Source organism: Solanum pennellii, chromosome 10 (assembly GCF_001406875.1).
Source record: "Solanum pennellii chromosome 10, SPENNV200".
In the NCBI taxonomy this organism is placed as follows: domain Eukaryota; kingdom Viridiplantae; phylum Streptophyta; class Magnoliopsida; order Solanales; family Solanaceae; genus Solanum; species Solanum pennellii.
Window position 1 is genome coordinate 74681890 of NC_028646.1, and position 62669 is coordinate 74744558.

Genomic DNA, 62669 nt, shown 5'->3' on the forward strand with positions numbered 1-62669 from the left:
GTGGAGGCCTGAAAACAAGACAGTTCGAAAAAAGAGGCTTCTATTTACACGCTTTCGAGTAGAATAGACGAGACAATTGTAATTGACAAAGTAAGGGAGGTGAGTCTTGTCTACTTTCACTTTGTCGTACTCAGAGGTCCTGAGAGTAAATGCCAGACGAAACGATGGTGGCTCCATACAGGGGAATGTCGGGTTCTTATGGGTACATTAACTAGAAATTGATTGGAATTAGAAGTAATTCTAATCGAAGTTATTGTATCGTTTGTCCCAATGATGGCCTTTATATATATATATATATATATATATATATATGAACATAGCGAATTATATTATGTCAAAGTAGTTATGAATAAACATAGATAATATCTTGATTCATATCTTTCAACATCGTAATTATTGATTTGACCTTGCTTCCGAAATCCATTTGTTGAATGACTCAGTAAAATTATTTTCACATATTTAACTCTTGCAGATTGTGTCAAAATAGGCCTTACATAAAGTGTTGTATATGTAGCAAGTAGCATAAGAGATCTTCAGTAGCTTGTCCAGACATAGAGCCCATGATTTTTAATTGATGTTGAAATTTTTCTTCATAAGTACTCCAAGCAGACCACCACAATAATTTTTTAATCTCTACATCTCTCTATGTCTTGGCTCAACTGGCTTTTATGTGCCTTACACCATCTATGATATGCTTTTGGAAGCAACTGATCAACAACAGCAATCAACCCCGAAAACAACAAACAACAAAACAAGTTATCTAATTCAAGTGTCTACAAAAGAGAAATCAGAAAGTGATAAAGAAAATAAAAAATTATTACATTTTGCTTATCAGACATAAATGTGAATCCTTCACCATCTTTTAGCTCTAATGAATTTCTCAACAACTCAATGAACAATTTTCATGTTTTGGTTGTTTCCCTATGCACCACTGCCCAAGCTAGTGGATAGAAATGATCCAGTAAATCTTGTCCACGGACAACAAACAATATTCTTTTACACTTTCATTTTAAAAATGTTCCATCGAGCCCTATAAATGGTCTCAGACCAAATCTCCGTCTATTTTTATAAGCTTGAAAGCAAACATACATTCTTGAAAATCTTAGTTTTCCTTGCTCCAAAGCATCTTTAGATATGTTTATCACCATAGCAGAACTAGGATTGCTATCCCTCAATTCTTGAGCTAAAGCCTCCAATTTGTTGAAATTGTCAATAAAACTACCCCAGTCCCTCCAAGACAAGTCTTTTAACCCTCTTCATTTTTGAACAACTTATATTAAGGAAAACTGATCTTCTACATCCTGTCTCATGTCTTTCACTTTGTATTTGGGGTTATTCTAAACCTTGTTCTTGAAATAGTGTACTAAAGTTTGTTGAGTAGTTCTTCTGTTCTTAGAGGCTTCCTAGCATGAATGTTATGTTTCTAAGGTCTTAATTTCAAATCCTTGGCCTTCTTAACTTCTCATATTAGACACAAAAAAGGACAACCAACATCACACCTATATCTAAGCTTGGTAGAATCACTCTTCACAACTCTAAGGCCACTCCTCCTGACAAATTAATAATGGCTTACAATTCTTTCAGCTTCATCAAGATTCTTGAATACCCTTTTCCAACTCCAAAAAGTTGTCTAGTTTCTGAGATACTTCTCTTATTTTTCTCTCCTAAAAAAGTTTCAACTCATCACTATCATGATCACTAGCAAAAGGTTCATTTTCACCCTTCTCTTCCTCACTTGATTCACCATCAGTTACTACATTTATCGTCACAGGACAGTAATTATTGTATTTACTGTAATAGGGAGAGATTCATTCAGTTGGCGATGTCACCATCACCATCAATTACTTTATCTACTGTGATAGGGAAAGGCTCATTACGTTGACTAACGTCAAGGGCTGGGACAATATATTCACCCTCCTAAACAACAAACAATTGAAGTTGAAGCATACTTGAGTAGACAATGCAACTTGCAGTGTTCTAATTCTTGAATCACCCTCTACTTTATAATACTTATTAGAAGGCCCCAAGCATAGCAACTGTTTCACCTAACTAAAACACAATTGTTCGGTGTATTCTAAACAAAGGTCCATATATGATAGCAAATCTGGATCATACTCTTCTCATATATGAGTCCATTTTTTAATGTAATCAACTTGAGGAGTTAGGACCCACTTGTGCCCATAGTTAAAGACCACATCAACCTTTCAGCCATTCTTTCAAGAAAGTCACACGACAGATATTAAAAAAAAAAGAGAAAGTGACTTAAAAAAACAACTAACAAGGAATCTTTATGTGAAGATAATGATAAAGGGTAAAGGGATAAGGACCACATGTTATGCCTATCAGATTACATTGAGAATGCAACACCATAAATAAATAAATGCATTAAGTATGACATACCAAACATACAAGAAATCATGGAAAACAGAGAAAATACACAAAATGTATGCTGGAAAAGAATGAAGTTTCAGCTTGAGACAACATCTTTAAAATAACATAAATCGAGATACTAACGTAAACATAAAACACATGTTCTTCTAAAAACAACTACAACAAGCATATAACACATCTAACAACATAAAAAAATGTACACATACATCAAATTACAACAACATTAGACAAATTCGAAACCTAACTGAAAATACTAAAAATAGAAAAATTCTTCTCGAGTGGGTGAAGATATTAATCTGCAGTTGCACGAAGAGTAGAAACTTCAAGCAGTTGGCAAGGAAGTCTGAGTTTTGGTGAGCTTCGATTGAGGAAAAAGAGAGGAGATTTGAAGATGATGAGCGCAAGTATGTTTTAGGTTAAAAGGTTTGAGGATGATTATTGGGTTAAAAGATCTGGGTTTACGGGTGGGGCTTTTGGGTGGGTTTGCTTTTTTTAATCAGTTTAATTAATTATTGGGGTAACCAATAGGATAGCGACACGTCATAAATCAATTTGCTAATTGAGGTTATTATTTAGGCTGTTAAAGAATAGACCAAAAGATTGACGTCAAGGGCATTTTAGGCTCAAAAGGTAGAAGAAGGGTAATTTTGTATCAATTCGCATAATTGAGGGGTATATTAGACCCTTTCCGTAAGTTAAATGTGTAAAAATTCACTGCATGTCTACTTTCATTAAACACAAGTGGGAGAATATTGTCGAACCCATAGAATATTAAGTAGGATGTACATATTCCATAGATTATCATGTTGAAAATACCGTAATAAAATTCCTATATAAGGAGTTCCTTTAGATGTTGTTAATCCACTAGTATCACATATACCAAAGCCTCCGCTATCTAGGTATGCAAATAAGTAGTGGTTTAAGGCTGCCTGTGTTCCCAAGGTTTTTTTTTAAGTCTCTTTTTCTTTTCAATGATGTTCCTAGCCGTACCATCTTTCTACTCTCCTTTGTAAAGCTCCTGATGTCATCAGCCCGCATAAGCTAGCCTGTTAAGTCAGCAATTCATAATTGTTGAGAGTTATTGGTCCAAGTAAATGAACTTGGCAAGTAATCACTCTACACCTAACTAGTCAATTAGCAATCCATTTCAATTAATCTATTAAGTCAACAGCCCACAGCTGTCCAGTCAGCATCTAGTCAACTGCAGCGACAACATCAACAATCATGTCATTATCCTGTCAGCTGCATATCCCTTTCATGTCACCGTGCATTGCCAGTGATCACTAGCCAAGCTGGTAGTATCTTATTCTAGTAATATAATCAAATTGGCAGCACATCTACCTTAGGTGTTGCTGCGACTGGGGGTCTTTGATGAGCGAGACCCATAACGGTAGGAGTTGAAAGTGAGGGCCACTAACATGTACGAGTGACCTACAAAAATATCTATGCCGAAGGTGTTTGGTGAATGTACTTTCAACTAAGATACCAACCTCATCAGCCAACTGACATGCCTTACTATCATTCAGGTAACACCTGAGTTTTTTGACTTGTGTGATGAACTTTATTTTTTATACCGGTGGCATTCGAGCCAGCTTATGTGCATATTGACTATTCCATTGTGTATCTGCAACCTCCCATCAACTCTGGTACCGGGTATCTCTGTCCAACAAGGCTTAGGCATATGAGAAAAAAGTGCATAACATTTTGTCTCTTGCCTCCCTGGAATTTGAACCTTGGTTTCCAAAATTTTCACACACTTCATTGACCGCTAGATCACCCCTTTGGGTACTTGACACTATGAGTATTGAACACCAGTACTTATAATTAGAAGAGGTGATTAGACATGACATGACACACTTGCCAGGGGTGAGGACATGACTCTAGATAGGAAGATATGGAGGTTGATAATTAGGATAGAAGGTTAGTAGGTAGTCAAGCGTTGTCTAGTCTCCCTTACCAGTATTGTTATTATTACTCATATTCCATCTTGTTCTTCCATTTTATTGTTACATGTTGTTTTCTTTGCGTCGGTTATCATATTATGTGTTGCTGATGTTGTTCTCTTTTCCATTATGTGCAACATGACTGCTTCGCTACTGTATTTTCCTTTCCATGATTAATTTTATTATGTTTTACTTGACCGAGGGTCTATCGAAAACAACCTTTTGGCCTTCAGAAGGTAGGGTCTTCCCCAGACCCGCTTTTGGGATGACATTGAATATGTTGTTGTAGTTGTTAGTCCTTTCTTTAACTCATACAATCCTCGGATGGAAGAACCATCACAACCTTACATGGAGATAATTAGATTGCGATAATACCTATGAATGGATTCCAACCTCAATCTCACTCTGGCGCAGCCTACTCAAAACCAGATGTCTTTGGAGGGTGTAAATAGAAAGAATATCTGCATATATTAGCTTGTAGCAGCTGGAATAATTCTATTTATATTGACACTACTAATTAAGAGCCTTATCCTACATTATTAAAATTGTGGAAGATATGGTATTACTGAATATAATCAGGTACCATCAGTAAGTGATTGAGGAATTAACACATTACATCCTTTCTAGTTCCAGTTATAAGACTTGGGAAGACTTATGCTCTTTTGGGGAATAAAAGTTGCTTAGTCCCCAACTGGAACGTGTCCATCAGAAAAAGGGAAAGTACTCTCAATATCTTCGCCAAAAGTGGCATGGTAAACTGTTCATTGATCCTAGTCAGAAACTTTATGTGAAGATTAGGAAAAATACTCAGCTTATCAGGTGTACTGATGCAAAATGAGTTGAAACTCTATCTGACAGGTGATTCACATCCGGTATCATGAACTGATTGATGGAAAATTGCTCTCTTGAAACAAAAAGAAGTGAAGGTAGTTGCTGCCAAGATCAAGCACAGAAGTCTAGCATAGAGCTATGGTATTGGTAGTGAACTTATGTAGTTGAAACAATTATCTGAGAAGTCAAAAGTTTGAAAGGTATAGTAAATGAAATTGATTTGTGACAATGAAGTTATAATGCATATTGTGTATAGTCCAGTATTACATGAGTGGACTCAAGACATTGAGTTTGATTGTCACTTTATGAGTTTATCTGATAGTAAGTACAACTTGGACTTCTTCTCCTATAATTCTGTTTGGCTAATACATTCAGCAAAGCACTCTTAGGACCTAGGATAATATATATGTGAGGCAAGGTTGGAGCCTATGATCTACTCCATCTTGAGACAGAAAATTACAGTATGACCAGATTCATTGCATTACTATAGGAAAAAGAATATTCCAACCTTCCCTATGATATCGTAGAATGTTTGTATTTATCATTGGATAATTACTTACATTGTTAGGCATAAAGAACAATTACGTAACTAATTTTTGATATCGTTCGCAGCCTTAGACCTTTATATGAGATGCTGCTTTTGTGCATAGTGGCAGCGGTAGATCCAGGATTTAAACTTGGTGGATTCGACCTTTATTAGCACGAAACTCATTATATTTTTGAAATTATGGGTTCAGATTTAAAATTTGTCGAAACTTTAGTGGGTTTTGACATATATTCTACGCTCCACATGGTTATGGATAAGCCGTTTGCCACGGAGCTACATCCATCACTGCATAGTGTCTCATTAACCAATATTAAGTTCTCTATTTTTCTTCTTGTTTCACATCTCATATTTAGCCAAAATCGATAAATCTACTAACCTGGATTCATTAACTACACTTTAGTGTCCTAAAAGAAACAACCCTCCCCCGTTACCTTCCATTTCTGGGCAAGCATCTTGAGAAAACTATAATACTTCCTCGAATCATTTAGGCACAGGTCCCTACCGTTCCAATTCAAAACTTTTAGCTTTGTTGTGTTCCCTCCCACAACCGCTATGGGATTTCAACACATTTGAGTATAGTCAACATCTTCCTACAATTTCCCTCTCCAAAATTATCCTCTTAACTGAATAGAAACTCCAATTGCTTCAATCTTAAGCTGCAAGGACTCATTAGAGTAGAATTTTATTAGGTCTCCACCCAGCTGCTCTCGAATAAAGCTTGAACTACCTCTTTGGAACTTCTTTTTTATGCATACCCTCAATTGCTTGCTTAGTTTTTGGAACACTCATTTGACCATTTTAACATTTTTGTTAACAATAGTCCATACGTTATGCCCTTGCATGTTGATGGAGGTAAGTGATTAATACTGAGGGTGTAAGAATTGGGGCGTTTTTCAGTTTTTTTCTTCTTTCAGTTGGGAGACTAACTAAATGACATTCAAATATAAAGGATTTGAGAATCGAACAACTAAGCAAGAGAATAAACTAAAATATGAGTGGCGCTAACCTTAAGTGCTAAGAGGCATTGATTCTGGCGGAGAAGTTCACGGAGAACAGCTATCATATCATTCTTAATCAAACGCCTGACCTTGCTATTAAACACCTGTTCCACCGCGGAGTCATCGTTTTTGTTGGCAACCCGCTTCAGTGCCTGAACAGTTTGAATGGCTTCAATACTTAGGTTTCTCCCCTTCTGCAAGGGTTTTCGATTTTTGCTCCTGTCTCGCATACTAATTCTCATATTTCCACCACATTTAGACCAAATCCTGGACGCTACTGAACTGAATACGATTTCCGGTATATGTCGCCGGCCGTGAATCCCTGTATCAAGAGGATACGCCGAAAATCGTGCACATTGGCACCAGCTATTCATAATGATACGAGAGAGAGATGAGAAACCTCTCTGTTCGTGGCTTAAATGCTCTGTTTTGAAATAGTAGGTGTTATATAAGAGGAAATTTAGCATGGTGTCTTAAAAGACTTATTAGTGTTTTTTGTTTAGGATGTCGCATATGATTGTTTATGGGAAACTTACATAAATGTGCTATAATAATAAAATATTTACCATTTATAGCAACAATATTTTTTTTTCACTTGATCGCTTTTAATTCATTTATAATATAAATTTAATACATATTACAGATTTATCACAGTATTGCTATAAATGGTAATAAACAAAAAGTATCGCTAAAATCAGTAATTATTTTTTAAAATGTATTAATTTATGTAATTTTTCCATTGTGTATTCTAAATTCTAAATGAGGATAACTGAATATTAAAGTTGTTTGTACTCTTTAAAAATATTAAATTTTGAAAATATGCTTTACACGTTTGTCTTTGTAATTATTATAAAATATATGTATATTTAAAAAATGAAATTTCAGAATAAAAAATATATTTATATTGCACGCTACTTAGTATAAATAATTCATAAATTATTTAAATACAGTTACAATATGTATAAATAGTTATTTATAAAATTAAGTAATCAAAAAAGAAAGAGTAACACCAAATTAGCTAATGAATTCGAAAATAAAATGAAATATAGTAGACTAAAAATAATAAAATAGCTAATGAATTCTGAAACTTTTAAATAACAAAAATTAAAGAGAGAAATAGTTCTAGTTTATAAGAATAGAGGAACTTCCTCAATAACTAACAAAAGCATAAACAGATATATCTCTTTTTTATTGCATATGTGATGAACAATTACATTCATCAATTATCCATCAATAATTATACATTAGAATAACAAAGCGTATGCATCAACAAAAAGTAATTGTGTTGAACAATGTGTCAATATAATTACATCCACCAATAATCATTCATCAACAATTATACATCATAATAACTAAGTGTATGCATTAATATAAAATGAGTTTGAGATAACTTTTTGGTATTTATAATTACAAGTTTGGAATTGTAAAAGTCATTTAAAAATTGATGATATACATAACGTCTATAAGAATTAGATTGGTTAAAGTTGGGAATATGTAAAGTTTCTTACTAAAATCTAAATATGTGCCATATTAAGATGTATGGTAATTCAAAGCACATTTTTGTTCTTTAATGTTAAAGAATATTTCAAATATAATTTACTCTCTTTTGTTGTTACGAAATACTTCATCTACCGAACTCTATTTTAGAATAAAAAACAAATTAAACATTTCTTTAATTAATCCTACCTAGAAACATTAGTGAAAAATCAAATCAAACTCACTTATGTACGTCCCTAGACAACGTACCTAAATTCGAAGTCTTGCCTAGCACAACTTCTAGTCAATTGAACATTTTTGTTGTCTTTGAAACATTTTGAACATTTATCTTATGGATAAAAGTTAGAACTTATGCATAAGTTTTAACTTTTGCATATAAAACAAATGTTCTGATTAATTAATGAAGTTTAACTTTTTAAATACTCTGAAAATCTGTCTTGTAGATAAAAGTTTTCTAAAATAAAAATTATTTTAAAAAAAAATATATATATATATGATTTTAAGCGGGATTAAAAAAAATCAAGACCACCCTTATGGAGAGCATTTTTGTTAAACTTTACTTATGGGGACAAAATATCAAAGACCAGACCATGTTAAAGATCATTTTTGAACTTGACCCATTTTATAAAGACGAAGCCCTTGAGGCACGATCCAAATGGCAGCAAATTAAACCAAGAAATCCCACATTTCAAAAAAATAAATCTTTTTTTAAAATGCTTTAATTTAATATTTAAATAGCTAATTATAAATAAATTTAAAAAAAAAAGTTAAATTAAAATCTGAGTTCTTGACCTCATATAAATTTAATGAAGTTATATTAAAAAGAGTGCTCTTAACCTCATATAAATTTTACTATACCATTTTAGGGTAAACAATAATAATATTTGGTGTTTAAAAGGATATTCTAATAATCAAACACAAAAAAAAAGATTAACTTTTTTCATTAAAAAAGGAAAAAATGACATTAGTTCTACACTTATGTTTTTTTATTCTACATTTGGAATAACATAAGTACTGAAACTTTAGAAAATGTGGGATAATGAGACAATTTCTTATTAAACAATAGTTTTTTTATAAAAATATTGTCCTTTATACCAAACACATAAAAGTTAAAAAGAACCCCAAAATACAAACACATAAAGTAAAAATTTAGTAAGTATTTCATTTCCCTTTTCCCTAAAATTCAGAAACTCATTAAAATCTCAAATTTTAAAAGATTAATAGATGTGAAACATATTAAGATTAGCTTGAGGAATTTCTTCCTATCATGCAGGATCTTTTTTTTTTTTTTTAATTTTGTATGTTTACTTTCCATAAAAAATAATGGTTTTACTAGAAAAAATAAAGTCGAGTTAAATCAATGAATTTTATGTACGTGTCCTTTTGACTAAAAGATCTATTCTTGTTTTTTATCTTCATTCTAGCTTGAAAACGAATGTCTCTTATATTTATACTCTCTTGTTTCGATCTAGTACAACTTTCCTACTTAATACCCAATTTTCTACGTCTTTTCTCTTCCGCGCGTAACTCTCTCCCGTCCAACCAAACACCCTCACATCCTCCCCCATAAATTATTCCTCACAAGTTTTTCTTAGCTTGTTGTGTCTCTCATTGGTTCTCCGTAGTAATCGGAGAACTAGTAAAAAATAAAAAAAAAAACATTGTACTTTAGTTAAGTGAATTGAATTAATTCAATGTCAACTTTTCTTTTCTTTCATTTTTAACTCTAGATAAAAAAAAAATAAAAAAATTCAGGGTGGTCATCTACTACAACATCGATCAAGATCAATAGTGATTCCCAAAAAAATAAAATTATGATGAAGAAAGGAAACATTTGTTGGCATGATTGAGAAGAAGACCACCCAATTTCATTGTCACGTACATACGTACATTTTTCACGAAAATAAATTAGCTAGTTTTTACGTAGTTTATAAGGTTATGTTTTGAGAAAACTCTAAAAATATATATAAAAATGGCAAGCTTGACGAGTGCACCATCAAAGAAGACAACGCGTACTCCTGGAGGAACAAATCCAGGAGGCTCTCAGGGTGCTGCTGGTAAAACAGGAAGTTCTAGTGGACAAACAGTGAAATTTGCGCGAAGAACGTCTAGTGGACGATATGTTAGTCTGTCTAGAGAAGATCTTGATATGTCTGGAGAGTTATCAGGCGATTACATGAATTATACTGTTCAAATTCCGCCTACGCCTGATAATCAGCCGATGGATACGTCTGTTGCTGCCAAAGCAGAGGAGCAATATGTATCGAATTCGTTGTTTACAGGGGGATTCAACAGTGTTACTCGTGCTCATCTGATGGATAAGGTGATTGAATCCGAAGTTAATCATCCTCAAATGGCTGGATCAAAAGGATCATCATGTTCCATGCCTGCTTGTGATGGAAAGATCATGAAAGATGAAAGGGGAAATGATGTTATCCCTTGTGAATGCAGGTATTTATTTTTGTTTACTAGTCTTGGGGACGTGCGTTCATCACAGTGGCGTAGCCACATACCGTCAAGGGGGTCCAATTGGCTGGAAAAAGATTAGCATATATACAAGTAAAATGATATACGAAATGATTAAATAACCTATTTTGGACACTCTTTAACATAACAAGTTGCTATTTCTGGACAAATTTCTGGCTCCGCCACTGGTTCATCACATCTTTCAGACAATCATTATATTGTGCAACATGAAAAATTTGTTGTAAAGAATAACATTCTTACCAAAAGATTATAATGAATCATCGAACTTAATTATCACATATAATGATAGTTATATCTCGTCCTGCAATTATGAATGCCATCAAATTTGAGGTTGTGGTAATGCATAGATGAAGAAGGAATCAAATAAAAGAAGAAACTTCGAAAATCAACAATTGAACACTATTGTTTCTTATGATTTATCTGATATTGTCCATTGTCTTAATTTATAGTTTGCAAGAACAACTTTTTCCTTCATCCACCCAACTTTGCACTTTAGAGCTTCCGACTTTTCATAATGGGAAAAAGGACAAATATACCCCCGAACAATCGCAAATGGTATGCAGATATCCTTCGTCATACTTTAGAGACATTGTTGAACCTCCTGTCCAAAAACTAGAGCATATATATCTTTTATACTTGGACATACACGTGTCATAATCTTATCCACTGATCCATCATCCGATCGATAGATAAGATTGTGCCAAGTGTCCCTATTCAGTATTCTATTAGAGTGAAGGGCAAGAATACTGAATAGGGACACGTGGTACAATCTTATCCATCGATCCGATGTCGAATCAGTGGATAAGATTATGACACCTGTATGTCCGAGTATAAAGGATATATATGCTCTAGTTTTTGGACAGCAGGATACCAATGTCTCTAAAGTATGACGAAGGATATTTGCATACCATTTGCGATAGTTCGGGTATATGTGTCCTTTTTCCTTTAATTATATATGATGATATGATATGATAAGAGGAAAGTTCAAGTAGTCAACTTGATTGAGCTACTGAGAATCAGCGACGTTGATGTGTTTGTTTTGTGTTTAGGTACAAAATATGTAGAGATTGCTACATGGACGCACAAAAAGACACAGGTCTATGTCCAGGTTGCAAAGAAGCATACAAGGTCGGGGATTTGGACGATGAGATCCCAAATTTTTCTAATGGAGCATTGTCATTACCGGCACCAGATGGTTCGAAAGGTATGATGAGGAGAAATCAAAATGGAGAGTTCGATCACAATAAATGGCTCTTCGAGACACAAGGCACGTATGGGTATGGAAATGCTTATTGGCCTGATGAAAGGGATGGAGATGATGGTGATGGAAGTATGCCTAAGACCATGTTGGATACATCTGCTGATATACCTTGGAAACCCCTCAGTAGGAAGTTGCCAATTCCGCATAGCATCATTAGCCCTTATAGGTTTGTACTTTTAATTTTGGTGTATACAAACTCAATTGTACATCGGTTCGTTCTGTTTTTAAGTAATGCAAATGTATGTACAGGTTGCTAATTGTTATTCGACTTATTGTACTGGGGTTCTTCTTGACATGGAGAATACGGCATCCAAATCCAGATGCAATGTGGTTATGGTTCATGTCGATTATATGTGAAGTATGGTTTGCATTTTCATGGATTCTGGATCAAATGCCCAAAATATCTCCAGTTAATCGGTCAACTGACCTAGCGGTACTACGTGAGAAATTTGAAATGCCATCACCATCTAATCCTACGGGTAGGTCGGATCTTCCAGGAGTTGATATGTTTGTGTCAACGGCTGATCCAGAGAAAGAGCCGCCCCTTGTCACAGCCAACACCATCCTATCCATTTTAGCAGCTGACTATCCCGTGGAGAAGCTAGCTTGCTATATTTCAGATGATGGCGGTGCCCTTCTAACATTCGAGGCAATGGCAGAGGCTGCTAGTTTCGCTGATTTGTGGGTACCATTCTGCAGGAAACATGAAATTGAACCGAGGAATCCTGAAGCGTATTTTCTCCTAAAGGGAGACCCTACAAAGAACAAGAAGAGAATTGATTTCGTCAAAGATAGACGAAGGGTTAAAAGAGAATATGATGAATTTAAGGTCAGGATAAATGGTCTACAAGATTCAATAAGAAGGAGATCAGACGCGTTTAATGCTCGTGAGGAAATGAAGATGTTAAAGCACATGAAAGAGAATGGGACTGATCCTGCAGAGGCAATCAAAGTGCAAAAGGCTACTTGGATGGCTGATGGAACTCACTGGCCTGGATCATGGGCTGTGCCCAGCAGGGATCATGGAAAGGGTGATCATCCCGGGATCCTTCAGGTTACTAATTTCTCAAGTAAATAGTACGTAACTGCTAAATCCGAGTGACGAATATTGACATACATACATGAAACTGTAATTTACAGGTAATGTTGAAACCCCCAAGTAGTGATCCACTAATGGGAGTAGGTGATCAAGATAAGCTATTGGATTTTTCGGACGTGGACATAAGACTTCCAATGTTTGTATATATGTCACGTGAGAAGAGACGTGGGTATGATCACAATAAAAAAGCAGGTGCCATGAATGCCTTAGTGCGAGCTTCTGCTATATTGTCTAATGGTGCATTCATACTCAACCTTGATTGTGATCACTACGTATACAACTGCTTAGCTATTCGTGAAGGCATGTGTTTCATGATGGATAGAGGTGGAGAAGACATATGTTATATTCAATTCCCTCAACGATTTGAAGGAATCGATCCCTCAGATCGTTATGCCAATCACAATACTGTGTTTTTCGATGGAAATATGCGTGCACTCGATGGCCTCCAGGTATTATAATAACTCTGTTCAATATCTCGTTATTTCATTGATCGGGAAACACTATTAAAGTTTCTCAATCGTCCATTCTGTGTGTATATGTAGGGTCCTATGTATGTTGGGACGGGTTGCATGTTTAGGCGATTTGCACTTTACGGATTTGAACCAGCAAATCCTGATAAGACACCACAAAAAGGTGCAGAGGCTCAAGCATTGAAAGCCACAGATTTTGATCCAGATTTAGATGTGAATCTACTACCTAAGCGTTTTGGGAACTCCACAATGTTAGCAGAGTCTATTCCAATTGCTGAGTTCCAAGGGCGTCCTATCGCGGATCACCCTGCTGTCAAGTATGGAAGACCTCCTGGTGCTCTTAGAATCCCAAAGGAACCACTCGATGCCACCACTGTCGCGGAAGCAGTTTCTGTCATATCTTGTTGGTAAGTTAATGAATTTCATATTGATTATCTACATTCACATTTTAGTTAATTGAGCAATGTAGCATTACTAAAGTAACTCAATTTATTAGGTACGAAGACAAGACAGAGTGGGGTGATCGAGTTGGATGGATTTATGGTTCGGTGACAGAAGATGTGGTTACTGGATACCGGATGCATAATCGTGGATGGCGTTCTATTTATTGCATCACCAAACGTGACGCGTTCCGTGGATCAGCTCCTATAAATCTAACAGATAGGCTACATCAAGTGCTCCGTTGGGCTACAGGCTCTGTTGAAATCTTTTTCTCAGGGAACAATGCCTTCCTTGCAACCCGAAAACTCAATTTGCTCCAACGTCTTGCTTACCTTAATGTCGGAATTTATCCTTTCACTTCATTTTTCCTCATCATCTACTGTTTCCTCCCTGCACTCTCCCTCATATCTGGTCAATTCATCGTCCAGAATGTCAACGTCGTGTTCCTTGTATTTCTATTAACCATATCACTCTGTCTCATCGGTTTAGCCATCTTGGAGGTGAAATGGTCGGGCGTTGCTTTAGAGGATTGGTGGAGAAATGAACAATTTTGGCTCATTTCAGGTACTAGTGCCCATCTTGCTGCTGTTGTACAAGGTCTCCTTAAAGTTATCGCGGGGATTGAAATATCATTTACCCTCACTTCAAAATCTGCTGGAGAAGACGAAGATGACGCCTATGCTGAATTATACATGGTCAAATGGACATCATTGATGATACCACCTATAGTCATCGGTATGGTTAACATAATTGCTATTGTAGTTGCATTCTCTAGGGCCGTGTTTGCTGTTGTACCCCAATGGGGAAGATTCATTGGTGGTGCATTCTTCGCGTTCTGGGTGTTAGCTCATTTGTATCCTTTCGCTAAGGGACTCATGGGTCGAAGGAGAAAAACACCCACCATCGTCTTCGTATGGTCAGGACTCATTGCCATAACACTCTCCTTGCTATGGATAGCTATTGGTAACCCACAACTTGGTCAGGGACAAGGTGTTGGTGGTGCTGGCTTTCAGTTTCCTTAAGTAAAGCCACAAAATGGGCAGCCCGGTGCACTGCAGACATCTCGCGACCACAAAGGTCTGTCGTATGCAGTCTTACCTTATATTTCTGACAGAGACTGTTTCCAAGACTTGCATCCCGTGACCTTCAAGTAAAGCCACATCAACTAAAATCAAAAACATGATACTTATGTTGCATCAGGATTTTAATTAGAGAAACTAGAATTCAAAAATTAACTAATGTAATGTATTACAAATATATCTTTTTGTTTTCCACTTTTATAGAGTTGGGTAAAAAAAATAAATAGAGTTGTTCCATCCAACTTGAAAAAGTTTTGATATAGAAATTAAATATTTTTGCAATAGCCTGTAATCTCTAAAGACACTAATGAAAAAACGTTATGTTTTTACACAACTTGCACGTTATGGCTAAATTTCTATGTTGTTTGTACTTAATTCCTTATTTGTTTTTATATTTCACCAAATGATCAACTTTCTTTCATTTACTGATATGAAGGCAACCTTATTATTTTTCGAGTGAAGTATTAAGAATATTTTTATTTAGTTATTTTTTTAAATTATTGACAGACTTAAATATACATGTATACTTGAAGAACTAAGCTTAAATACATCCCTTTCATACCATACACAAAAATGTGTCATTCAAGCGCTACATGTGAATCCAGCTGATGTGACTTATATGTATAATTTAAAAAATAAAAATAGAAGGAATTTGTTGTTTCTTTATTTTCAAAAAATAAATTGACGTAAATATTACAAAATAACTAGCTAACAAACTAATATTAATAAACTAAATTAATATTAAGAACTAACAAAAAGAAAGAGCATAATAATATATTCCAATCTTTTCTTATATCTTCCTTGCTGAATGAAAACAATCGCTGAGATACATATAAACTAAACGCTTCGCCATTGAGAAGCTATCCACTTGGCCAAGTGATGACATCTTAAAAATTGATGGCTCCCACGTGACATCATTTTATTATGGTAAGTGATGACACTTAAAAGTGACTCACATGACATCGTTTAGTTTTACAACCATAAAAGAAATTTAAAAAAAAGAGGGGCTTTGTCTCCGATTTCTTGTTGACTAAAAATTTTAAGCGTGTCTCACCTTTCTTCCGATCAAAAGCTTTCTACAATTTTAAGCTTGAAAACGTTGATTAAAGTATTGGTAAGGATCTGGTTTTATATTATTTTGATAGGGTTTTGTTTGCATTTTTCTTAAGGATTGAATTTCTTAACACGACTGGAAATCTACATTGACAAAAAATAGTCATGACCATAATAGGAGGAGAACGAATATCATAGCATATGAAATTAAGCAATTAAAAAAGAGTGGAAATTTTTTTGAATCTTGTTTTTAAGTCTATTAATAATTTAAGGATGAAACCAATAATCTGTACCAAAGAAAAAGGTCAAAAAAAATTTTAAATTATAGTAAAAGGTTTTAAAATATTTTTTATCCACTTTTTGTTCTAAAAAAATACCATTATATTTTGTCTTCCTTTTCATTATAGTTTATTATCTTGACTTGGATAAATTATTAAAAAAAAATATTTTTTTAAAAAAAGCTTAATATTTTTTTTTATTTGCTGTAACTTAATCAAGAAAGTGAAGTTTTAATTTTTTTCACGTTACAGTAAAAACAATGAAAGTTATTCAAAATTTTATTAAATAAAAATTAAAAAAAACTAATACGGTATAAATACATCACGATGTTCAAAATAATGTTTCATGTATAGATAATGTTTTATTTCAATTCTTAATATATTTCACTTAGTTTAAATGGTCTTTAGTGTATGAAAATGTTCATTTTGATCTTTAATACGTTTCACCTAATTGAAATAGTTTTAATACATAACATAAATGTATTTATTTTGATCAATTACTCTATATCTGATAGATTTAAATAAAAGAAGTGTTAAATTTAGTTGTGCATCTCACATCATTAGCAAAATCCTCCATTATTATTTAGCAAAATCCTCCATTATTATCTTTTTTTTGCTAGCTTCAAAATGCGCATGTACACACATAAAGGATTAGATATGGATTTTTTTTTAATCCCCTTTTTGTAACTTTGAGGAAAAACAGAAAAGAATATTAGATTAATGTAATAATATTTTAGGAAAGAGTAAATAGTAATTTGTTTGAGAATGTAGAGAAAATAGTGTGCGATTTTATAGAGTTATTTCTTTGTTAGTCATGTAGAGTCCACAATTAAGTTTAACATTTTTTTGATTTATCTATTAGCTTTGGGGTGATGACCAAAATGAACATATTTTATTATATATTAAGTTAGCGTTACGGTTATAGATTTTCAAATATTATTTGGGTTAAAATTTGGGTGAAATTTCACCATGTGTTTGGTCATAACATTTGAGAAATATATTTCACCTTTTCAGAAAAAAATATGATTTATACTCATAAGTTTTATAAACTATCAAATTTAACCATAAGTTTGTATTACAAGTCAATTAGATTTTCGTTGCAACAAATAATAAGTAGTGTCCGTGACACTAGCGCAATATAGTAGTTTAGAATGAGTGCAACAACATCATTTCATATATCGTGAAGTCGACAAAGCACATGACTTTGTTACGAGCCGATTATTCATCATTTTCGTTAACCACCATATCATCACTTTCTTATTCATTGACTATTTCATCACTACTTTGGTGTTTAGGTAAAAAAATTATGTACTACAACACAAACAACTAATATAGAGGGTGTTTTTGTAAAAGACAAAAGTTTGGTGTAAAATCTCAATTTTCAAAAGATCCCAAATAATGAGATTTTATCCAAATTCTAGAAAAAAATAGTATTTGGGAATTTTGGGATATTTGCCAAATAGTGGCAATGTATGAACAAACACTATTTACCAAAAATTTTCCCCATATATTATTGAAAAATCTATGGTCAAACAGGCCCTAAGAACCATTTCAATCCAGTGAAATATATTAATGACCAAAATGAACATCTTTATTACTATAATTTATACATTAAGGATCATTTAAATCAAATAAAATATATTCCTCTGTTTCTATTTTGTTGTCATGATTTTAGATTTCACGTTTCTTAAAAAACTAGGTAAGTTTACTGCCCTTATAGTCAAATTTTCAATAAATGATATAATTATTTTATTTTTTTATGTTGGTCAAATGTATGCTTTCAAGGTTAATAACTCATAGTTTCATTCATGCATTGATTATATAAAATGACAACTATCAAGTAACATGTATTTTTAGTAAAGACGACATAATATACATGACACCTTAACTTGGCTTTAACAGATAACTATGCCCTCCAACTTTGAATGTGCATCAGTAAACAATTAAACTTGTATAAAATAAAAATAGTAGACACAAGTGTACATGTCATGATACACGTAGGACGTTATATAGAACACAAAATTGTCATATAGGACGTCATGTAGGACATGTGAGTTCATTTGCTCAATTTTATATAAACTTAAAATCTATTTTGTATAGCCAAAATTAAAGGTCATTATTATTTGAGACCAAATTAAGAATCATCTTTATATTTTAGAGAAAAGACATAAAATCATCATCGAAGTTGTTTCAAAATTCTAAAAGAACACATTAACTTTGGGGGTGTCCTATTACCCCATAAAACAACTTCAAAATAGATGTATATCTCATTTTTCACTCAATACCACTTATACAAAAATATATGTATATCATTAATAGTCACTTGCTACGTGTTAAAAAATAATTTTTAATTCTTTTACCTAATTTCTTTGTGTTTCTTTTTTTTTCTTTTTTCTCTTTCTTCTTCACCTCAACTATGTTCTTTCATTTTCTCTTTTTTCTTTCACCTCAACTATGTTCTTTCATTTTCTCTTTTTTCTTTCACTTCAACTCTGTTCTTTCTCATTCTTTTTGTGCTTCGAGAATCTTCAAATATATTGTGGTTGAGCAAATTTCGCAGCACTGCTATTAATTTTCAGTCAAATTATATTAATTAATTTATTTAAAAAAATAAATATCATCAAATAATTAAAATCTAAACTCAAATATAATCAAGTCAAAATCTGACATTTAAATCACTACCTTCTCCAACTCTTACTTCCAACTTAATTTTTTCATAGTTTAACTACTCCCAGATCCCAATCTTAATTTGTAAGAGAAAAAAATTATCAAAACTAATTTGTTTTTTCAAAAAAAAAAATAAATCAATAACATTAGTTAAAAAACCCGCCAAATTGGAAAAAGAGAAAAAGAAATGAAGGAAGATATGGATGCTCAAGAAACATGGGTAGGATAATGATGGTAGAGAAGATGAAAAAGAATATTCGAAAAATTAAAAACTATTCTTAATAAAGTTAAAAAATAATAATTAATATATAAGTTTTTATCTTTTTTTCAATAAGAAAAATTAGAAGTGTCAAATGACAATTTTGCATTGGTATGAAGCTTTATCAACAGTGCTTCATGCGTCTATATGTTCTGACAACACGAGTTGTGTTAAAATTAGTTAAAATAGTATATTTATTATAGATTTAGATAGTTTCGTGAGGTAATAGGATACTCTTAAAATTAAATTTTTTTTTTTAAATTCGAAATAAGTGATTTTATGTCTTTTGTCTTATATATTATGTCAAATATTTACCCATCAATTGATCATTTTCTCGATATTAATATTTGATTAAAGGTTGATTTTGTGTGAATAAACTATGTCTTAAATTAAAATCTCGGTGGATCTGTGTTCATATTACAGTTTACCCTTCCCCCCTCTCTCCTCTCCTCCTCCTCCACGCTCCGTCGCTTCTACCACCGTGCACAGCGGAACACCACTGCACAATCACCGCTACCAACATTTAGTTCTGCCGCTTCCCTCTCTGAATCAGGTTCAGTTTCTCCTCCTTTTCGGATCACTGATGAGTAGTTACTTTTTTTTCTTCGTATTTACAATTTCCAATGTCGGATCACAAAAGAATTAGCGTTATTTGTTGAAGTTCGAGCTCAAAATCATGATCAGAAGCTGAAAATGGGTAGATTTTCTTTTATTAATCGGATTGCAATTCTTAGCATTTTTCAATTTTTTTAAAAAAATCTTAAGTTCTTATTTAAGTTAATTGACAAAACTGAATACTGTTCCATTTTGATCTACATGCAACAATGACAATTGTTCCTCTGTTCCAGACAAGTTGGGGTTATTTTGTTCTATTTGTTAATTTTTTTTTATTTATCATACTTCAATGGAAATGCTAATGATGTACATAAAATTCAGGCGGATACAGTATTGATTGATGGACTAAACTTTATTACTCTATATTTTCCAATATAAATGACACAATTCTACTAATAATATTATTCGTTATTTTTGTGGTGGGGTGGATTCACTAGTAGTGTTATCCCAATTCCATATATTGCCGCTGATCCTAGATAGTTGGGGCTGCATGATATGCAGTTGGTGGGATGGAAGGAGAATAATTCACGCTTCGCTAGTAGTTATAGTTAATTAGTTAGTAACTTTTGGAAAGGAGTTGGGATACCAGCTATTAGCTATGTTGCTTGAATTATCCAAAATGCTGCCAGGTGTATGTGGGTTCCTCCAAAAGTATTGCATTATTTTGAGGATCTGGTATGGGTGCGAAACATTTTTGGAGGATTCAAGCAGCATAGGCCATTAGAAAGCATTTGTATATTGAGATGCGAACGGGGTTTTCCGGCTACCAGCCGAGTTTGTAGAGCTCCTCAATACTGATATTGGGGCTTCAATTGTATTTCTACGTGCCAAGCGAACAACGTGATTGTTAGGGGCATCCTTTCTCAATTATAAGTATGTTCATTCACTTTAGTATAAGATTTTAGTTTGTTGACATCCCTCTTTTGATTTGCGTGGAGATGGTAACGAGTACTTTCCATTCAGGTTTTATTCGGATGAGTGATGACTAGAGAACAAATCACCATATAGCCTGTTGCAATCTGTGGTGAATCATAGAGAAAACGGAAGAAGATAGAGATGTTTTCATTGTTTTATGGACTATATAAATACATGTTTAGCAAGACAGAGTTTCATGTCCTTATTCTTGGGATTGACAAAGCCGGGAAAACGGTACATCATCAACTATTTTCTTCCTTCAAACTTTATTTATAACTTTGTGCTATGTTTTATGTACTTTAATCTGTTCTGTATTACGTTAAATTGTCTGTGCTAGATATCTTCTAAATGGTCATTTACAATGACAACAAACCCACTGCAATCCCAATAGTGGTGTCCAGGGAGGGTAAAGTATACGCATACCTTACCCTATCTTGAAAAGGTAGGGAGGTTGTTTGCAATAAACCCTATATTCTAAATGATCATTTGAATTGTCAAAACCATTGACTTAGTAGCAATACATTCTTAATCATTGTCTAATAAAATGACTATTTTTATGTGCTTCATATGAAACACGGGGTTTTTGAAGCACTATATGGTACCTTCGATTGTCTTAAATCAGTTTTGCAGTGGGTTTTAGACCAGCAGTAGGTTTTGGAATTAGAAGTGGTCTTTGAGGGCTAGTGGTCCAACTCAAAATTAAATGTATTTCTTGTGAGTCATCGTTTAGCTGTCTTACTTTATATCACAGTGATCTTTAAAGTTAAGCACTAAAACAACACTTACAGATCTAGAAATACTTAAGAACACAACTTCCTTTAAGTTGATATGTAACATATGAGAGGGAGAGGTGAAATGGCTAATATATGGATGGAAGCTGAGGTAATTGTTGTGTTCTCTTACTGTTTCGTGGCTGGACAGACTCTAGGCGGCATGTAAGGAAATGCAAAAACAACAGTCAATAAGTATAGAGTTGGTCAAAGTCCCATATTGGTAAGGGAATGGACCAGTCTGCTTATATGGACTTGGACAATCCTCCCCTCATGAGCTAGATTTTGGGGTTTAGGCCCAGGTATCATATCTTTACAATATAGGATCGAGAAGAAAGTGGAGAAAGAAAGAAGAAAGGAGAGAGAGAGCGAGTAAAAGTAATCACTTGAAGCTTCTCTGGGATCACAGTATCACTGTGCCAAACACAAAGGTTAACATGGCTTCTGTGGGGAAAAAAGCTGAAGAACAGACTAGAAGTAACCACCAACTTTTTTTTTTAACACCCAAGGGTGTGGCCCAGTGGTCAATTAAGTGGGTTGAGCACCATGAGGTCTCAAATTCAATTCTCAGTAGACACAAAACACTAGATGATTTTTTCTCACATGTTCTAGCCGGGGTGGGCAGGGTCACCTAGTATTTGTTGCTAGAGTGAGGTGGCAAGTATTCCGTGGAACTAGTCGAGGTGTGCGCAAGCTAGCCCAAACACCACGGTTATCAAAAAAAAAGTTTGCATCAACTTTTGACGAGCTTCAAGGTAGATTCAGTTATTGAAGCTTGTCTGTAAATTTGGATTCCACTTCATTTGTAATATTTTCTTCACTTTTTTGGATTAATATTTGTATCATCTCTTGCTTGTTCTTGTGAACAACCTCTCTATCTCCACGAGATAGGGGTAGGATTTGCATACACTCTACACTCTACCCTCCCCTGGTGGAGACTTCACCTGTGGGATTACACCAGGTTTGTTGTTATTCAATAGAATTCCTCAGACTTCAGCAGACATCCTTCTCCTTGAATAGGGTCATCACTAAATGAGTAAATGTGTTCAGTTTCCTCCTGAACAGTAGAAGCAACAATCACATCTATCTTATTAACATTTCCACAATAGACTGTCTATGTTGAAGACATTGCTAATTCATGTGTGTGGAGAACTTTTAATGGTCCAGCATTGTATAATGAAGCTTCTTTTAGTGTGGGTTGAGAATTTTTTGTGGCACTTAACAATAATTTAAGTCCCCTGCTTGAAAGTCTTGTCATCGTCAATGTAGAGCTGCATAACATTTGTAATCTGCATTACGACAGATAACCCTGGGTCGTTTGTTAGTATGAATTTGATGAGCTATGCTCAGCAAATGCTTTCCTGTCGGAGCTGAGAATGGTGAAGGAACTAAGGAAATAGGTCTCCTTGGTTTCATGCCCATCTCAATTTCAAAAGGACTGGAACCAGTGGTTTGGTCAACACTAGACGGAGCTATTGTATCCAAAGTTGACGTAGGCAGAACTAGGTCCCAAGCAGTTTGTCTCCAACAAGATGACACATAACAAAGTAGATCCACTAAACTTTGAGTACAACCTAAGTTTGGCCATGAGTTGAGGGTGAAAAACAGCTGAGGGTTATAGCTTAGTGCTCTGAAATGCCAAAATGTCCTCTCTACAGTACTAGTGAACTTCACATCTTGACCAGAATCAATAGTTTTGGGAAGTTATGGAGTCACATGAAGTGGACTTCCTTTATGTAATCTCTGGTAGTTTCCATAATACTGATGAAATTCATATAAATCTATTAGAAAGTAACGACCTTGTGAAATTGCTGCTGATGAACCTCCTTGATGGTGTAAATGTTAATCCGATTTTGGTAACTTCTCTGAGCAGAATTCTGCTTGTAAATTCAAACCAAGTGTTGTTATGTGATAAAATTAAACTGTCAAGTTGGGCAGTTACCTTCTTGATGGATCATCAATAGGAGAAACAACACTAGTAAACGAATCTTAAAATTCTTTTCTTAAGTTGGACCCTGATTTGCAGCAAGATAAGGTCAAACAAGACTACAAGAATATAGAAAACTTACTACCAGAATCTTGAGTGAAACCCTAGGTTATTTGAAAATTAGATATCTAGAAACATGCACGCATCTACTGATGGAGCACGTTCTTGAACATAGGAAGCAAGCCAAAAATAAAAGGAAAAATTAGTCCATATCCTTTGTGAAGAAGAGGATACAGGAATAACAACAGGGTCTTTGGCTTTGGAAGAAGATTTGGTTTAGCAAGGCTAGTGACAGGGTCTTTTGGCCTTGAAACAAGATTTGGCTTAACAGGTTTCTTTGACGGTGTTTTTCTTATCTTGGATTATGGCTAGGAAGACACTCACTCATTCCAACCTCCAAAAGAGGGGATTTCAGCTTTTTTGTAGTAGGTGCCCATGTGTGAAGAGCACTTTGAATATGTTGGCCACCATGTTTTGCATTGTAGAGTAATTGTCAGCTGTGGAGCATGTTTCTGGAAATTTTTGGCATGTCCAGGACCATGCCAAAATCCACTATGGAGCTACTGCGATGTGGACAAAGAAGGGTTGTGCAAGAAATCATACAAGACCTGGAATACCATCCTCTAGCCATTTGGTGGATTGTTTGGCTCAAAAGAAATTATAGAATTTTTGAAGCCATGGGAGAAGTTACATAGCTTTAAACAAAGATGTTTTTTTTTCTAAACTTTTTGGTGCAACCTGGTTATTGTAGTGGATGTTGATGCACATCATGCAATTTTAGATACAGTAGGGGATCTGCAGAATCTGTAGTTATGTCTTCTCGCTCTGGCTTAGTGCAAGGCTGCAAGCCTATATAATATCTTTGATTACTTGTAAACAGAAATTAGGATATGGGAGTAGACTGCAATATAACAGTACTAGAGCTAGAGGGGAATGTGGATGTACGAGTGAAGTCCAATTTAGGTTACTTGAAAAGATGAAAAGTTGTCCTTCATACTCAAAAAGGGCAGCCCGGTGCACAAAGCATCCCGGGTTTACGCAGGGTCCAGGGAAGGCACGCACTCCAAGAGGTGTGATGTAGACAACTTTACTGTTGCTCCAATGCTCCCATTCTTGTCCTCCATACTTGTTAGAATAAAGTTGTCCCTGGTATTGGTTTCCTGTGAACGCTGATCTGCATTGCATCTTTATTTTTTAACATGCCACTGATCTGAATTGCTTTGTTACTCTTTTTTATTTGCTTTTAATTTTTTAATTCTTTGTAATTTCTCTTTTCCTTTATTTGGGTGTGCATGTCTCTGTGCGTGTGAATTTTACATGCTTTAACCATTGTAGATATATTAACAAAGTCTAGTCTTGAAAGGTTTCTTTCTCATCCTTCTTTCTATTATGAAATTTCTAGACATTGTTAGAGAAAATAAAGTCACAATACTCAAACTTGGAAGGCCTTCCACCAGATCGTATTGTTCCAACTGTGGGGCTCAATATTGGTCGTGTTGAAGCATCAAATACGAAGCTTGTATTTTGGGATTTAGGAGGTCAGGTATGAACTTTGCTAACTGTGACCTCTGAGATGATTAAATTTCCATTTTAGAACCGTAAAGGGTCTATAAATAAATGCAGCAGCCAATAAATGTATTATGTATGACAAAAGACAAGGTAGAAGTGCTGGACATCAGGCATCTGTTTTGTACTTCTAAGTTTGATGATGAAGTGCATTTTGTTGTTATTGCAGTTGCATGATTTTTGGTGTATATTGTGCAACTTATGATGGTCATCTACTACTCTTGTTTAGGAAGTATATTTCCAAAATTAAGATGTATTTTGATAATTCTCTGCCTTATATAGGACAGTTCTCGAACTTAAGATGTATTTTGATAATTTTCCACCTTATATTGGACAGTTTTCGTAGGCATGACCTTTGTAATAATTGATGGAGGGATTATACAATATTCTTGCGTTTTCTCACTAGAGCTTAGTCAGCAGATAGGGGTGTTTGTTCTCTAACAGCAAGATACTTTTTTTTTAATCTTTCAGCTGGTTTTAGACAGTTCATTTAAATTTCTCTGACTAACATGAGACCATTTATACACTTAGCCCGGTCTTCGCTCAATCTGGGAGAAGTATTATGAAGAGGCACATGCTGTGATATATGTTGTTGATGCTGCTAGTCCGTCACGCTTTGAGGATTCTAAATCTGCACTTGGTATGTACTGTTGGTTAGTCATGTGTTCAAACTTTTGTCTAGTTCATGATTAATGGGCATCATAGTTTGTTTACTTTTTTACTTCAATAACTGGCAGAAAAAGTTCTCCGGCATGAGGATCTGCAAGGAGCCCCACTTCTGATATTAGCAAACAAGCAGGTAAAGGCACAAAACAGTTTCTTCTACACAAGAGGTTCTTTATGATGGATGTAATGACTGAACAGAGCACATCCTTTTGTCTCTTCCTTCTCTACTTCATTTGTCAATGATAGTTTTATTTGTATAATCTCTGGATCTAATAGTCTTTATACTTTATTTGCCAAGACTAGATGTTGTCATTATGTTTCTTGTTTTATCATTGTCAAAAGGGATTCTCTTCTACATGTGCCTTCATCAAAAAAGAAAAACTGGATTCCAAATATGTGACCAAGCACATACTAGCTCCAGTGCTATAGATATTCCCATGATTCCTTTATTTCTGTTCTGCTTATATGGCGGAAAGCCCGCCTTTCCAGATGGAGAAAGTGAGAGTTGACAGATGACATTAACCTTTTTTTGTTCTGCTTATATGGTGAAAGTCGGCCTTTCCAGATGGAGAAAGTGATAGTTGACAGATGACATTAACTTTGTGTGCTTGTTGTGATTATTCATTTGCTTATGCGCATCGATTTGTTAAAGCAGGACCTTGCAGATGCTGTATCAGCAGAAGAAGTTGCCCGGTATCTCGATCTCAAGAAACTCGATGAGCGAGCTTATACCTTTCTAGCTGTTTCATCCTATGATGGGTGAGTAATACATCGTTATCAGTGTCACATGTTAGAACTATATTACTCCATGTTAGTCATATAGAAGACTACTGCATAAAACCATTTTGCCAGAAGGTTTGACTCAAATGGTTTTAAAAACTCTTATCTAAGAGTCCTGGAAACGCGCTTAAATAATACAAGTTTTCGCTTACTTGATTGCAGGTTAGGAATCAAGGAAAGTGTGAATTGGCTTGTAGATGTAATGGAGAGGAGTAAAAGAACAGAAATGTTGCAACTCCGGGCAGGGGCAAACCTTATCTCTAATTAGAAGGAATCAGCCATAATGCAATAATTTTTACCATGCCATATTCCTGTAACTTTTGTAAGTAAATCAGGTTCACATTTTAGTCCCTTGTTACCTGATATTGGAATTTCGTCAATGATACGTGCAAAATGTGATGTTAACCTCCACAACTGCAACCAGCTGTGAAGTAACTTCAAACTATTGTACGTCCTACTTATAATGTCTTTGATTTGTATCTCTTTTTTTTTTAATTTCATTCTGATTGGAAAACCAGTGTGTGCACTGCATTCATATGATATCGATGGATGATATTAGAGCATTTGGCAAGGTAATTCTTTTATTGGACATCGTCAAGTACAATCTGAGAATCAGATTCTGATTAGTTCAGTAGAATTTACACATATTTCTTGAACTTGCGGATCCCTAAATCGTACCATGTTCTGGGAAGGAGCGAAAGAGAGTAGGAACAGGGCTAGAATGACACAGGTGGGTCTCGAGTGATTCGACTCATCTACGACGAAAGATGTGCAGTCAATAATTTGTAATGAAGGTTAATATGGATTCAAATTTCAGCAGAGGAAACAGTTAGGTCATTTCTTTCTAGTTTTTCAAGTTTTGGTTGGCATAGTGTGTGTATCAGTACGATGTTTGATGGATGAAGGTCTTCCAGTGTGAAATAATTAATATGTGATTTGAATTTTTTTTCTTCTACAAGTTAAAAATAAGGGAAGAAGGGAAAAATGACATTTTCTTGTAGTTTAGTGCCCAAAACCATGTTTACATTTCTCAGCTTCAAGCCATGTATGATCAACACAATAATAATCACAATACTTAATAATTTAAAATATTTGAAAAGATTATGTTTTTTTTTGGGTCGTCCAAATAGTAAATAAGACAAAAAAAATTGAAATAGAGAGACACTATTTCTACTTAGATTTATTTTCTCAAATCATCTTGCATTTATGTCGTTATAAAAGATTTTGGTAACGAATATTTTTCTGGAGATGCCTTTGAAAATACTGAAGGATTTGTAAGTTATTATTGTCTATTTGAAATAAAGTGGTAACTAGTAAGGATTATTATCCATAAAAACAACATTAACTAATGAGAAAAAGGGTAAAAAACAATCTTGTATTTTCACTTAAATATTACATATTTCCTTTACGTGACTTACTTTGCTCTTTAATCCGTCCTCAATAGAATGACAAATGTCTATATTTAATAATAATTTAACTTTAAAATACCTAATTTACCCCTTAATCAAAGATTGATAATCACGATTTATTTTAGACCACAAATTTTAAAAGTCATTTTATTTAAAAAAAAAAACTTGGATCTAAATCAAACTAAATGTATAAAACATAGGGACTCCACTTTTATTTCAAAAGCAAATATCACACTTTTTCCGTTTATGTCTACTTTTGTGTGTCTCCCATTTTGAAAAAAATGACATCTAATCAAAAGCAAATATTACATCATTGAATAACGAATTTGAGACGCTAGAGGATATCAGTAGTGGAGTGCAGCTAGGAGCAGAAGCTGCCCGGAGAAACTCAGACGAGGTTGCACCAACGATGAGCATTTGGTCAGCGCGCTACTAGTGATGTGGCTACTATATTGCGATGTAGAGCTATAGTTGAAAGAGGTTGTTGTCCAAACTTGAAGTCGCATTACTTGCTGAGCAAGAAATCTAAGGAAATTGTAATGAATGTGATTGATCTTCAAACTGAAGGCAGAAATTACGTGGATTTCTCGTATCCTGTTGAAGTTGAAGTTATGGCTTGTAACAATGCTGAGGAATTTGAGTCTAGAAAATTGGAAGAGGAAGAAGTGATGGATGCTTTGAAAGACGTTGACGGGGTGAGTATGATTGGGATATGTGGTATGGGCGGTGTTGGTAAAACAACAATGACTGAGAAAATAAGACAAAAGGCGTAACAAGAAAGGTTGTTTAATGACGTTTTCATGGTAACTGTTAGTCAACAATCGGACTTCAAGAGAATTCACGATGAAATTGCAAGAGAAGTTGGGTTGACATTAGAAGGGAATAATTTGTGGAGTCGTGGAGATTGGCTGTGTTCAAGATTAATGGATCAAAACAGCAGCATCCTTATAATGTTGGATGATGTTTGGAAGGCTCTTGAACTAGAAAAGCTTGGAATTCCCAGTGGTAGCAACCAAAAACATCAGTGTAAAGTGATATTCACAACACGTTTCCGATCTGTTTGTGAAGCAATGGGAGCTCAGAAGATCATGGAAGTTGGATCCTTTTCAGTCAGAAAGTTGGTAATTCAATCAACGATCTTTCTCTACTTGACATAGCAAAAGATGTCGCCAAAGAATGCAATGGTCTGCCGCTTGCAATTATTACAGTTGCAGGAGCACTAAAAAAGCATAAAACCAAGCGTTCGTGGGACTGTGCCCTTGAACAATTACGTGGTGCAGTAACAATAATATCCCTGAAGTTCTCACAGAGGTGTATAAACCTCTGAGGCTAAGCTATGATTACTTGGGAAGTAACGAAGCTAAGTACCTCTTTTTGCTTTGTTCCTTGTTCGAGGAAGATAGTGATATCTCGTCCTGAAGAATTACTTAGATACGGAATGCAGCTTGGCATCCTATCGGAAATAAGTAATTTAGAACATGCAAGAAATATGGTGTGTTATCTGTTAGAAATATTGAAAGATTGTTTCTTGTTATCCCAAGGTTCAAACAAAAGTTATGTCAAAATGCATGATGTGGTTCGTGATGTGGCTATAAGTATTGCATCTGAGGGAGAGCATAACTTTATGGTAAGTCACCATGTGAACTTGGAAGAGTTCCCAAGAAGAACTCCATATGAGCATTTCAGTCACATGTCAATTGTTGCAAATAAATTTGATGAGCTTCCTAGCCCAATCGTTTGTCCAAAACTGAAGCTTCTATGTTAAAACTCTGTTCTGTAAGGCCATTCAAATTACAGGACAATTTTTTCGATGGCATGAGTAAGCTCAACGTCTTAAGCCAGAGTGGATATGCGGACTCCATTTGGTCTTTTCCAGCATCCATTCAGAGGTTGTCATGTCTGAGATCGCTGTGTCTGAGTAGTGTACGGTTGGATGACATATCCATCATTGGAGAACTTGTCCCTTTTGAAATTCTCAGCATACGAGATTCTCAGTTAGAGGAGCTGCCAGTGGAGATAGGAAAATTGACGAATCGAATTATGTTAGAGTTTTGGAACGAGAATAAATCACTCGAAAAGGATTTCAGCAGGGGTCTTATCAAGACTAACTCGATTGGAGGAACTACAAATGATGAAAGTTAAACATTGTAGTTACTCCACCTTGACTGAAGTAGAATCCTTATCGAAATTGACTGCGCTGACACTAAGTGAATGTTCCGAAGATGTGATCTACAGTGACTTGTGCCTTCCCTCCAAGTTGACACAGTACACTCTTACGGTGGGTGAAGCTTACAGAGCGACCTCAAACATGGATGATTACGACAATAATATTGATGTAAATGTCACTGAGACTGCCCCGTTGGGTGACTGGATCTGCCACATGTTGAAGAAGAGCGAAGTTGTACATTCAACCGGAAAGGGCTCTAATAATGTATTGACTGAGTTGCAGATGAATAAACTTCAGAACGTGAAATGTCTCAACTTCTATGATTGTGATTTAGTCACACATTTATTGACATCTCTCGGAGTACACATGAAGTAATCAAGTTACGAATATATATGAGTTGGAACTTCGATCTCTGGAATTCTTCACACACTTCTGCAATGACAATGTTGAGGGCATTGAGTTACCTCGGTTGCGGAAAATGAAGCTCAACAGATTACATCAGCTCCAAAATTTCTGGCCTACAGCCAACAACTCCATCACTCTCTCAAATCCTCTTTACCGTGAAAAGGTTTGCTTCTACTTTTCTACATGATCATTATAAAAAAATTACTCCCTTTTTTTCATCGTGAATAATTACTTGAGCACTAAAGATCCTTTATCTGAAGCACTGTTCTAACAATGATATATCAGCTCTAAATCGCAAAATATTACTAGTATATTTCATATATTTGCAGGTTTGTTGTCCGAACTTGGAAGTTCTATTGATTGATAAAGCTAAAAGCATAAGTGTTCTATGCTCTCATCAACTTCCAACGGCCTACTTCAGCAAACTAGTACAATTGAAAGTATATAGTTGTGGAAAATTGAGAAACTTGATGTCTCCATCAGTGGCCAGAGGTATTTTGAATCTCCGAATACTAGAAATAGTAGCCTGCATATCAATGGAAGAAGTGATCACGGAAGAGGAACAACAAGGAGAAGAAATCATGACTAATGAGACTTTATTTTCCCCTGTTGGAAGAGTTGTACCTTTACGATCTGCCAAAGCTGAGGCATTTCTTTATGAATATGACTTCCCATTTCTCGGAGTAGTGTGGATTCTTTAACTGCCCTGAAATGAAGACGTTTGTCCAATAGGGATCTGATTTGTGAGTACACCGAGTCTTGAAAGTGTGAACAATGACGATGAGATGAAAGTTGTTGATCTTAATAAAGCGATTGTTCAATTCTACGGATTGTCTTGCGCTGCTAACAAGTTAGTTGTATAACTAGTGTACTACGTATTCTAAAACTGAACTACTACTGTGTTGTAATTCATTTTTCTTCTTTTTTTGTTTCATTTGAATGCCTTTTTTAGTTGTCTTTTGTTTTATGCAATATGGATAGTCAAAATTTCAAGTGAATAGACTCGATATGCCATCAACCTTTGAGAAAAAAACTCATCTATGTAATGAATGGGACCTTTTCTCAAGGGGAACGCCTAGCTGAAGATTTTATATTTACTGATCAGTTCTATTGAAGTATTTCAAGCATACAATTTGATATCAAACTGCACTTGATGACATTAAGGAAGTTTTTATCAATTCCTTTAATTGCTGGTAGCAATATATGTATGTATGCACCTGCATTTGAATTTGCTCGTTTCCACTTTGGGAGTAAAATACTTCCTACCAAAGGCATCTTCCTTGAACTCGAAACATCTAATTAAATAATTAAAAAAAAAATACGCACCAAGTCAAGAATTGGTGACAAGCCTATTCCGTGAGCTTTTCTTTTTCTGGGTAATAGTACAATTATTAGTTGGATGAACCAAGTCATTTATTGTAGAGTATTGCCCTATGAGTTAACACTTCAACTAATTCTACGAGGTATCTTTTATCTTCCACAAGCACGGCCAGGAACAATCGAGGGCAGAAGAAGAAAAAAAAAGAATATAAATCCAGTTCAACCCTTCTTTTTTGACTCAACTCACCTATAAGGCAAACGAGTAGGCTACAGCTACAAGTTTCATAAGTACCTGAACTTAACAAAGCATAATCAACACACTTTTAACCTGGTGATTTTGCATGTTAGTTACATTTGTTAACAATGAGATTCATCTGAAATTACCTTTATAGATAACCTGATAGATCATTAGTGCATATAACTTAAACTATAAATAGCAAAGGCACAAACGTCAAGCTGTTCGTCAAAAAAAAGTTATTAAGGTAAACAATATTGTATTATGTTTAACACTAAATATATTTTAGCAGCAATGGCAGTTCTCCAGTAGCTATAGTGCAAAGGTTAAAAACAATGAGATGCCTGATCAATGCTAAGAAAGAATGTATTTCAAAAAAGACCCAATTCTACAAGGAAGAATTCACTGAACGTGTCAATGGCAATATCACACATCACAGCGGATCCAAGATGGTCATCACAGGTGAGGCAAGGGTCCAAGTACTCGTCACCTGATTTCAGGAGAACTATATTTAACCCAAGGTATGCATGTATACAAGATTCATAGGAGGCAAAGTTGATATCCAGCTCTTCAGAGAGAGTTTCGGGCAATCTCCTCATATGCTAACAGCTCCCAACAAAAAATAGCCGATGAAGGTGTATGCCTAACCCATTAAAAGTTGTCCATGCCTTACTATCAATCCATCACTGACAAGTATTATGCATCACTCTTGCATTGCCTCGAGGTTAAACAAATTTCCTTCATTAACCAAACAATAGAGATATACACACCAAATTATACTCAGTACCCCTACCTCAGATACGGTTCTACACAAGATCACAAACAGGAAAACTTGTGCAAACTTTGTCACCCATACCTTCATGAAACTTCAGCAGCAAATGCAGGTATTAGCCCATAATATACTAGTTAATATTGCAATCACTTAAAAACTGATTTTCCTGGTTTAGGAACTTCCGCCAGGAAACTGTATAATCACGGATGCCCAACTCAAGCCAAGGTTTCATGTTACCATTATAATGCAGTACTTTCGCATTCTTCACAGTTTCAATATCAACTCCATAGTTATAACCCAGTCCTGATAATACCCACTTATCATCAAGAGCGTAAACTTCACCCTGAAAAGTAAGCAAGCTTGCACGCAATGCAACAGCCTCTTCTGAATTCATCTGCAAGTTAAATAAAAAGGTGACAGTGTAAGTCAATATAAAAATAGCACAATGATAAATGGAGACAAGAAAAAATGTATTAGTCCATTAAAACAATCTAACATGAAATGCCACGTGAGTCATTTGTATTACATAGATAAGATTACCTAGTATAGTCTCACGTGAGTCATTTGTATTTACATAGATAAAACTTGAGTGTGTAAAACAAATGCTCAATGGGTTACGTTAAATTGCTGTAGACTTTGATGCCCATAGCTTGTGGGGCTCGAAAGGGTTAACCCATGGATTCCAAAAATCCACACCCAAAAAAAAAAAAAAAAAAGAGGCCCAAAACATGGGACGTCTTTATCTAGGTTGGTGGCAGCTCACATGCCCACAAAAACAACAAAACATTAACATAGAGAGAACAATAATGAATAAGTTAAGTATTTTTCCACCTTTTTACGCTTCTCATATTTTGTGGCACTGGTAAGGATTAATCCCTGACTATAAAAATCTACTCCTATAAAAATGAAAGGGGGCTCAAAGGACAACAATTACATTATTTAGGCAGGTAGAAGCCCACATACAAGGAGCAACATGAAATTATCTTGAATATTTGTATTGAGATAGCAATAATGAACACAATAGTAGTTTTCCATCGTTTCTGTTTAGGACTCCTAGCGCACGCAAATGACTTTTTTCTTTGTCCCCTTTTGTATTGGGTATACTATTATCACCATTCATATTGAAGGGAAAAAACATATATAACATTCATATTAAAAGTCAACATATTACCCAGAATGGGTATAAAAATAGTTATTGTGTTACTTTGGTCACCGATCACAGTGTGGCTTGTGAAAACAACTTTACCCAAATATATATCTGATTTCAAGTTTCATTCAAATTCAAAGCAAGTCTTCTAAATTTGTTTAATTTTAGCTCATTTCCTTTTCCTTGTAATTGAAAAATAAGTTGTTTCCAGTTTTAGAACTCATGATTAATGGGGTTGCTACTCTACCCTTCTCCAATTAAATATTAGGTGTAGTCCACCAGCAGGACTCAAACTCATGGTGCACGCCCTCCACACATCCTATGTTGTACTACATTTGCCACTGGTTGTATCAAATGGCTAGGCTAGCCTGCTGGCATGGCACTGAGTGTATTGCCAACTCGTGTTGCGACTCATATTTGAGATAAATACAATGTTGAGAATGTTGTCCCGTAAGCTAAGTGAGCACTTACTATAGTCTTGTCTCTCAAATAAAACTGGTACCCAATGTACCTCCACTGTGTGCAAGGTTGAGTGAGGGAAGCTGATTGTTGCTCAGGCAAATGGGGGGTGGGGGTGGGGTTATGGGATTGAAGTATGTTGTGAGGGAGAAAATCCATCTCAAGAAATGAGATATGTATGACTAAGATGATCTCATATGTATGTCATCCATATGATGCCCTCAATTGTCACTGCAAGCCAGTTCGGACACCAGAGTCATCAAATATATATATGTTGATCTTGATCATCTCATATTGATTAATAGTTATGTAGTTGAGCTCTTTAGATGTTAATCATCTCATGTTTCTAAGTAGTTATATGGTTGGATTTCTTGAAATTGTTGAGTTATCTCATTGTGTAGTCATATTGATTAATAGTTATGTAGTTGAACTCTTTAGATGTTAATCATCTCATGTTTCTAAGTAGTTATATAGTTGGATTTCTTAAAATTGTTGAGTTATCTCATTGTGTAGTTGAATTTTTTATGTTGAGCATATCATATTGTTAATATGTATATGGTTGCATATTTAATATGTTATTTTTATGACAAAAGAAACCACAGCTGGTACACTTTGGGTGCACAGATAAATCCCCCGCTCCTATGTAATAGCTCGCAAACCACACGGGAGAGGAAATCTGCACTAGGCAAGCCCGGTACGACGAGCTTGACCCAGAAGATAAACCCCGTGCTTTTGCTGGCAAGAGGTTTCGAATTTGAGACCTCCAACATGCAAGTCCCAAGCCCAAACTATTGGGCCACCCTGAAGGGTGTCATATGTTAATCATCTCTTGTTTTGCTAAATATGGATTTTTGCTGTGTTTATCATCTTAATGTGGGTAGTTGGGTTGTCCATATTAAAAAGATTTTTCTTATTGCAACTCTCTTGTGATCAATTTACTAGGTTTAATTTCAGTCATTGATATAGTTGCTATCCTGTAATGACCGGTCTCGGCAACGCATGTAGCAATAAGTTGAAACTTTTCTTCCCAGTCACTTGAGATCAAGATCTTGTCTATCCACAAAGTGGACCTCTTATTTTTTCAATGAAATTTGCCACCGTAAGTGTAACATCAATGATATCACATATTACTAAAAGATCCAACAAAGTTATTTGCTACCACCTTGACCTCCCAGAAATTGTTGCGGGACTACCTTCTTTCATAAACCTTATAACACTTAGGGGTCGTTTGGTAGGGACTATTAGGAGAAATAGTTCATATATTATGTATGATATTATTTAGTACTATGTTTGGTAAGAATTTGAGCATATGTATAACTAATCCATGGATTAGCTATAGCCCTACATGGTATTAGAGAATGTATTACTAATACCTTCCATTTGGAGGTATTAGTAACACATGGGATTTAATAATTAATACTATGTAAAGACAATATCCCTCAAATCATTTCAATCACTTTATTTAATGTTCTTAATTTTATGTTTTATATTTGTACTAAAAAAATTATTTAAAAAAATTAGCTTACAAATTATTTAGAGAGAGTTGTTTGTTACCAAACACCCCCTTAAGTGATAAGTCTCTTACTATCTCTCTATCTTGACACACATCCACGAGTTTGTACCAAAGTGATTGTATGTTGGGCAATCCATATCAGTAGCCAGACAAAGTCCTATCTCCATATATTTAAAGTGATACTTAGACTTTGAGCCAACTTGATTTCTTTTATTGAAGACAACCCAACTTAATGGTTACCCGACATAGTTTGACCATTTGCTCCCTAACAACCGTACATTTGATGTATTTTTTTTGTAATTAATGTAGCTTCCTTTTTTAAAAAAGTTTGTTTTGGAGTCATGAAGAAGGATATTGTTTTGACTAGGATAGGTTATGGGAAAAAATCTTTAAAGAACTAATAGACTTTTGTATTTGATGTAGTTTTTGTTCTTTAGTTTTTTAGGGGTCATGAAGCAAGTATATTGTTTTGGCTTGGATAAATTATGGGAAATTTTTTTAAAAAATGTTTTGTTCTTTAACTTTAAAGTACTGTAATTATGTCCTGTTTCCTTCCAAAGATCATATAATTGTCATAAGAAGCTCTATGGAATTTTTTCTAATGGCTATTGGTTTGGCATTCCCTAAAGCTTCAAGCTTTCCCTTTTTTTGATTCCTGTGAAGCTACAATGCTATTTGTTCTATTATTGAGCTATCAAAGTTGACTTTTTTTTTTTAATTTGATTTGGGTTGTTATAGTGAAGTTGCATATGTAGAGCAATTATCCTATTTGGTGGTTTAAGAAGTCATTTTTGTGAATTAAACCCGATTTTTTAGAATTTTACATAGAACTTGTTAATTAAAAGTCCAATTTTTATTTTTCTGGTTTCAAAGAATGTCTTCTGTAATTGTTGGATTTTCCAGCTAAGTCAGAGGATAACTTGACTTTGCCAATAGAAAGATGAAAAGTTAACTCAACTGTGTGTATATATTAGGAAATAGGTTTATTGGATTAGTTGGGTCGGGTAGAAGAAACATACTGGGAGAAAATTTTAATTGGGATAAAAATATAACCACTTAGGTGCCACATAGCGCCAAGTAAGATCATAAGGTGGGGGCATGAGAGTTAACAATTCAAAGGTAAATATGTGTCCAAAGTTAGATAGCAAGGGCAAATATGTCAAAAAGTATGAGGGTAAATATAATCTTTTTCTGAGAGTCAAGGGCAAATATGACCCTTTTCAGTATCCTTAATCACCTAGTGTAAGCTACAGGCACACCCTAGAGTGGATAGATTAGAAATTATGATTGTCAATGGGACTGTAGACATGAATTTACTAAGAGTCCCGACTACATTGTGTGAGGAATCAACCAAAACTTAAAAATATGGAGAAGCACTCTAGAAAGTAACAATTTGTTGATCATTTTTGGGGCAAGTAAAATAGAAATCACTTTTACTTTCAAAAAATTGATTTGTCATGTTGTGGTATTATTTCAAAGTAGACATAGAGCAATAGAACAATGACAAGCTAAGTTTCTAACCGTATTAACCTCAACAGATGAAAATAAAGAAGGAAATATTTTACTAGCCTTTGCCTTACACCTTGCAGGCAAAAGTTGTTGAAAACAATAAATGTATATCAAAAGATAGTGTCACTGACCTCTGTTACCAACTTCAGATATGTTCCAGAAATATCTTGTTCCTTCCACCTCACTAGATCAATAACATTTAATCCAGACATCCAAGCACAAGATGTTTCATCCAATCTCTTGTCAGCAAAAAGTTTCTGCAGTTGAATCAGTCTAACTGAGCAGCACTGAACCGCACCATTCACTTTCCCGTCCATATTGATGCCCCATAAGACTGACAAGTCTCTTTGCACAATAATGTCATCATCCAAGACAACGACTTTCTTCAAACTAGGGAATATCTCAGGAAGAAGATAATGGGAATGCGAAAAAACAGACAGGTATTCTGTTGTTGGCGGCCCATCAACCTTGTGGAAGGAGACACGATATTCTTCAGGCAAGGAAAGATGAATAGACATTGATGCCTTATTATTTACCAGCTTATGATCTTCAATATTCAACACCTCAACTGTCGCCTCCATATACTTATTCCTCGAGAACCATAACTTCATGGCAAAGTAATTCTGTTTATCTGTTACCACATGAAATACTTGATTCTCACTTTCCTGCATATAGAAGAAAACACGATAAGAAAAACTGATTAAGTGTTAACAGCAGAAAAAAATTGCAATTGAAGAGAGAATATACAAACCATACTTTTGCATGTGTTACGGTGGAGTTAATTACAGCAGACGATGCTAGCACATTGCTGGAGAAAATAACGAAGTGGTGAAGATCTGGATTCAAAAGTCTCTCTACCAATGACTGATCAATATCAGGAGGAGGGTCTCTAAAATACTCTACAGTTAATCGCATTGACAGGCAATGATGACTCTTGGGCATGGTTTGAACAGCTAGTTGGTAGAGGAAGGCACTCTGTCGCATATGGAAAGTAGCTTCATCTTCAGTAAGATCTACTAGTTGTCTGAATTTCTTGTCTACATTACTGCAATCTACGCGGCATGCCTTTGCTTGAGCAATTACAGATTCCATCTTAGGTAGCTTCTGATCAGTCCTGGTGAAAAAGCAAAAGCATGAATTTCAGTGAAAAGTTTACGGAATATAATGAAAAGACGAATTTACAGATTTCTTCTAGCTACAGGCAAAGGAATAAGTGAAAGACAAGAAACAAGTCGTTGAGAAACTTCTATGCCTGATTAAAGCTAACAAACATATGCAACAAAAGTAATTAGACTAGAAGGCAGATTAAAAGTGAAGCTCAACTACTGGAGTTCGAGCTAGGCCAGGCTAAAAGTAATTTGATTCAAAGAGGTGAATGTTAGGGATCTTCGTATGTGACCTCTATACTTCTATTAGCATCACTAAAGGAAGAGAATAACAGAGAGGGAAAGAGATGGGAGAAGAAGGAAAGGAGACAATCAAGCCTGATAAGTGGATACTGAGGAATGTTGAACTCTGCATCTAGTATCAAACAATTCACTCCTGGTCTATTTGAGTTGAGCTGAGGTTAAGTCTAAATTGCATGAAGGCATAACATCTAGACAGCAATAACCAACAACAGAGGTCAAAGACTCTTCCCATAACATATAAAGCAAGCTACACACATTTCACAATCTTAATCACAAAAAGATAAGATTAAACATTTTGACACTACATGATCATTTAAAAAATAAGACTGAGTCCAAACATTTGTTTTGTTGCAGTGTTGCAAGGAATCTATTTGTACATACAGAGGAGGAAGATCTTTGTCCACCGTAGTTACACTAAGCACCCGCTCAAAGTCTTGAATGTTTTGCTTCATTTCATGTGACAGCTTGTCAAGAGCCGGAAGCTTCGCGATGCTAGGGTAATATGCCCGAGCCACATACAACAAGTCTTTCATCTTTCTAACAGTGAAATCATTCACTTTCTCCTTGTGATTGCGACGCCACAAACAGTAGCTCCCAAATTTTAGCTCACATAATTTCTCACCCTCATCAATGTCTCTGATATTCTCGGTGGCACCAGGCGTAGAACCAACATTGGTGCTCTGCTTTTTTTTTCCCAAGTCACCAGCACCTATGCTCTGCTTTGCTGTTGCCAAGTCACCAACACCTGTGCTCTGCTTTGCTTTTGCCAAGTCACCAACACCCGTGGTCTGCTTTGCTTTTGCCAAGTCACCAACACCTGTGCTCTGCTTTGTTTTTCCCAAGTCACCAACATCTGTGCTCTGCTCTTTTTTTCCCAACTCACCAACAGCAGTGCTCTGCTTTGCTTTTGCCAAGTCACCAGCACCTGTGCTCTGCTTTGTATTTGCCAAGTCACCGACACCTGTGCTGTGTCTTTTTTTGGTTAAGTCGCCAACACCTGTGCTCTGTTACATATCAAAGGTTCTTCTTATTTTGTATCAGATGGAGACAAAAAGAATTAAACAACATGTAAAAAATTCATTTTTGTGATGAGAATTGATAAAAAATAAGGTTGCAGATCTACATACATTTACGCCTAAGCGTTCTTTGGGCAATCCATCCAACAAAGGAAATCCTGGAAAAACAATATTGCAGAAAGGAATAGCTTAAAAATCTAAATAGATCTAAAGATTAGTTAATCATGGTTGATGCAAACTAATCAACTATTTCCTCTGTTCCAAAATTATATGTGTTTGTATTTAATCTGAACAAATCTCTTAAATTATTAGCTTCATCCACTAAAAAGGAAAGAGACAGGATCATATAAAAAGAGAAGGCTTAACACCAAAGGGTGTGTTAGTATGAAAGAAAATGTTCTCCATGGAAGATAAATGAATTTCTTATTTATTTTTGGTGTTTGCCGAGTAAGAAGAATGTATCGTCCCAAACATATTTTATATAATCGGCAAGCACTATGGGGGTGGAGATGGGGTGTGTTGGAGGGTGGAGAGGAGACAATTAATGTGGAATGCCACTTATGGAACTTGTACTCTATTTACACTAGGAAAGTCATTTTCCTCATTTTTTAAGGAACTTGTTTTCCAAAAAATTTACCAACCAAACATGGAAAAACTGGAAAGTATTTTTGGTCATACCAAACACACCGTGATTGCTACGTGAATGTGCATATTTATAGAATTTGTCTACATCTATTGACAAAAATTGTTTGAATATGTAGCACGCATAGACATAGTTACACATTATAAAGCGAGAGACATGTTCCTCTTCAGAGAATTAAGTTGGAATATCCTACCAGCAGTCTTGTTCTCCGCTTTCCCGACAACAATATTTTCCCCAAAATCCTGAGAAAATGGTGAAGAAAAATCAGTCAAATAACTTATATGTGAAGTAAAGACCGAAACTTTGGAGGACGTATCCTATACCCATTTTAACTGTAAGATGTGATTTCATCCAAGATCAAAAACACTAATTATAAACGAAAGCTGAAATTAGGGGTGTCAAAAATGAACCTTAACACAGGTAATCCGCTCAACCCACCCAGAATTTCAAGGGTTGGGCTCAAGATAATTTGAATTGGGTTCAATCTCAACTCATTCAAGCCTAACCCATTTGAAGAGAATTCTCAATTGAGCCCAATTCAATCTCCAATTTCAACCCGTTTTAAAACTTTTTATCAACATATATTCCTATATTGAAGGTATAAATTATTATCTGTTTAACATCTTTTAGGATTTATCTATCTATTTGTTACTTTTTTGAAAAAAAATCTTGAGCGGGAATTCAAATTGTGATTATAAAAATTAACTATCAATATGTTAGATTTTGAGATTAATCGGGTCAAATTGGGCGGGTCAAGACCCAACCCGTTTTCAGCCCATTTGAGCCTAACCCATTTGAGCCCGAGTAAACTTGGGCGGGTCAAGACCCAACCCAAATTCTATTTCAACCCATTTTAATATTTTCAATTTCAATCCAACCCGCCCATTTGACACCCATAGCTGAAATTATTGACAAGCTTGAGATGTGTGGACTACTTTAATTGTTCAATGTTCAAACTACCTTTCCGTGTCTCAATAATGTCAGTTTTCTTTCAAAAAGAAGCTGAAATTATTGAGAACTACCTTTGCATGTCTCAATTATGTCAGTTTTCTTTCAAAAAGAAGCTGAAATTATTGAAACAAGCAACAGAAGTTTGAACATTGAACAACTAATGTAGTCCACATGTCTCAAGCTTCTCAATAATATATATTTTTAACATCAAGCTTCATTCTCTCTCTTCTTTTTTAATAAAGCATAAAACTCATCTTCTTTTTCTCCTCCCTCATCTGATAGTATGGTCAAATCAGTATCTTCTATTTTTTTCATAACCGTGGTGTCTAGGATAGCTTGTGCGTACCTCGACTAATTCCACGGGATATCAGCCACCTCTAACCAACAACAAGTACTAGAGTTAGGTACCAGATATAACTCAGTCCACCAAGGCCAACACCAAGACAGATGGGAAAAAATCACATACTGTTTTTGTCTCTGCTAGATTTCGAGCTTGAGATCTCATGGTTCTTAACCCACTTCATTGACTACTACGCCACACCCTTGGGTGTGGTATTTTAGAACTTTTAAGTGAAGAATTGGTATCATGAAGTAGAATAAGAAAGCAAAATGGGTGATAAGCAAGATCAAACATCTACAGCAAACTAATTAGAGTAAGAAGACCCAAATGAGCTATTGTTGAATGCTGATTGACGAAATGATAGTGTTACAAATGTCTATTCATGTGAAACTGCAAGCTTCTTTGTTAGATCAGTACCTACGCATGAGTCCACAATTGTGTTATATAGGTAAATCACATGCAAGTTCAACGAGAGGATACTAAAACTTCTAATATCTATGCACACAAAGCATCAATAAATCTAGAGCATTCACTTGCATGGTTGCCTGAATTGGTTGTAACATTATTCTTTAAGTTTTCCGTTATTTGCTACTATAATAAGCACATTGGCAACTTCTCATCCGTGATTCCTCATAATTGCTTATCTTATGTCTTCTTGTCTTAAATTGCTTGTGAAGTAGTTTCAACTCTATAAGGTAAATTACAGCCTTGTATTTCAAAGTTCAAAATGTAAACGAACTATCACAAGAGTCGAGCCAAAAAGAAACTTCTATAGTATCTTTTATCCCGATTGAAAATTATATAGAGAAATGTTTACCTTCGAAATCATTCCAGAGAAGAGAAGTGTTAAAACAGATAGTCAAGTAGTTAAAGACAGGTACCTGGAAATAGTTTTACTATAATATAGACTATTGTTGCAATACACTTGGCACAAAATCCCCACAACAAGCGACAATGAAACTAAGTAGAACCAAATAAAAGATCCTAGTTTGATTTCAAAAAAAAAATAAAATCCTAGTGGTGTTACTTTTCATATGTTCATAAAATGACAAGAATACTCCCCGTGACTTAAAATTTGAAGGTATCAGGATTGATGTCAATGGTGGAAAAAAGGAATGTAAATGTAGGGAAAGCTTGCATGTCTGAAATTCTCAGGTACTACTTGAAAATTTCAACATTTATTAAGGAGAAAAAACAAACTAAAGGGGAACATCCTCTACATTGTTCAAAATTACATCATTATGAAACTGTTTTTAATAACCGAGAAATCTGCCTGGGACTAAACTGGGTGAATAAATGGGCCCTTCCCTCTACCCTTCTCCACTTAAATACCAGGTTTCGCTTTGCATGGTGTGGGGCTTGAACGTGCAACCTAAGCCACAAATCCTCCACCTTTTGCCACTCGAGCTAGGCCTTGGGGCCATCATTGTGAAACATTGAATTTGTGCATCTATCGTCTTTACATGTATGCTCATGATCTATCATTTAAACTGCCAACATCTAGTACCCCAAGATTTCAGACACTAACCATATCTGGCAGTAATTAGCTGGGTTCTCGAAGGTGCTTAAGCCCTGAAGCGAGACTCAAAACGTGTTGCCGTTTCACCTCACTTGATGTGCGCTTCACTGTCATCATCAAGGGCATGCTTTCCCTTGCCAATGAGCCTCTTCTGAAGAGGCAACATGAAGCAATTGATATTACATTTTATTGTAAAAATATTCAATTTCCTTTTCATGTATGTCATGTCATATATGCTTATAATTTAACTAATAATATATATTTGTAATTTTTTCTCCCTTTGCACTTTTTTTACATTAAAGCCCACACTTTGTTTGCGCTTAAGGAACCAACAGACCTTAAGAGCTTTTTTTGTGCTTTTTGCTTTTGATAAAACTGGCAATTGGAAGATTAAAATATCTTCGGCTCATACAAGGGGGGTCAAGTAGTACTAAAAGAGTGATATTGAGAAGCTTTGCTTTAAAATTAGCTCCAAGTGAATTAAAAGGTTGGACACTTCCTATATGTGCCCCGCATCAAAGGGAATAAGAGGGGCATCTTCAAATCTCTTCATAGAGAAAAAAAAAAAGGGGGGGGGGGGATTTTTCAAATCAAACAAGCTTCAATCAATAAAATGATATTCCAATAGAAGTTTCATGACAAAAGACATCAATATATGCTATATGGAGACTCATAACATGAAAAGTTATTGCTTTAACTCTCTCGGGTCATCAGCAGGTTGATGGCAGAAAAACTTGTTCTCCAAATGAAACATATATTATTTTCAGTCCTTTCAAAATCTTTTTTCTCCAACCAGGATGTGACATGACATCTTTCTTTCCCCTCAACTTATCCTTGTCTTCTCTTTGTTCCATTCATATTCCAACAAATACATCCAATTACACCTAAAACTGGAAGACACTAGTAGCGAATAATTTTAGGTTCCCTATGAAGTACCATGGAGATTTTCAGCAAAATTGTGCATTTCAAGCAGCAGTTCGGTGCGTCCTCCCAAACATGAACTTTTTACTCAATGCACTTTTCAGATACAAAACTATATTTACTAGTCTTTAGCTTGTGCTGGAACGACTATAAACTAGACAACCCACACAAGTTTTAATCATCAGTTCTTACCATGGAATGACAAATGGAATGTGGTTGCTACTTGATTCAATATTAGCTCTAGATCTAGTACTACATGCAAACAGCAAACTATATGGAATGGAAAAGAAAAGAAATAGCGACAGGACCACTTTCTTAAATCATGGAAGTTGCATTTGCATTAGTATGATAGTTACAGTTGCCATGTTAAGTACAACTAATTGACAACATATGAAGTTTTGTTATTAGTTATTATTGAAGGTCTGAAAATTAAGTTAATTATCAGCGTTATAATATTGAGAAAATGGGAGAAATAAGAAAAAAGAATGGCATGCATCTGTTGAAAGGTTTAATAGCATATCTCAAGTAGTTTAACAAACAAGGATTAGCACAAATCAAGCAGTCCGCAGTCCTATATGTATAGATCTTAAACCTTCTTGATCATCACCTTATTCAACTATCAGTAGTCAGTCACATACTCATAGAACCATCCTTCTTCTTCACTAAGTTAATGATTACAGCATTTTGTTTATATGACCATTAAAATTACTTTATCAGTTGAGGTAACAACGGATATTGGGAAATCATGATTTAGGATTTGATTATTGCTTCTTATGCTTCAATACATCTAGTATCCTATCTTTCTCAGTTTGATCTTCAATCATACATCACAGAGAGTTTTCCAAGTTTAAATACTTTTTATTTGCAACAACAAATTTTGTATAGAAAAAATAGCAGCCAATAAGACCAACAAATATGAGGATGAATTTAATTTGAAAAGGAAAGCATGGGTACACCATTAACAATATGAAGGTTGTAATAACACTCATCACAAGTTATGCTAACCTATTCACAGTTAAAATCAATTTTAAGGAGAACTTTCCAGAATAGCCTGACTAGTAAGTTTATGTGTATGGGCATTCTCAAGGTAAAACATCCATCATAGAAATTCACCCAGTCAGTAACAGTCTATTCAAATTGCAAAAGTAAAACTCTTAACAAACATAATCAGAAAACAATTGAAAAAAGAACCTTGGGAAAAGTTGGTTCCAATCTTTGCATTAGGTCATCCACATGTGTTGATTCATCATCCTGCAACAAGATACCGGATAACTGTTAGATGCGTCATGACCACCTTTTTCTCTTTGTGTACACACAAAATGCAACAACGAACAAAAATATGTTGCCTAGCATATCCACTTCTTCTACTAGCTAAAAATTTCAAAATGACCAATGATGAAGGCAGTTCATGAGGTTGCTTATAGAGAAGAAATTACCTCCGACTGATTCTCAATCTTAGGAGTATAATGTCGACCGTAGATTCTAAGTCCCACCTGATTCCAATCAGGAGTTCCCCAGTTTAGAAAATCAACAAGTAGTTACTAAATAGCAGTATCATTATAATGCTGCAGGTTACTTACTGAAGCTGAACTTTGTTGTGGTGTTGTATATCCTGCAAAAAGTAAATGCCAGATCAAGTTAGAGCAAAACCTTCTAAAAATGGCTAGAACTATAAAGCTTCATGAAGATATGTCTTCTTCCTATCCATAATGACATTTTTTCTATCTCTCTTCTTCTTTTCTCTTTATACATATTGATATTCTCTTTTCGGCATGGGCGATGGGGATCAGGAACCATTCTTTGATCTGGGAAGCCAATTAAAGTTACTAAAAATGCTATTGTCTGGGTTGCTAAACTTGAATGCTCTTCCTACCATATAATGGAAAAAAGGATTTAAACTTGAAATTTGCCCAAAAAAGGATAGAGATTGCCTAATTGCACTACAGATTTGCATTAGAAGAGAGCAGGTTCAAAACAACAATCATGGATCCAAATTGCAATGAAAAAAAGTTTTTAGCATTGAACAAGCGAAGAATCAGGGCTCATTACTATTACCCGAAGAGTGAAAACCGTTATGGAGGCCAAGCAGAAACACTAGAGGCACGAGCAATGAAAGTAAAACGAGACCCAACACCGCAATTACCAAACCTTTCCATCGCCTCTTCGCCGGAAGTATACCACCCTTCATCTCTTCCTCCCTTGCCTAATCCTCCTCCTTCTCCTCTCGTTTGCCTTCTCCACCTTCGCAATTCGCTTTGATTTGTCCTCCTTTCCTCAACTGCCAAACAGCGTTTGTTCCGAATCTACACAACACGACAATGTCCGTTTCCGGTAGTTGTATGTCCGGCGCCGTCGAAAGTAAATCGTCCGGCCGAGGCCCGGTGAGTGGAGCCGAGAAGTAGAGATCGATCTGATTGGAAAAAGTAAAAAACAAATAACAAAGCGTAAAGATCTGAGGGTCACTAACTATTTTGGTACTTTTTTGGATATGCCAATATAGTCCCTCAACTTTATATGATTGGAAAATAAATTACTCCTCAAATTTCATAAAAATAAATAAAAAATTATTCTTTTTAAATTTGTCACGTGTAAAAATAAACTTTTGCTTATAAAAGAACAAAAAACTGGAAAATATTAAATAACCTACGCACTTATTAGTAATTCATTATTCGTAGAGTTTCAATATTTGCAAATAATGGTCGGTTATCATCCGTGACGGACCTAAAAATTTTAATTGAATTAAACACACAAACTTTCACATGAAGATTTGATATCTATTGTATATGCATAAAAAATAATTTTAACCATATCTTATTAGTTGGGGTTCGAATAAACCCTAACATAAGACTGGCGCTTCCTCTGGTTATCACTATATGTAAATAATGAGTTTTTATGTTTTGAAACATCATTGTAGATATCAAATTTTGGACGCCTCTACCGAGTGAGTTCTATTTGAGTTAGGTTCTTGAAGATTATTTTACTCTAAATTCTAACTCATGCCTATGTAAAAGGTACTCTCTATCTAACACTAGTTGTCCACTATTAACTTGATACACTCCTTAAAAACTATAAATAAAAGGATAATTTTATTATATCGCCCTTCGAATATAATAAATACAATATTGTCTTGAAAAATGTAATTAAAAAAATGACTATAATTAATGATAAGGGTAGATTAGGACAAGGAGTTGTTTGGTAGAGTGCATAAGAATAATATTAAATAGAGTGTATTAATAATATTTGCATTAATTAGTAATGCATGTATTAGCTATGCTTGCATTAATTATATATTGATTATTTTAATGCATTGTTTGGTTTGATGCACTACAAATAGTATGTATTGCGTCAAAAAAATTATATACAAAGATACCCTCCAGTCTTTTATCATTTTAATGCATGCATTAAAATCATTGCATTGTAATACCTAGAAATCCATGATATTAGCAATGCACACCTTAATATACAATAGAGTGTATAACTAATGGTTGAACACCAAACAAGGTACTGGTAATATACAAGATTTATACATGCATTATTTTTCCTAATACGCCCTACCAAACGATTATTTGATTTCATAAAACGGACAAGTATTGTTGGACTTTTCAAAATAATATAATGGACAACTATTGTTGGACAGATGAAATATTATGGAGTATTCTCTTTAAAAGACATTTTGAATGTTTCACAGATTCATGGGATGGGATATTTATAAAGAGATTAAAATATGACAAAATTGTACCCACATCAATTTATCAATAAAATTTTTTATTTCTTCAGATTTTGCTTCTGTTGATTTATTTTCATATATTTAAAGTTTGTCGCAAACAATCACAATATTGGTGAAATCTCTAGTTCACAAAATTTAAGTTTTGTTAAGAAAACTATGTTTTGAAACATAATTTTACAACAACATTGTCACGACCCAGGCCGTCGTGATTGACACCCACACTAATCCTCCAGTGGGACAACCATTACTACAACCCAAACTAACGAATTCAATCAAAAACTAAAGCATTTAAAGATACGAAAACAAATTTAAATGTCTAAGAAAGGGAAAATAGGGAGTTTCCCATAAACTCCAACCGAAGTCTAACAACCAAATGCGAAAATAATGTCTAAAACCTGAAAGTTTCAAAGTACCAAAACTCTAACAAGGAGCGCAAGACTAACAAAATGGGTACAACCCAATTAAACACAAGAAAATCTAAAGTACTAGTCTAAGTCCGAAGATGTGGACATAAACAAAAAGAGAACTCATGGCAGCCCAAAAGAACTGGCTCACCCTTGAATTTGATCGATTACCGGTCTTCTAAATGAGGTATGTCAGTAGCCGCCTGAAGATACCTTGTACTCAACAAATAAAGAGCAAGTGCGATATCAGCACACAATCACAGTGTACTGGTAAGATCACGTCGCTATCTCAATAGGTGAAACATACAAGTTATTACAATAATAACAAACATGCATACACCGAACATATACAATATCAATTATCACTTACAAACAACTTATAATTTCACAATCTCAAATATACAATTATGCCAAGTCATTGGTCCTCTCACGGAACCTATACCCAAAGTGTTAGTGTACCGTGGTACCCGATCCAAACTAGTGTGTCGGACGTGACACCCGATCCCATATATTCGTAGGAACGTGGCACCCGATTCAAGTTAATGTGTCAAAACGTAACACCCGATCCATTCAACAAGTCACAATCACAATCACAATATACATTCTCATAATCATACAATCAAGTCATAATTCATGGCATACAATTATTCAATCATCTTCATTAACAATTAATGTGATCAGTAAAGCAACATTCACATACATACATGCATTATAATGAAGTAATTACAAATAAATATCACACAGACATAAAATCATAACTATCACCTACCTCGAACAAAGTTTGAATCCCTAAGAAACTTGATTCTTCTCTTTCATGATTCTTTATTTCCGCTTGTTCTTGGTTTACAAACAATCAATATAATACGAGGATCAACAAACAAGACTTAATTGCCCGAATTACAATCAACATTATCAATCCTAGATCAAACCCATGAGCTCAAAATCCAAACTAGGGTGTTTCGCAACATAAATCTCATATCAAAACCTTCCCTCATCGATAATTACACAAGAAATTAAGTTTTACGAATTAAAAATTATTTTTGGAGAGTGAAAACCTTACCTTTAACCTCAAGAATGGTGGAAAATTGTCAAGAAAAGACACGGGGTCGTTCCTTATCTCCCAAGGTCGAAAAGTGCATGATAAAATATTTTTGGGATTTATTTCCGACTTGAGTCGCATCTATCCCCCCACAGTGGTCCTCATCCTGCTACAGCGACTCCGTCTCGCTGGAAAAATCTCGTCTTAGCAGCTTGCACAGAAATAATGAGCAAATTTAAGAATTTCAAACCCCCATTTCACAACACAATTTCATCCCATGACACTCAGAAAATACTCGTTCATGCTATGATCAGTTTCGAAAATTCTACTCACCCGAATTCAGTTTCATAAAGTCGTACGATTCCTTAACGTCTTAGTTATCTACTAATATGATCAAAATCATAATTAGATCTCTGATTTATTAGCAGATTTTTCTAGACCTCATTGACTCCGATTTCGTCCAAATCTGAACTAAGTTGAAAAATTTCAAGTTACTACGAAAAAGTTTTTTGGTCCAAAATTTTTCCGCTTCAGCTTTTCAATGGCGACGGAAATCGATCGTTACAAACATACATAATCTATTTTATAAATAGAGTATGAGAAGAACAAAGTGTATGCAAAGCTCAATCTTACTAGAGAGATAAAGAAATTGTTTCCGCTAGATACTTGGCTTAAGAAAAAAATTAGCACAAGTAAAGAAAGTAAGACAAAACAATTTAAACAGCATTCAAAGCATGTTGGGGAGAAAAAGTCATCACGATAAAATAATAGGATAATTGAAGTGCGTTAAGAATGATTACTACTAACATACTAAATACTAATTATCCATCCTAATTCGTATTTTCGACAACCTCTTATCAAAATTACGTTCTCATTAAGTTGAAATTGTGTCATGTCATGTTTAATCACACTTCCCAATAATTCTCGAGCTACCTCTATCTCTCTTGAAATCATTCATTACTATTTTTTTCACACATCCAACTTGAACTATCTCAATCTTATTTTTCGTATCTTGCCTTCCGCCGTGATCACTCCCACCTAATCCATATCTTTGTTCCTAATCTATTTTTCTAGAATGACCGCACATCCGCCAACATTTTCATAAATTGGAGATTTTTTGACTGACACATTTCATCCTATACAACATAATAGGTCTAACTATCACCATGTACAACTTATCTTTAAATTTTAATATCCATTTCATCAATCCAACATTATTATACACGGCATCATTATAAATCTCCCTATTTCCTAAGATAATAGAACTGCAAGATACGTGAAATCTCTCTTTTAGGGTTGTCTGTACATTAAGCTTTACTTCCACACTAATCTTATGTGTTAACAAATATTTTATTTCTTTTTATCAACTTCAACCAAAAATTTTGTTCAACTGTCTTATTAATGTTTGAATTGAAAATGTCAACTAAGTGAAATTCATCAGACCTATAATTGTAATTTTCGGTTTTATTAAATAATTATATTTAGAGGCGTACCCAGAATTTGAAGAGTCTAGGTGCACCAATAATATTTAAAAAAAAGTTTTGTTGATCAGGATCGAACCTGGTCAACAACACGATAAAATAATAGGATAATTGAAGTGCGTTAAGAATGATTACTACTAACATACTACATACTAATTATCCATCCTAATTCGTATTTTCGACAACCTCTTATCAAAGTTATGTTCTCATTAAGTTGAAATTGTGTCATGTCATGTTAATCATCTCTTTCCAATAATTCTCGAGCTACCTCTATCTCTGTTGAAACCATTCATAACTATTTTTTCACACATCCAACTCGAACTATCTCAATCTTGTTTTTTGTATCTTGCCTTCCGCCGTGGTCACTCCTACCTAATCCATATCTTTGTTCCTAATCTATTTTTCTAGTATGACCGCACATCCGTCAATATTTTCATAAATCGGAGATTTTTTGACTGACACATTTGATCCTATACAACATAAAAGTCTAACTATCACCATGTAAAACTTATCTCTAAATTTTAATATCCATTTCATCTCCCTATTTTTTAAGAAAATAGAATGCAAGATACGTGAAATCTCTCTTTTAGGGTTGTGTGTACATTAAGCTTTACTTCCACACTAATCTTATGTGTTAACAAATATTTTATTTCTTTTTATCAACTTCAACCAAATATTGTTCAACTGTCTTATTAATGTTTGAATTGAAAATGTCAACCAAGTGAAATTCATAGGACTTATAATTGTAATTTTCGGTTTTATTCAAATAATTATATTCAAAGGCGTACCCAGGATTTGAAGAGTCTAGTATACCAATAATATTTTAAAAAAAGTGTTGTTGACCAAGATCGAACTTGGGTACACAAGGAGTTATTTCCTTACCTCTACCAGCAAACCAAGAGCAATTGAATGCTTATTATGGGTGCACTTTTTATTATATTCCATTTTCTATCAGTTTCTCAAGATAGACATATATATACACATAATTTTTTTCGAAGTTAATGGGTGCACGTACACCCCACCATTACATGTGGGTCCCCCTGATTATATTAATTGTATCAGTATGCTAAATGTATAAAACCAAATTTAATTAAATATAAATAACCTGTTTCTCCTTTTTATTTTTGTTTTTGTAGGGTTTTCCTTTTCTTTTCTTTTCACTTTTCCAATTTCTTCATGATTTAAATAAGGTATAGGTAATCACATTATGAAATTGTCTAGATGCTATCATTTCTCAAATTATCAAAAGGTTAATTAGTAATTCAAAGAATAAAATGAAGAACTTCCTTTTTTTTCACATGGCTGTGATCATGTTACTCTAATTCTGTCCCTGCAAAACTAAATTTGCGTTTGAGCACATCTACAGATCCACGTCCAATTCTTTTTTTCAACAAGCTTCACGTATAATAAATATAAAAATTACATTGATATATTATAGTTATAGTTTGTAAAAGTGCACTACATATTAAATTTTATATTTGTTATGAAATTTCTGATTTGTATAATTCACTACAAACATTCAGTTTTATGTAAATTGTTCAGTTTTGTATAAATTCATTTATGCATTGTAATTTGTATAATAAGATATGTATTTGTATAATTATAAGTGTATAGAACGAAAATATATGTATTTGTATTTGTATATACACTTTTCTCTCGTTTTATACCAACAAAAACTCATTTTATACACTTTATACCAAAATGTATAAAATGACTAATTGTATATCGAATCAGATGACAAAAAAAAAGGATATGTTTGCTGCGAATTACAATTAAAATAAACTATGATTATAACATTTAATTTGAATTAATATGTTGTTATTCATACGATTTTTCCTTTTTTTTTTGAATTAGTGATAGTTATAATATATTGCTAAATTGTATCACCTAGTTTAAAAACTATTCACACAATATATAAATGGTATATACGTTATATTGTATATATATCTATACACAACATATATAACCAAAACTATATAAGTTGTGTATACTTAGATTATGTTAGTAAACTAGCTAGACATCTAAATGCATGACTTGTGGTTGTAAATATATTAATTTCATTTAATTATAAATAGTTGATATAAATTAAATTTTATTAAATCGCTTAATTAAAATAATTTAATTTGATAATAACACAAAATACAAATAAATATTTATCATGTTTATGCGACGTGTCACGACCAATTGGTTAAACAGGCGATTGATCTACCATTGAGCTACGAAGAAACAACAGACTTAATGTGAAAAGTTGAGTCTCGTTCTTCGGACCAATCTATGGCCAAAGAAAAATGAATTTGTCATTATCTTTCATATACACAGGAAAAAAGGTTGCACTAACAAATCCCTCCTTANGTAAAGCTCCAAAAGAGAATATACAAATAGAGAGAGAGAGTATAAAGATTTTATTTCGGTGTTCTCCATTGTGTCTTTCATAAGACTATGACATCGTATCTATAGAGTACAAAATATCATCACAAAGTTTAATAAGCTTATTGTTGATATATAAACATTATTCTTAACTTAGCTTCAACAATAATTATATTCTTCATTTTTTAGTGTGCATAAATGGACACTTGAATTTGTAAAAAATTGAACAAGTAGACACACGTGTTCTATATGGCATAATAGACGCAGGATACAAATTTGACATGTATGATGTCATGTAGGATAAATGTGTCTATTTGTTCAATTTTATACAACTTTAAGTGTCTACTTGTGCAAACTCATAGTTAAAGGTCATATTTAAGACTCATGTTTATATATTATGTTGTCTTATTCAATTGGTACACAAGTTTGTAAAAATAATTAAGAAAAAACTTCTAACTTCATTGAATTTATAATATTTTCTTTTTAATATTCATAAATAATGTATCTTATTAAAATAATTTTAGAAAAAATATCTAAAAATAAAAGAATATACACATTTTACAATATGTCTAAAATTTATCTGATTAAAAACCTTGCAAAAAAACTATAAATATGACAATCTTAATCAAGAAAAAATAGTACTAACGCATTTACTTCTCTCGATGAAATTTTTTTCATGATATCCTCAAAAACAACACATTCAAATCTATATATCACCTTCTCAATTATTAATGTTGTCAATACTTTAGTAACAAAAAATGTGAATTATCAGTTCAACAATTTGTTAATATATATATATATATATACATATAAATATATTATTTTTTTATTTTGATATTAAAAAGTTATTAAAAAAAGATAGTTTTTTTTATTGGATTAAAAAAAAATAGGTAAAACAAATTAAAATGGAGGAGTTCTCCACTTCAACTCCTAGCCACATTCCACTTCAACCAAAAAAAGGTTTCCACGCGAACAATGTTTTTCAAAAAGTCGCTAAAAATGAAAAGTTATGCTAAAAAATATTCTTCTACATATGTTTCATGTGTTTCCTCTAAATTTTGTATTACTCATATGGAACCAATCTCCACCTTACATGTGAGACTGTAGCCATATATGAGAAGTGCCCAAAATGATTTTAGTGTTTAACAGTCATATCGAATTTGATTTTTTTCAACTTCTGGGAAGACTCCTTAGTATACCTATTTGGAACGAGACCATCATCTTTGAAATAGAAAGGAAAATAAAAATGATCATGGATCTGCAGCTTTTTCTATCCCCTCTGGAAGCTTTGAACAGAGTAGCCAACCACTATATCCGACTATTGCACTTAATTTGACAGGATAGTCCTTGACATTTTTGAAACTCTCACGTGCATAACAAATTGCAGGATAAAGAGTGACACTTGTACCCATATTGAAGTCTCATATTCCAAGTTTGATGCGGGAAGGGCTCGCCAACAAGAATACATGCCACATATTCTGTTATCTTATCCAATTCCTCAACAAGTGTATCTTCAAAAAGGTTTGTAATATTATATCAAGCAAAAGGTGAATTCTACTGGTACTAGTGAGAGAAGGGCAGTTGGATAGATTCATTTAACACCAACACAATTCATATTGGGCAAAGCGCAAGCCTAGCTTGAATTAAAGTATCTAATTTTGCTACAACAAAATGGACAATCTCACCATAATTGGAAACGGAAGCACAAGGAGAACTCATATTACTATTACTAAAATGTTAGCTTCTTATCAATTTAGCAAGACACGGAGTCGGAATAGAGCTTGACGTGAATGTAATTCATCATTTATGAGAGTAATTTGTTAAAATATGTTGAAAGTTATTGTTTAAAAAAAACTTGAATTGACACAAATTTATTATAGTATTTTTTTTCTTTTAATATATCTTCCCCTCTAGAAATATAAGTACCATCTTGTTTATACAATATTTTTAAAATATTCTTTTCAAAGAAGTATTATACGTTTTCAAAATGTCCGTAAAATTTTTCATTATTTGGCAAATATCTATTTAGACCAAATCTTATTATTTGGGATCTTTCAAATTTTAAAATTTTACATTAAACTTTTATCTTTTACCAAAATACTCTCTATAATAGTTGTTTGCGTTGCATTACATTTTTTTTACGTGAACATCGAAGTAGTAATGAAATATTCAGTGAACATGAAAGTGATGATATGGTTTTTAATGAAAATGATGAATAATCGGCTCAGGGTAATAAAGTCATATGTTTTGTCTACTTCATGATGAAATGATAATTGTTGCTCTCACTCCAAACTACCACATTGCACCAGTTTTATGGTTAGTTTTGATAGTTTTCAAAACTTATTGGTATAAATTATATTTTTCTAAAAAAAATGAAATATGTTTCCCAAATACTATGGTTAAACACATGGTGAAATTTCGAGTCCGGAGCCTAAAGGGTATAAAATATTTACAAAAATTCCAAACCGGTATATAAATTTTCATTTTAACCAAAACGGCAAAATTGCTGGTAGAGCAGCGATTTTGCTCGCCGAAAAAAGCAAAATCGTTGCAATGCTAAATTTAACTATTTAAAAAAATTTATTAATTTTTTTAATCTTTTTTTAATAAACCGCTGCCTAGGCAGCGATTTAACTTAAATTTTTTTATTATTATTATTTATTTGAAATTTTTTTAAAATTTTTTTAGTATTTTTTAAATTAAATCGCTTCCTATTGATTAAAAAATTTTATATGTTTTTTAATAAATCGCTGCTACTGCAGCGATTTTACATTTTTTTAAATTTATTTTTTAAAATTTAATTAAATCGATGCCATTGCAGCAATTTGTATCATTTTTTTAAAAAAATTTAATTAATCGCTGCTCTTGGAGAGATTTCCTAATTTTTTTTTAAAATTTTAATTAAATCGCTGCGCTGGCAGCGATTTTCATAATTTTTTTTTAATTTTTTTTAAAATTGCTCAAAAAATAATTCTCCGTACTTTTGTGTAGTAAAATTTGTGTAAATTTTTTTTTCGATTTTCTACAAATTACTTTAATCTACTTTAATTTTTTTAATGGTAGTAAATCCTGCCTGCTTTAGTTTTTTTTAATGGTAGTAATTCGATGTCTTTGTAGCGATTTTACTTTTTTTTAAATCGCTGTTACTATAGTGATTTTAGTTTTTTTAAAAATATTTTTAAATATCGCTTTTCATGTAGCGATATCATAAACAACAATGTACCTATATATTCATACATATACTCACGATCATTACTTCGAATTGAAGTGTCATTGGATTCAACTGATAGGTAAATAAAGTAATGTTTTCTTACTTCTTAAAATTATTTTTCTTATATGTAATATATTTATATTATTATTTTTATAGGTATGATCAAATTCAAAATGCAGTGAATTATTGTACACAAATTGTATATAATAATGTTATGGATGATGAACGAGTCGATGAGTTGCACAATGATGAACCTTTCGAGCATGAATTAAGATACAGTGATGATATGTATGACGATGATAATGATGATCTGATAATGCACCTAATGCACCTAATGTATCCGTTGAATATCAAAGTATTAATTATCATTCTACAACGATTTCATACTTAGATCACACTGAAGAAAATGCAGAAGATTTTATCTATACGAGAGATGACGGATCCTTCGAACGACACTTTGAAATTCAAACAATCCTAAACAAATCCAGTCAGGTTCGATTGTTGGAAACTAAATATTTTGTAGTTATTTATTTTTTTATTTTATGTTGATTAATTTATTTTGTATATGCAACTAGGTATGTTATTTATGAATAAGATGCAAATGAAATCTGCAGTAAGCGCATATAGTCTTGCTATTAAAAAAGAATTTCTTTGTGATCAATCCAAGAGTAAAAGTTGGAGAGTTATTTGCAAGCGTCATGAGTTAGGGTGTTATTGGATGATTCGGTTTAGAGAGATTTCAAGAGGTATGTGGAAGACGGGAAAATTGGTTGAACCACATACTTGTCTTACAGATAATTATAAGGAGGATCATTTCAATTTGAATGATAACATGATTGCCACTTCATTAATAACATATGTTATGCAAAATCCAGACATAATATTAAGATAATCCGTGAAATTATAAAGGATAGCATCACTATACTCCTAGTTATAGAAAAACACAAAAAGATCGTAGAAAAGCATTTCGAATGGTTTATGGTGATTTTGAGAGTTCATTTAAGGCATTACCTCGATACATGGCTGCACTACAATTATTCAATCCAGGCACTATTATCGAGTGGGAGCATTATTCTACAACAATGCAAGGTGAGCAAATTCTTAAATTTCTTTTTTGGGATTTTAAACAGAGCATTGATGATTTCAAAAGTTGTAGGCCGGTCATTTCTATCGACGGCCCACATCTTTATTGTTTGTATGATATCAAATTATTAATTGTGGTTGGACTGATGCGAATGAAAACTTTTTTCCACTTGCATATGCTTTAGTTGCATGTGAGAGTTTTGAGTCTTGGTCATGATTTCTCAAGTTATTATGACACATGTTGTTTGTGAACGATAAGAAATTAGTCTCATTTCTGACCGTCATCAAGGAATCTTGCAACGTGTTCAATCTTATGATTGATTGAGTCCACCCAACACATATCATAGATTTTATGTACGACAGTTAAAAACAAATTTTAATAAAAAACTTGTAAATAGTGAAATCGAAAAACTAATATGGTTGGCTGCTACTGAGCATCAGAAGAAAAAGTTTGTACAACGGATGCAACAAATGAAAACATTGTCTCCTGCAGCATATGAATGGTTAAATGAATTTCCTTTGGAAAAATGGACAATGTATAAGGATGGTGGTCGTAGATGGGGTGCCATGACGACAAATGTGTCTGAGTCATATAATGATTTATTGAAAAAAGCTCGGGGGCTTCCTATGACTGCCATGGTTCGAATGACGTTCAAAGCTCTCGTTGATCGTTTTGTCGAAAGAAACAAGCTTGCAATTGCATTACTTTAAAATAATATGACATGACCTCTTGCGATAGATAAAAAATTTAATGATTATTATCAAAGCGCTCAAGGGCACATAGATATGATGACTTACAACACTGGTGATGGAGTTTTTGAAATTCTTACTTTTGCTCATGATGGTAAAGGTGGAAATGTCCACAAGGTTACTGCAAAAGGTAAGAAATGTTCTTGTGAAAAATGGAGAAATTATCATATGCCTTGCTCGCATACCATCAAATTTTGTGGACTTCGCGAAATCAAGTCAAAATATGTAAGTAAATTCTAAAGTAAAAAATATTACAAACGAACATACTGAGACATTTAACCCAGTGAACATACTGAGACATTTAACACAGTGGGTGATGAAATGTATTGGCCACCAACTCCTTTTAATTTAATTGCAAATACTGAATATTTGCGGACAAGCGGTACGCAAGTAAGAAGCCTACTTAATAATGATATGGATATTGCTCCAGCTCGCATGTAAAGAAAATGTAGTGTTTATAAGGAGACAAGTCACACAAAGGCACGATGTCGTACTCGATTTAAATATATTTGACTATGTTTTGTTTTTAAGGTTAATGAATTTTTATTTCTTGTTATTAATATTATAATATATCTTTTATATTTATTTGTTAACATGAATTTAATTTGTCTTGCTGCATTTTAAATATTGTAAGTAATATATTTTTATAACATCATTATATAATTAATTTGACCTTACATAAAAAAGTAATGATTTGATGTATGACATAAAGAAAAAGAAAATTCTGCAAGTAAAAGAATTTCAGCCTTTTAGAATAAAGGTGCATAAAAATTATTCTTCTAAATTCGAATCTTCTTTCTCTTTATTTTCATCTTCATTTTCAGAATCTTCTTCATTTTGATAGTGACTGCCTGTTCCACATCTAGTTGATTTGTGTAGCCTAGATGTTCTCCGAGGTAGATTTTGTCTATTAAAAACTAAATTTTGTGAAGCCCCAATATTAAATCTTGAATCATCGGACACAGTTACCTATAATACAATACAAATACTATAATTAAATAAATATGCAAAAAAATTTAATAAATTTACAAAAAATTAAAAAAATTCTATGAAAATTATCATACTTACAGTAGAAAAATTCAATCTTCCACCAAATGGAGAATTATGTATAGGAAATTCACGCATACCATGTTGAATACCATATTGAGTTCAACTAAATTGCGCAAAATCAAATATCGAAACATGTGGAGTTACAAAACCAACTGAATGCTGACTAGAAAAATTAACATTAGTGTTAGAGGGCCCTGTAGAAAAATCAAACATGGGATAATAAGGCTCGGGACGTCACATTAGTGTTAGAGGGCCCTGCAGAAAAATCAACTGTTTCACCAGCGCTCCTTCTACCTCGACGTGCACCCTCTCTTGGTGTTGTTTGTCATGATTGACGAGATACTTGTACTAGTGGTGGTTCATCATATTGAGTGGGATGATTGTAATCAGGATCAAAGCTCAATCGCGTTCCCTGAAAGGCCGCATTCATCGACTCCATTGAAATACGAGCAACTTCCTCTGCTTATTTTCTTATTTCATTAGATTGATTTTCGTCATTTTCAATCATCAGAGCTCGAGGATGCTGAATTTCATGACCCTTAGCCTATAATGAATAAAAAAAAATATTAATAACAAAAAATTTAAAAAAGATTGACATAATAATTTAAATTTACATAATATACATACTAATACCTCATGTCTTCCTGCCATGTGTTGTACTCTTTTTGTACAACATGTTGTGGATTTCCAATGAACATGCAGGTATGCCTCATGTACCAACAAAAGTAATCCGTTTGATCACTTACAAATGGAGGTCGAAATATACGATTTTGACGTTGTTCCCATAAATATTGTGTGTAGTTAAATGCATCTATATCTTCTTGTTTTATTTTGGATCGTTTATCACGCTTAAAATGATATTCGATAAATTGGGTACACGATCCAGGAATATGTTGTAAATAACCAAATTGTCTCACAACACGATCAACCATGTGCCACTCACGATAAATTCCATAAATAAGTGGTACCTATGCCATCCAGACATGTTGTCCCGATCGACACCACTCAGGCAATCCATTAATAACATCTCACGAATAAGGTTGCCAAATAAACTATAAAAAATAATTAAGTAAGATAATTATAAAAACAACATTGGCAGAAAAATAAAAAAAAATATGAACGTGAAAATGAACAATCTTACAAAATAATTTTTTTGTACCATTATGTCATATAATATCTTGCTTTTAAGGACTTACCAAGAATCTATGTATACGTCATTTTACTCACATAATTTTCTTGGGTAGTGAAACATAAGTGCCTCATATAAAGATCTACGAAACATATTTTTATTTAAAATGGAATAAAAATATGAATAGTTTAAAATACTAATAATATTAAATACCTGTTCATCGGTTAGATTATCTAGTACATCCCTAATCACACCGATTACAGTTCGTGCCTCATTTTGATGATTTCTATGTCGCGTCCATTTACGTGCAAGCGCAGTTAAAGCCTCAAGTTGATTAGTCCTTAAAGGCTTTGACAATGGTTGCAGGGGAATAATTCTTTCCCATGCCCAAATCTACAATAAATAAAATTCACCATTACTTAAAATACTCTTAAATTTTAAAAGTGCATATTGCTAGTATATAAAAAATATTTAATTAAAAAATTTGTATACCTGCACTAAAGAGAGAAATCTACAGACTTCATTTGATTTTTTATTGATGCACGGTATAAGCAATTATACAAATATGATAATGCGGTTGCTCCCCATGCTTGTGTTTGACATTAAATCTAAAGTTCTCATGTCAATCAAGATGTTCAAATTAATCTTATTATTAGAATTATCCGAAAATATTGATCTACCACATAACCATAACAAATATACTCTAAATCTTTATTGCACTTCATGCTCAGTTGATAAAAAAAAATATTATTATTATAAATGATAAATATTTTTTTTGTTATAGTATATTTACGTAAATTTCTCAATATTGAATTATTTTTAGTGTCAAGAAAGTACTTATAAATAGATAGTAAGTACTTATAAATAGATAGTATGTTTGGAACGAATTTTATATGGACCAGACAAATAAGTAATAACCCACAATAACATAATCAATCATTTGTGAATTGCTTTACGGTAAATTAACTTATATCAATGGTACTCGGAGTTAACTATATGATTAACATTTTTCTAATTACTTTTTGTCGGAGAGGAATTGAATTTTTCTAATATACTTAGTGATTGTTTAATACTTAAATATGAAATAAGTTATTTACGTATTTATTTACATATAACGACATAATTGGTAGACAAATAGAAAAGATAAACTTTCACATGTATTCACTCAAAAATAGTCTAATTAATTTTCATATGTATAGTTTGATAACTACAATTCGTAGCTACATGTTATGGAGAGGAGAAAGGCGAGCGAGACTGGAAGAGAGAGGAGAGAGAGCAAGCGAGAGAGGGCAAAAAGTGGGAGAGAGGTGAATTGTATATGTATGTCGGTTAGATAATTGCATATTATACATATGTATTTGTATATATGGCAAGTGAGATTGGGAGAGGGGGGAGAGATGCGAGAGAGAGAGAGGGAAGAGAGTGGGAGAAAGGTGAATTAATTGTATATGTATATCAGTTAGATAACTGTATATTATACTTATGTATTTGTGTATGCTGGCAAATTATACTTATGTATTTGTGTATGCTGGCAAATTATACATATTAAAAAGGGAAAATTATATATAATAGCAAACTAATAACCTAAAATAAATGGAGTAGCTAGGTTTGATTTAATTGTGCTCCATAGCAAACGTTTGCAAAAAATTGTCAGGCGCCTCTCTCCCAAATATCTCGCTCGCCACTCTCCTCCAATCTCTCGCTCGCTTCCTCACTTTTTATACAAACACAAGTGTATAAAAATTGTTTCTAATTGTATAAAGCAGAGAAAATTGTATAAATACATATATTTTTGTTCCCCTCTCTCCCCTCTTCCAGATCTCGCTCGCCACTCTCCCAAATCTCGCTCGCCACCCTTGCCTTTCTCACATATACAAACAGAAGCGAAATATATAAATTGCGTTTCTGTTTGTATAAAGCGTGAGAAAATTGTATATACACATGCAAGTACATATATTTTCGTCCTATACACCTATAATTATACAATAAAAATACTCCCCTTCCCAGTTTCTTTTGCCTTTCTCTCTTTCTCGTTTTATACAATTTTCAAATTGTATCTAATTTCTCTCTTTCTCGTTTTATACAATTCGATT

General features: G+C 33.8%; 5 protein-coding genes and 2 pseudogenes across 8 annotated transcripts in view; 4 read left to right on the forward strand and 3 right to left on the reverse strand.

Annotated features, from left to right (window-relative positions):
- LOC107032318 (pentatricopeptide repeat-containing protein At1g62350-like) overlaps nt 1-7158 on the reverse strand; it is an 11764-nt gene extending 4606 nt beyond the window's left edge. For 2 of the 3 annotated variants that reach the window (XM_015233907.2, XM_015233908.2), the window contains exon 1: nt 6719-7157. In XM_015233907.2, coding sequence (XP_015089393.1) covers nt 6719-7084 — 366 coding nt within the window. In that variant the 5' untranslated portion in view covers nt 7085-7157. Of the gene's footprint in view, nt 1-6718 lie in introns of all 3 variants that reach the window. The other variant, XM_015233906.2, reaches the window with a different exon arrangement.
- A 2665-nt stretch (nt 7159-9823) lies between these two features.
- On the forward strand, nt 9824-15384 carry LOC107032568 (cellulose synthase-like protein D4). The gene is made up of 6 exons (XM_015234175.2): nt 9824-10658; nt 11744-12121; nt 12205-13009; nt 13096-13503; nt 13597-13931; nt 14021-15384. The coding sequence occupies exons 1-6, from the start codon at nt 10180-10182 to the stop codon at nt 14985-14987; spliced, it is 3372 nt and encodes a 1123-aa protein (XP_015089661.1). The 5' UTR covers nt 9824-10179; the 3' UTR covers nt 14988-15384.
- Nucleotides 15385-19680: 4296 nt separating this feature from the next.
- On the forward strand, nt 19681-27163 carry LOC107032249 (ADP-ribosylation factor-related protein 1). Its single transcript, XM_015233829.2, has 7 exons — nt 19681-19854; nt 20880-21065; nt 24991-25131; nt 25686-25794; nt 25892-25953; nt 26476-26579; nt 26763-27163. Exons 2-7 carry the CDS (start codon nt 20973-20975, stop codon nt 26866-26868), a joined length of 615 nt encoding a protein of 204 aa, XP_015089315.1. The 5' UTR covers nt 19681-19854; nt 20880-20972; the 3' UTR covers nt 26869-27163.
- A 1138-nt stretch (nt 27164-28301) lies between these two features.
- On the forward strand, nt 28302-31483 carry LOC107001578 (annotated as a pseudogene).
- An 875-nt stretch (nt 31484-32358) lies between these two features.
- On the reverse strand, nt 32359-46803 carry LOC107002451 (probable galacturonosyltransferase 7). 2 transcript variants are annotated; one of them, XM_015200487.2, is made up of 10 exons: nt 46391-46803; nt 45916-45947; nt 45772-45828; nt 45527-45586; nt 40798-40846; nt 40073-40119; nt 39327-39949; nt 38293-38650; nt 37668-38201; nt 32359-33302 (listed from the first exon to the last, which is right to left on the reverse strand). In XM_015200487.2, the coding sequence occupies exons 1-10, from the start codon at nt 46521-46523 to the stop codon at nt 33039-33041; spliced, it is 2157 nt and encodes a 718-aa protein (XP_015055973.1). In that variant the 5' UTR covers nt 46524-46803; the 3' UTR covers nt 32359-33038. The 2 variants fall into 2 exon arrangements, with proteins under 2 accessions (XP_015055973.1, XP_015055974.1); XM_015200488.2 differs by lacking the exon at nt 45772-45828.
- Nucleotides 46804-48103: 1300 nt separating this feature from the next.
- On the forward strand, nt 48104-58637 carry LOC114074303 (the record flags this gene model as incomplete). The annotated part of the gene is given in 2 exon segments (XM_027912160.1): nt 48104-48148; nt 58089-58637. Coding segments are annotated over 2 exon segments (594 nt in total), but the record flags the coding sequence as incomplete, so codon positions are not given.
- A 531-nt stretch (nt 58638-59168) lies between these two features.
- On the reverse strand, nt 59169-60424 carry LOC107001579 (annotated as a pseudogene).
- Nucleotides 60425-62669: the final 2245 nt, after the last annotated feature.

Excerpts from the sequence above, each read along its gene's own strand:
- LOC107032249 (XM_015233829.2), top strand. The coding sequence starts at position 20,973 with ATGTTTTCATTGTTTTATGGACTATATAAATACATGTTTAGCAAGACA. Across the intron at positions 25,132-25,685 it reads TTTGGGATTTAGGAGGTCAG|CCCGGTCTTCGCTCAATCTG; the intron begins GTATGAACTTTG and ends TTATACACTTAG. Across the intron at positions 25,954-26,475 it reads TGATATTAGCAAACAAGCAG|GACCTTGCAGATGCTGTATC; the intron begins GTAAAGGCACAA and ends TTGTTAAAGCAG.
- LOC107002451 (XM_015200487.2), bottom strand. The coding sequence starts at position 46,523 with ATGAAGGGTGGTATACTTCCGGCGAAGAGGCGATGGAAAGGTTTGGTA. Across the intron at positions 40,120-40,797 it reads AGCGGAGAACAAGACTGCTG|GATTTCCTTTGTTGGATGGA; the intron begins GTAGGATATTCC and ends TTGTTTTTCCAG. Across the intron at positions 39,950-40,072 it reads AAGAACGCTTAGGCGTAAAT|AGCACAGGTGTTGGCGACTT; the intron begins GTATGTAGATCT and ends GATATGTAACAG.
- LOC107032568 (XM_015234175.2), top strand. The coding sequence starts at position 10,180 with ATGGCAAGCTTGACGAGTGCACCATCAAAGAAGACAACGCGTACTCCT. Across the intron at positions 13,504-13,596 it reads GTGCACTCGATGGCCTCCAG|GGTCCTATGTATGTTGGGAC; the intron begins GTATTATAATAA and ends GTGTATATGTAG. Across the intron at positions 13,932-14,020 it reads GTTTCTGTCATATCTTGTTG|GTACGAAGACAAGACAGAGT; the intron begins GTAAGTTAATGA and ends TCAATTTATTAG.